This window comes from Chamaea fasciata, unplaced genomic scaffold (assembly GCF_029207755.1).
Source record: "Chamaea fasciata isolate MVZ Bird 193981 ecotype frontalis unplaced genomic scaffold, bChaFas1.0.hap1 SCAF_22, whole genome shotgun sequence".
Classification (NCBI taxonomy): Eukaryota; Metazoa; Chordata; class Aves; order Passeriformes; family Sylviidae; genus Chamaea; species Chamaea fasciata.
This window is the reverse complement of record NW_027094107.1, coordinates 3,744,324-3,801,178: the sequence shown is the minus strand read 5'-3', so window position 1 is coordinate 3,801,178 and position 56,855 is coordinate 3,744,324. Positions and strand designations below refer to the sequence as shown.

The window sequence follows — 56,855 nt, the reverse complement described above, 5'->3', positions numbered from 1 at the left end:
CCTCGCACCCGTGTGAGTGCTTGTCAAACTGCCGCTGTGCCAGGCTAAGCTGTGCCAAGCAGGCCCTATTGGTGTGGGTTCCTGGTGGCACCATATTGTGATGAACCAAACTGGGTCATTTTGAGCTGAGCTGTGCATGGTCAAGGTAAGTCAACCCAGGCCAGGCTCTGCTGAGCTGAACTCTGCCAGCCCTGCTGGTCCAAGGCAACCAAGCTGAACTGCACTAAACAAAACTGGGCCAGGCCAAGTAGAGCTAAGCCAGATGAGGCCTCTGGTTGTTCTGCTATGTAACAAACTTAACTTTGCCTTGTGTCATGTTGAGCTGAGCTGAGCCAAGCCAGAATGCGCCAACCCGGCTGAAGTGCACTGAGGCATGCCAGGCTGAGCCATGCTGAGCCAGTTAACCCATGCTGCCCCCGTGCCATCCCACCTGAGCTGAGCCGTGCTATGTTGTGCTGCACTCAGGTCTGCCCATCTTCCATATCATGCCATGCTGGGCTGAGCTGGACTGAATTGAAATGTGCCGGCTGGGCTGTACCAAGCTGAGCCAAGCAGCTCACTTCAGGTCCCTGGGCTAAAGGATGGCATGCCAAGGTACTGAGTAGAAAGGTGCTGTACCATTGTGTGCAAAGCCATGCCATGAGCTGTGCTGAGCCGTGCCGTGCCGTGCCGTGCCGAACCGGCCGCCGCCGTCCCCCTGCGCCTCATTGGCGGCGGCAGAGCAGTCCCGGTGCGGGCCGGCCCCGCCCCGCACTCGCCCCGCGCCGCTCAGCCCGGGCGGGCGGGGGTGTCATTTCCTCCACAGCTCGGGGCCGGGCCGGGATGGGGCTGTAGTTGTAGCCGCCATGGAGCGGGCCGAGGGCCGGCCCGGCGCCCCTCAGTACGTGCATGTGCAGCTGCAGGGGGGCGCGCCCTGGGGCTTCACGCTGCGCGGCGGGCTAGAGCACGGCGAGCCCCTCATCGTCTCCAAGGTAGGCACCGCCGGCACAGTCCCGCGTGGGCTCCGCGGCATCCCCCGCGAGGGGCCTCCCGCCCGCCCCGGGGAGATGGGAAGACGCGCGGGGCGCGGCGGCGTCGGGGCTGCGGGGAGCCCCGGCCGCGAGGTCTCGTGTCCTGGCGCGGCGGGAAGGGGTTGGCCACTTGCACCCACGTTCCCCGCGACCCTCCACTTAGAGCCGCGGGGAAGAGTGAGAGCGAGAGGGGCGGAGGGACAGCCTGGGCCCGGCGGCAGGAAGAAATTCCTCTGGCACATCCGTTGGGCTGGCGTCGGGGGCGGCCCCCACGTCTTCCTCACGTCTTTCCCGGTCCCGTCCCACGGGCCGTAGCCGGGGGAGGTCAAGACCCCTGTGTGCCTATCGGTCGGTGCCGCGCCCATGAGCGCCCCGGCACCGGCTTCTGCGGGGACGTTTAGGGCCACGGTGGGGGAACCGGAGTCCGTCCCGTCATGCCTCGGCACCCCTGGAACGCAGGGGCAGGACCGTGCCCAGGACGGGGTTGGCGTCGGGGTGCGATGCCGAGCGCAGCCCGGTCGCAGCCGGTAGCGAATGCTGAGGGTGACCCCTGCGGCCCCGACGTCTAGCCACACAGAGGGTCACCGATTCCCGCGGCCCCCGCCAGCGCATCGCCCCACGTGGAGACTCGCAGCCGGGAGCGGCCAGGGGAACTCCAGTAGCCGCCCCTCCGCGGAGCCCGGACTGGGCCCTGTCGCCGGGCGATTTGGCCGCCTGCCCGTCCGGTGTCACCGTCCTGCTGAGCCGGGGTGCGGCGGGTCGGGTTGGCGGCCCCGGGGCTGCTCCCTGCCTCGAGCCGGGCTGACTGCGCCCCCGGGCCGTTCCACGCCCTCGGCGGGACGCGGGCAGCGCGGTCTGGCTGGGGGAGCTGGAAAAGTGGCTCCGGCCCTAGCCCTGCGCCCTGAGGTGGCACCGTCGGCGGGTGGGGAGCCGGGCGCCAAGGGAGTAACTGCCCGCGCCCCGACTCGCTGCCGGTCTTCGAGGTGGCGGGTCCCCGTGGCTCCGCCGGTTGCCGGAGGAGGGGAGGGGACGGGAGGGCCCGGGAATGTATATTCCTCACCACTTTTGATAAAGAGGTTGGCTTGCAGGTCGCGGGGTGTCGGCCCCCGCCCTCCCACGGACACGCCGCCACCGCGTGTGCTCGGCAGACAAAAGGGGTTTGTTCCAGCGCTCTGTGCATTCAGGGGAGGGCCCCCCGGGGCCACGGCTCCGCCGCTGCGGCCGGCCGAGGTGTGTGCGGAGAGGGGGCGACCCCCGCCTGTGGTGCGGGAGGCGCGGGCCGGAAAGGGGAAAGGCGTCCCCGCCCTCGATGACAGAGTTTGGCCTCTGAGACCACTCCGGGCGGTATCCCTTCCTGTGGCAGAGTCCCACGGCGGTGCTCACACGCGCTCTTAAGCCTTCCATGGAGCTGCGAACGCCCTCCAGCACAGGCTTCCCTGAGAGCATCGGGGGCAAGGAGGGAGGTTGGTGTGGGGCAGGGTGGGCACAGCTCTGGCAGTGTTCTGGTTGTGACTGCTAAAACAAGTTTCTCCTGAGACAGGCAGACATTCCTGTGAGCCATCTGGTGCCCACTATTAGGGCCCAGAGTGAACTCCAGGGATGGTGTTGGGCAAGTGTCCTGGGCTGGCCTAGCCAGGCAGGGCAGCAGGCAGTGGGGTTTGGCTGCCAGTGCTGAGTTCACTGGTAGCAAAGGCAGAACAAGGGGCTGTTTGTGCCAAATTTAGCTCCTGGTGAGTGGTGCCAGGGCTGAGCCTGTCCATCCTGGTGCATGTGATGGCCCAGACATGAGTGCAGACCTGGTGGTGTCCTGCAGCAGTGGGGACACCTTTCGCCTCTGACTCATCCCCATGGCTGTGGCAGGCAAGAGTGGGAGGGCACGTGGCTGGACAGAGGACTGAGGTGAAGGTGCAGCCTGCCTTGCATGCTCTGCTGGTGCTCTGTGGTGGGCAGTAGCACAGCAGGGGGTAAACCCAGGTGCTCCACCTACTGCATGATAGGACTGGGAGCCCTCTCAGGTGGTTGGGGTCCCCTGCCAGGAAGGCAGCCCCATGGCTGACATATGGGTAGGAGGGCAGCCTGCCTGCACAGGCAGGCACATTGGACTGTGCCCAGCCTGGGCATGGCATTGCAATGCTAAGATCCCTGAAAAAATGAGAGAGCTGTTGGCTCTGGGCACAGCTGTGCCTGGCAAGACCATGGGGCAGTGATGCAGTGGGCAGGAGGCTTGGATGCCCTGCCTTCCTCCCTCTTAAGGTGACATTTTGTCCAGGGGTAGTGGAATGCCCCCTGAGCCCTGCCCAGCATTAGAACTGGAAACTGGTGCCCAGGGGCACATGCACAGTGACTGGCCTGCTAGGAAGCCATGTGTGCTCCCTGGCACTGGGGCCTGGCTGCCCTGCAGGCACTGTGAGCAGAGCTTATTCCTTAGCCAGGCCGGGAAGCAACTGAGCAGGGCGAAGAGCCCATGGGCAGGATTGGTGCAGGAGCCCCAGCATGGGGCCAGGTTAGCTCTGCCCTGTGGGTGGCTATAGGGTCTTGCCACATTCATGCTGGGCATGGGGTACCCCAGGTCCTGCCCCATTCACCTGCATGTCCTGTGCTACTGCCACCACGCAGCAGCAGCTCTAGTTGCTTGCCAGCCCTGTGGTGTGGACTTGGCGATCTCTGGCCATTGCAGTGGCAGGATGGGCAGACATCAGTGCTGGCAATGGGCACCCGGCCTGGCCCAGCTGGGCACTGCTTGTCCCAGGGCTGCCAGGACTGCACCTACCAGTTAGGGCAGAGGGCATGGGCCAGGGTCTCACATGCTAGAAGCACTGTGGCCCTATTTCCTCTAAGCACAGCAATACAGGATGCCAGGTTCATTTTGGCCATGGGTGTTAGGGAGGGCAGGCATGTGCCAGGGCTCAGCATGTCCCCTACTGTTGTCTCCTCTGGGCACATAGGGTGGGATGGCATCCTTTGGGCATCAAAATCACCACGGGTGCCCTGACAGACTTGATGTGGGGTTGGAAGCAGCGGCAGGGGGCTGGCATCCACACCAGACAAAGGGCCCTTGTGCTGCCTGTGCCTGCAGGGGAATCTGCTGGGATGGGACATTTTTCTTTCTCCCCCCTCCCCGATGCCCTTGCTCAGAAATTCATGTGACCAGAGAAGGGGGGAGAGCCTGGCCCCGCAGATCCCTCTGTGGTGCCTGGAGCTCAGGCACCTTCTCCGAAGCCTCTTTCTTCCCTGACACACGGTGGCTGTGGAACATCCCCTGGGATATTCTGGGGGCCGTGCCCTCCTTGACGCCCCTGTCTGTCGCCCAGGTCGAGGATGGCGGCAAGGCTGCACTGTCCCGCCGGCTGCAGCCAGGTGATGAGCTGGTGAACATCAGCGGGACGCCGCTGTACGGATCCCGCCAGGAGGCCCTGATCCTCATCAAGGGCTCCTACCGCACTCTGAAGATGGTCGTTCGCAGGTTGGCAGTGCTGTGGAGGGTTCACAGGGAGGGCCAGTGGGGCTTTATCTGCCTGGGGGACTGGCAGGAATCTGAAGGTGACCTTGTCTCCAGTCTGGAGGTGCCCCTCACTGGGGCAGGGTGGGGAGCAGCCCTTTTGCTGCTGTCAGCCCACCCGCTAAGTGGAGGCTCCCCAGCCAGCAGAGCCAGGGCAGTGCATCGGGCTCGCCACCCCCTCACTGGGCGGTAATCTCAAGCATGGCCGCTCCTCTCCCTTCCTGCCTGCCTGCCTCCTGCCTGCCTGCTTGCCTGGGAAAGGAAGGAGAGGCAGGGCTGGGCCTTGCAGTCCCTTCCCCCGCCTGTCCCTCCAACTGCATCCATTCCCTGTCTGCATCCTGACTGACTCCAGCTCCAGCAGCACTCAGGGGCAGGGACGGCGCAAGGGCACTGTCCAAGGGGCAGGGGTCCCACGGGACTCTGCTGGGGCTCAGCATCATCCATGGTGAGTTTGGGGGTTCTGGGAAGTCCCTGTGCTGACCTCACAGCTTGCCACTCTCGTCCAGTCAGTAGATGCTGTAGCAGCACTGGGCAATTGGGAGGTGCAGGAGGTGGCTTCTGACCACGTCTCTGCAGTGGCATTATGCTGGGGGGACTGGAGACTCCTATGGATGCCGTGTGGGGTGGGACGGGGACCAGCACAGGACCCTTCCTGGAGACACAGTGTGGCTGGTGCTTGCTGCAGATGCTGAGGGACAAAGGAACAAGGGGGAAGTTCAGGCTTGTGGTGGAGACAGACATGGCCCCAGTGTCCCTTGGTGGAGCCAGTCCAGTCCCAGCAAGGGCACTTGCCCTGCTCAGGGCATTGCCTATGGGCTGTGCAGGGGCCATGTCCTTGGCCCCCTGTTGATGCGGCAAAAGGGATGCTGCAGTCTGGGGAGCCCTGGCCAGCTGGGTGAGCTGTGGGATCCCCTTGCCCAGTTCTGGGTGCTTGCAGGGTTGGACCCTCCTCGCCGCCATCCCCTTTGGGCGGGCACTGGCCTGGGGGGGACAGGAAGCCCCGTAGGAAGTGACTTCAGCCCTGGTTCCTTGGCCTGGCTTCCTCCCCATTCTTGTCCTTTCCCGCTGTTGCTCTTGGCAGGAGGAGCGTGCCGGTCCTCCGGCCCCATTCCTGGCATGTGGCCAAACTTGCCGAAAGCCGTCCAGACGTCCCCACCATGCACTGCTCGGCTGATGGCTTCAGCCTCTCCTGGCCCTCGGGGTGTGATGTCAGGTGAGACCCTGGGTGTGGTTATGAGACTGTGCAGGGGCAGGGGGAGGGGCAGACGGGACACCCTCTTGGGCAGTGGGGGTGGCAGAGGTGCTGCATACACTGCTTTCGGGCATCCCTCTTCATCCTGCATTACCCTTTCCCCTGGCTGTTTACTCCCAGCTCCCGGCAGGAAGGGGCGGTGGCTCTGCTGGAGACAGCCAGGAGCTGCTTAGTCTCACTGCCCCCACTGCCAGAGCTGGGAGGTCTCAAGTGGCTGGACTCACACACATCCTGTGTTCCCTGTGCTTGCTCCCCTTGCCAGTGCCAGGCAACCTTGGTGGTGGCCCCAACCCAGGGGTGAAGGGCAGGTTGGGGCAGTGCTGTCCTGTGCTCCATTGTCCCAGGGAGAGTGTATGTGTGGGGGTGGGCTCCTTGGGATCTCTGTGGAGCTGGATGGGGGGCAGCAGGTGCCTGTAACACTGGCGTGGGGCCAGGCAGCAGCAAGCTGTCCCTGCAGTGGAACCCACTGTCCTGGCACTGCAGCACTGACCGGAGCAGCTCCATCGGGAGCATGGAGAGCCTGGACCATCCCAGCCAGGCCTGCTATGAAGGAGACCCCTCACCCGTTGACCAGGGCATGTACCACAGCAAGCGGGACTCGGCCTACAGCTCCTTCTCTGCCAGCTCCATTGCCTCTGACTGTGCCCTCTCTCTCCGTCCTGAAGAGGCCGTGTCCATCGACTCCAGCCTCCAAGGCCCCTGCAAAGCCCCTGAAAGGCGCTACCTGACCACAGGGGCTGAGCCATCTGCCAGCTGGCACCCTGAGGCCTGGCGGGCACCTGTGCCCCCCCAGCCCCCTGTCAGGAGGGACAGCCTGCGAGCAGCCCCAGCTGGCAGAGGTGACAGGCGCCAGGTGTCAGTGTCAGTGGACATGCTGCATGCCAAGGGCCGATGGATCTCTGACACTTTCCTCTGCCAGCGGGATGAGGAGGCGGAAGTAGTGGGGAGGAGGACACTGGCACCATACCCCACGAAGGACTGTCTCTCTGCTGACCAGTATTACATGCTGAGCTCCCACTCAGACCGATGCCCACCTGAGCCATTCCTGCGGGAGAGCATGGAGTCTGACAACCAACCGTACCTGGATGACAGCATGCACCAAGTGCCTGATGCCATGACAGCAGGTGACAACCCATTGCTGTCCCCTCTCAAGGGCCACGTGTCACACCGTCACAGTGCTCCCGAGCAGCTGCTGGCCTCCCAGCTTCGCTCCGTCCAGCTGGACACCAACAGCGGGCGAGCCTCGCCAGCACCCAGTGGGCAACGCTTGACCTTGTCCCCACTGCATCCTGAGGGCAGCCGGGGGGGAACCACAGGGGCTGCCCAGGACCCCCCACACTGCCCAGAGCCTTGCCGCCGCCCACCACCGTGCCGCTGCTGCCCTGAGCTGCAGCAAGCCTGCAGGCAGGATGGCAAGGGGGCCAGCCCAGCACTCAGCACTGAGGGGCCAGTGGAGGAGGAGAGCCGGGGAGGAGCACGGCGGGCTGGGGGACCTCCCCACCGCTCTGCTCAGATGCGCCGTCGCAGTGACCGCTTCGCCACCAGCCTGCGCAACGAGATCCAGCGGCGCAAGGCCCAGCTGCAGAAGAGCCGGGGTCCTGATGCAGCTCCACCCGGTGAGGAGCCAGTGGAGGAGACTGAGGAGCCCCCGGAGGGCAGTGTATTGGCAGAGCGGACCCCTGCCTTGCCTGAGTGTCTCAGCCCTGCACCGAGTGAGGACAGCAGGAATGCTGGCCGCTCTGCAGATCGGGGTATCCCCAGCCCTGACCCAGTGCTGGCCCCCAAAGGGCCCCCATCCCAGGAGCGGGTGGTGCCAACAGCCAGGGGCCGCTGGTGCTGGTCCCCGGAAAAGAAGCTGCAGCTGCAACACTCGCCCAGCCCCAGTGAACTGGAGGGCTACACCCAGGGCCCGGTGGCCTGCAGCTCCCCACCACAGGGCAGCGATGAAGTAGTCCTGCTGCCCTTTGCCGACCGCCGCCGGTTCTTTGAGGAGAGCAGCCGACCAGCACCACCCTGGCACAGCAAGCTGCCAGCAGGTGATCCTGGCGCCTTCCAGCCCCCTGGCCCTGAGCACCGGGATGTCCGCCGACTCTCTGTGGACCAGCCCTACAGCCCCCCCTCACCCAGCCGCCCTGGCTCTGCTGGCCCCTATGCTGAGTGCTGCCGGGAGCAGCCCCTCTGTTACAAACCACTGGGGAGACCAGGGGAGCTGGATTACCTGCGGGGCTTCTCCTACCCCTATGGGGTTCCCCTGCGCCCTGAGCCCTGCCGCTACAGTGGAGGGGACCTGTGCCCACTGCCCCGTGAACACACCTGCCGCTGTTACCCTGTGCCCTGGGTCCGCTGCCCTGACTGCTGCTGCCCAGCCCCGCATCCTGGGCGGGAGGAGAGTGATGCCTGGCACACCCGAAGAGTTTTCATCCCGGTGAGTAACACCCTGTGGGACTGTGCTGTGGAGCAGCACTGATACTCCCTTGCACCCCTGGACCATGACCCTGAGTTGGGATGTGGGTACTGTGCCCCCATGGGCCCTGCAGACTTCCTGCATGCCTTCTGTGCCTGAATGGGGACGGGACAGAGGTGCTGGGGTATGGATTTCACACTGCCTTCCCCCCTACACAGGAATTTTCTCAGGATGAGTGGGAACCACCTGCAATAACCAGGAAAGTCAGCCAGTCCATCAGGTGAGCCCATGCCAGGTGACATGGTGCTGGGATATGTGTGCCACTAAATGGGGACCTCCACCAGGGGGATGTGCGCACTGCCATGATTTTGATTGGGGATGTACAAAGTGTCTCCCGTACTGCCTTGGCCATCCTTGGCATGGTGCCCTTGGAGGTGGGAGGGGGCACACAGGGCAAGGGGGTGTGAGGAGGTGTCCACAGCAAAGGTGGTCCCTTCTTACCCTTCCCCAGAGGTCTGGGGCCATCTCTGGGGGGCTGTGCCCAGTGGATGAGCCTGGGCTTCTCCCACCAGTGTGACTGGATGACTGCCTGGGGTAAATGAGGCAGGGCATGAAATGGGCCTGAACTGCCAGATGGGTGGCTGTGTGCGGGAGGACGGGTACCTCCTTCTCTTCCTAGTGAGCTCTCCAGCTACCCATTGGTTTTCCCAAGGCTTGGCCCATTCCACACCTGCCTTGAGAGCGCTGAGCCAGAGTGGCCACCCTGCTACCGGGCCACATCCACGCATGACCTCTTGTGGGATAGTGACCGCCTGGCCCACACCCCTGAGAACCCCCCGGATCCGCTGCACCGCCCACTACGGGGCAGAGCCTTCTCTGAGAGCCACCTCAACCTGGAACCTGCCAGCCCCTGGGGCCGTGACCAGAAGGACCTTTTCCGTGCCAAGCCGGACCCTCCCAGCATCCCCAAAAAGAAGGGACCCCCACCTCCCCGCCCACCTCCACCCAACTGGGAGAAGTACAGGCAACGCCGGGCATCCCAACACCCACCAGATGGTGGTGGGCATGGCTCTGCCTTCTCTGCTGTTTCAATGCCAATCCCCAGCATTGCTGAGGCAGTGAGGGAACGGTCACAGTGCCTCGCTGGGGAGCAGAGAGGCCAGTCCTGGGGGCACACTGCTTGCCCCTCTGCTCCACCATGTGCCTGGCGCCGACCCGAGCCCCCCAGATCACTCCGCAGGACTCCTGGACCTGATGCTGCCAATACTGAGATTTGCAGGCAAGTAGTGCCATCACATGGGGGTGGGACTGAGAAAGCTGGCACAGCCAGGACACGAGGAGGCTTTTGTGGGCCCTTGTACCCTGTATCAGAGCGTCCTAATCCACTCCTTGGAGCACCTTCTGGGGTTTTTTTGTGGGGGTTTTGCATTGTGGGGTCTCCCTGACCTCTTTCCCTGGCATGGCCATAACCCTGAGTGTCCCTGCCCCCACGGGTGGGCAGAGTAGCTGACATGCCCTGGGTGTGTGTTGGCAGGGTGTCCGGAGCAGGGGAGAAGCTGACAAAAATGAAGCAGTCCTGGGAGATGGAGGAGCAGCCTCCAAGGCTCATCCAGAACCAGGAGCATGGCTGTGCCAGTCCCTGTGGGGTGGGTGAGTGCTCCCTGTCCCTGCATTGTGGCTCTGGCCCTGCCCTGCTGGAGGCACTCAAGCCCAGTTCTGGGGCTGTGGAGGGGGTGAGCTGCCAGGGCAGCTGGCCCCAGCCCCGCTGGATGGACTCCGAGGAACGGCTGTCGGATGTGGCTGTCAGAGACCATTCCCTGCCCAGTGTCCAGCCCCCCTTGGCTTCCCCTGGCACTGCCACTGAGGTGATGGGTGAGCTGCTGGTGGCAGGGGAGCGACAGGCCTGGCGGAAGTGTCTCCAGCAGGACTGGCACCTGGAGGCCTTGGCACAAGACAGGTAGGGCTGGCATGGCACTGGGCCCCATGCCAAGGGCAGGCTGACACCCCCAGTGCTTATTGCTGTATTTCTGTCTCCCCAGGCAAGGCTTTGAGCCCATCTCGCCGACTCCCAGGTGTGCTGCCAGCTCCAGTTCCTTCTCAGTGCACTATGGTGTTGCAGTGGGCAAAGCTGAGCCACTCAACAAGGTAAAGGCGCTGCCAGAGGTAGTGGAGGGGAGTTCGGAGGATGAGGAGGAAGAGGTGGACCATGAGCTGGTGGAAAAGAAGGTACAGGCACTGCTGGGGCAATTCCCTCATGGTTCCCCACTGCCCTGGCCCGGTGCTCATGGAGACTGGGGCCATTTCTGGATGCTCACAGGGACTGAGGCATCATTGGTTGCTCTTGGGAGCTGGGGACACCACCAGGCACTCGGGCACAGGGGTCATTGCTGGATGCTTGCGGGGACCAGGAACTTTGCTGTATACTCACACGGGGCTGGGACATTGCCAGATGTCTGAAAGGACCAGGGGCATTGTCAGGTGCTTGCAGGACCTGGGAGTCTCACCAGATGCTCGTGGGGACCAGCAGCATCTCCAGATGCAATGCCCACAGGGACTGGGAGCATCCGTTAGGTGCACATGGAGTCTGAGACATGGACAGATTCTTGTGGGGGCTGGGAATTGCCAGGAGCTCATGGGGGCCAGGGGTACTGCAAGGTTCTTGTGTACTGTGGGCCCTAGCACAGCACCCCTACTCCTCTGTGCCAGTCCCCTGATCCCATGGGGAGTGGCCCCAGTTACTCCTGACCCCTTTGCTCTGGCAGCTGCAGCTGATCGAGAGCCTGAGCCGCAAGCTGGTGGTGCTGCAGGAGGCACAACGGGGGCTGCAGGAGGACATTAGTGCCAATGGGGCACTGGGTGAGGATGTGGCTACCCGCCTGCAAGCCCTCTGCACCCCAGGAGAGTTCGACAAGTACCGCCTCTTCGTGGGTGACCTGGACAAAGTGGTCAACCTCTTGCTCTCCCTCTCGGGGCGCCTGGCCCGGGTGGAAACTGCCCTGGGCAGCCTGGGGCCGCACGCCCCTGCTGAGGACAAGGTGGGCATGGCAGAGGGGACCCTCACCCATGAGATTCTGGGCTGTGGGATACCCTGCCAATGCCAGCTGTTTTGCCCACAGCTGGCCCTGCGGGAGAAGCAGCGGCTGCTGGTGGCACAGCTGGAGGACGCCAAAGAACTGAAGGAGCACGTGGGGCGGCGGGAGGAGGCAGTGGGTGCCATGGTGGCACGGTACCTGCCCGCCGAGCACCTCCAGGACTACCAGCACTTCGTAAAGATGAAGTCAGCCCTCATTGCTGAGCAGCGGGAGCTGGAAGAGAAGATCAAGCTGGGCCAGGAGCAGCTCAGATGCCTGCGCGAGAGCCTTGGCCAGGCCTCCAAGGACTGCTAGCCCCCTACCCAGCCTCCTTCCGGGATCCTGGCTGTGATCCCAGCTTGCTGCCAAAGCAGATCCAGCCCCTTGTGGGCTCTCCCTGTGTCTGTCCATTTGTCCAGCCCTGCCTTTTATTTATTTTTCTGATTTACTAAGGAGGGGAGGGGTTGCCAGTCCAGGTGCTGACAGACTGTTGTGCCACAGAGCTGTTATGGGCTTTGGCCGCTCAGCAGCATGTGGCCCAGCACGACCAGATGGATGAATGCTACCACCACTCTCATGGGTCTTTCTGTGCCCATGGGGTCCCTCCAGCTTGTCCTGGACACCAGTGCCTGTCCTTTATCTGGTGCTGTACCACATGCCTAAACATCCCCCAGCTACTATTCATGCAGCACCTGAAAGGGTTAAACCATGCACACCCTCTGTCATGTCTGTTTTTCCAGCTCTGTCCATCTGTCCGGTGGGAGCTGAAGGAATTTCAGCACCAGCATCCTCTTCCTTCCCCATTGTGTCAGAAACAATGGTCCCAGCCAGCAGGTTCTTAACCCACTCCCTGCTGGCTGAGGAGCCACAGGGGGTTGAGGTGAGTACCAGTAGGTGCTGTGTACCTGTGTTGTGGGATGGTACCCTGCCAGGGCATGGGATTCTGGGACCAGTACACTGAGGCCTGCAGCTACTCTCTGTCACCAATGCTGTGGGCATGGAGACTACCGGGCTTCATCCAGCCCTCACCTGTAGCTTCTAGCTCAACACCAAGAGTGACTGATAGAGGAAAAATCACATTAAGGACAAAATGGGATACCTGTCCCTTTTTCCATATGGCAACAGCACAAATAGCACTTAGATATCACCCCTGCTATTGTCCACCTGTCTCCATGGCATGAGCAGGTGCCTTCATACTGATTTTGCACAGGGGTTTAATGCAACCAGGAGGAGATTGAGGCAGGGGGTTGAGGAGGCAGATGGGCTGCAGCACTTTGGGGTCGCCCCATAGCTGGATGGCCCAGCCTAGGGTTCAGGCAACATCCATGCCTGCCTGTGTGCTCCAGCAGCAGCCTCACTGTGTTGCTACCCCTGCTTTGGGCTACCTTAGCCTTTTAAACACTACACTCCCCACCTGCCTGGCTGTACTGTGGGATACTGCCTGGCAGAAGTGGGGTCCTCAACATTCCCTCCATCTCAACCACCCCCAGGATCATTGCCAGGACCAAAGACTGCACTCCCTGGGGGCCATGCTGCTCTCATGGTGGGGTTCAGCTGCCCTGCACAGGGCCCTGTGCTGGAGAAGCTGCCAGTGCCTGCATATTGCTGCATGCCATTGTATCTCTAACAGTAAAGCAGCAGCAGGAGCTGCACGTCTGTCCCAGCTGTGTCTTGCCTGGTTTGTCCCTTTGCCCCAACAAGTGGCACTGTAGCGGGGAGGGGGCAATTGCTCCTGCTGGGATGAATCAAGGCTTGGCAAGCTCTTAGGAGCTGAATACCCTCGTGGCACAGGGGGAACCTGAAGTGCAGCTGTGGGCAGGTGTCTTCTGCTCCCAGTGCTCTAGGTTGCGTTGGGGCACGGGTGAGTGCCCGGACCCTTCCCCCGGGATGAATGTAAGGGTCACAGCACTTGGGTAGTGGATACAATGTTTTCCCCGGCAATCTGCCAGGGCGTAGTTGCTGGAGCTTTGGGGCAGCCCTGGGGAGGGGGGCCGTGCCCGGGAGGATGTCGCCGTGCTGCTGCTGCTGAGCCTGTTCCAGGGCGCCCCGATTGGCCGCGGTCCGGCAGGGTGGTGCCCAGTGCCTTTCCCTGGGGACTCCTCGCGGGGAGCGCCGGGCACACTGCGCCCCCGACGGCGACCGCTGGGCGGCGCCAGTCCTCGGACGGAGCACGCGCGTGCAGGTGGGTGTGGGAGCTCAGGTGTGCGCGGACACGCGCGGGGGGGTGGGCAGGGGCTCGCGGCGGCGCGCGCATGCACAGGTGTTGGGACGGGCCGCCGGGGATTCTCCGGTGTGAGTCCGTGCATTTGGGCACAAGTGCACGGGGGCGAGTGTGAGTTTAGGCGAGTGCACAATGGGATACACACTTGCACGCGCATGGGAACGTGTCGGCGAGTGGCCGGAAGCATGCGAACATATGGCTGTGCAGGGGATAAGGGCATGTGCACGTCAGTGCACACAAGTGGACGCGTGTACACACAGGTGGATGTGTGCACATGCATTTGAGCACGCACAGCTGAACTCTTACATCGATGAACACATGCACACGCCTGTGAGCATACATGTTCACATAGTTGAACACATGCCATACGTGTGAGAGCAAGCATGCAGGGCACAGCCCCATGCTGCTGCTCACAAGCACTAGTGGTGAGTGACTGCAGTGCTGGTGAACTTGCAGTCCTTGCACGGGGGAACTTGTCCTGTGTCTGATGTGCACATGTGAATGCATGCACATGTGTGTGCACATGCAAGTGAGCCAATGCACACATGGGTGAATGCATACACATGTGTGTGAATTCATAGGGCTACTTGTGCAAGCCCTTGCATATGGATAACTTCAGGCACAAGGAAACAGTGCCCCATGACCCATTCAAAACCTCATTGTCCCTCCATGCAGCTCCAGCTGCTGCCAGGTAGGACTGTCACCCAAGGCATGGCAGCTTGGCCAGGTTGCTTAGCACAGGGGCCCTCACTACTGGATGTGGCCATGGCATGGGGTGTCCTGGGGATCCCTTTGTGAGTCCCCAGAGGAGATGCAGGCTAGCAGGCCCATTGTAGTATTCAGGGTCCTCAGTCTCCCAGAACTGCAAACAGAACCTACAAAGGTGGGGTAGCCCGTCTGTCTATCAGTGTGTCTGTCTCCCCAGCACAATGATCTCTCAATTTTCCAGATCCCAGATCTGTCCCATGATATCCCATACATCTGAGCTGGAGAAGGATGAGGACATGGCAGGTAGTGATGCTTTAATGAGAGACCCCTGCCACATGTGGGAGATGGGGAATCTTGGAGCATAAAAGTCCAAACCCCACAGTAGGCCCCCATCACTCCCAGTCCATTACAGCCCAGAAGGAAAGCCATGCATTAGCAAGGGACAAGAGAGCCCTCCTTGTCCGTGCACTGGGGCAGCATGGCCAGCAGGAAGGAAAGGATTTGGGACTCTGCCAGCATGGAGAGCCCAGACCAGCAGTGGGTGAGAGATGAGCACAGGGCCCCATGGGACTCTGTGCGATGGAAAGTGAGGTCAGACCCTCTCTCCCCAGAAGTGGGCTGTTTGAGCTGTTTGGCAGCACACCCCCCCTGGGTGCATGTGTGTGTGCTCCAACACACACTCTGGAGCATGTTTTATGCAATCACACCTCTGTGGCTCTATCTGCATGCATGCACACCACAGAATCACAGAAGGGTTTGGGTTGGGAGACATTGAAAGACATTCTGTCCAACCCCCCCGCCATGGGCAGGAACATCTTCCAGGGATGCCAGGTTGCTCCTAGCCCTATCCAGCCTGGCACTGAACACATCCAGAGATGGGCCAGCCACAGCTTCTCTGTGCAACCTCTGCAAGTGCCTCACCACCCCCACAAGAAAGGATTTCCTCTTTCTATCTAACCCAAACACACCATAGGTCACTTTAAAACTGTTGCCCCTTGTCCTGCCTCAACATGCCCTGTGAAAAACTCTCCTTTTGGAACCCCCTTGATATATTGAAATTCTACTTTAAGGTCTCCCTGGACCCTTGTCTTCTTCAGGCTGAACAACCCCCCATCTCACAACCTGTCTCCACAGCAGATGGTTTTCAGCCCTCAGAGCATCTCTGTGGTCTCCTCAACCTGCTCTTACAGTGCCACATCCTCCTTGTGCTGGAGACCCCAGAGCTGGAGCCAGCACTCCTGGGCATCTCAGCAGAGCAGAGCAGAGCAGATGGGGAGAAGCTCTCCCCCTCATCCTGCTGCCCACCCTGCTGGGGATGCACTCAGGACATGGATGACTCTCCAGGCTGCCAGCACGTTTGTGTGCATATGGAAGTGTGTGTACAAGTAAGTGTGTGGAGGCATCTGTGTGTGTGCTTGGCCATGCCTCCATGTGTCACTATATACCCATATAGTTGCATGGCAATGGTGCACATGCTCACTTGTGCCCGGGGTGTGCATGTGGGTATGTGCACAAAAATGTATTTGGCCACGGTGTGAATGCTCACACGTGCCAGCCATGTGCCCACTCTTGTCCATGCGGGGAATGCACAAATATGTGCACAGTGGCAGTGCATGTGCTCACCCATGCCCACACGCATCTATGTGCATGCATGTGGTGCATGTGCTTTCCCATGCCTGGGGTGTGCAGACTTGTGCATGTGGTCTGTGGCCACAGATATGGGCATGGAAACACTGCATGTGCCTGCTTCTGTATATGCCTATGTGGATGGTGTACACACATGTGTGGCTGTGATGCCTATACATGTGCTGGCCCTGCCCACGTGGGTGGTGTGCACACAGGTGCACTGCAGTGGTCCATGTGCTCTCCCATGCCCATGCATGTGCCCATGTGAGGGGAGCATCCCTTTGTGCACGGTGGGAGTGCACAGGCACACCCATGCCAGAGCCGTGCCTGCCCGTGCATGTGTGTGTGCACACGTATGTGCATGGCGGCGGTGTGTGTGTGCGTGCCCACGCCTGGGCTGTGCGTGTCTGGGTGCGTGCGGGAGCGTGCATATGTATGTGCTGAGTGGTGATGCGTGAGCACACGCACGCCGGGTGTGCCCGCCGTGTCCGCGGGGGCGGGCGGTGCACACGTGTATGCACGTGCTCTCCCGTGCCCGCGCGGGTGCCGCACACGGATGCGCGCGGCGGCGCGCGGGTGCCCGCCGTGCCCGCATGCTCGGGGCCGTGCGTGGGCCGCCCGCGCCGCGCAGCAGCGCCCGCCGCGCCGAGCAGGCCGGGGCTTGCGGCAGGGGCAGGGCCGGGGCCGCTTGCGGAGGCGCGTCCCGGCGGGGCCGGGGGGCGCTGCGGACGGCGGGCCGGGGCCGGAGAAAGAGCGACCTTGCACCAGCGGCGGCGGCGGCTCGGGTCGTGCAAGGTGTGTGCGGGGCGGGGGGCGCTCCGCCTTCCCCCGCCTGGGCGTGCTGCGGGATGCTCGGTGGGGATCCGACACCCGGCAACCCTGGGGCTGGAGGAGGCAATGCACCCAGGGAGCTGGGGGAGGTCAGCAGCGCTGCCTTCACTCCCCCCGTCTCCTCTCCCCGCAAAGCTGGTTGCTGCGCCGAGAGACGGCACCGCGGTTGCCGGCAGCCGCGGGGAAGGGGGAGGGCGCGGCGGAGCCGGCCCGCGGTAGGTGCGTGGGGCTCGGCACGGTGCCGTGGGGTGCCCCCCGCCACCCCCGGCCCGGGCACGGCAGCCCTGCTGCCGTCCAGGCTCGGTCGTCGAGGTACGTGCCCCCCAAGTCCCTCCTCAGCCCTCGGTGCCGGCAGAGATGCCATGGGGTGATGGCTTCCCCGGTATGCGAGAATCCCGCGGTCGCCCCTCCATCCCAGCCCACCCGCAGTCACCTGCTCGGGGCTGGCGACCCATGGGCGCGGGAGGTTCACCCATCCCTTCCCAGTTGTCGAAGCCAGACGGATGGCGGCGTCCAGCTGCTGCTTTTCATGGGGATCCCTGCGCTGTTCCCGGCCACACAGGACAGCCCAGCATCTCGGGGGTGTGCAACAAGGGCAAATAGCACAGGTTGCGGGAAGGGGTTCCACCCCTCTATGCACCAATGTACCAATGCCCGAGCATGGGGCAGCCACAGTCTCCTGCGGCCAAGCCAGGGACAACGTTGGGATGCCAGGTAGGCTGAGGAATAGTTGCGACACTGAAAAAAGGCACGTAAGGAAAACTTTGCCTGCAAGGGTGCCACCCTGAGTGTCATTCCTGGCGAGGAAGCGCCATCTCCCTTGATTTCTAGGATTGCACCTCCCAGCTGGTGGAGTCCTACAGGATGAGGGGCCATGTATGCCTCTTCATGGCTCTTCCTCCATTCCTATGTGTCCTTGTCTTTCCAGGGCTGTCATAGGAGGCTGCAGAGCTCTGAGCCAAGCCAGGTTGGAAGATGGCTGAGAAGCTGGTGCCTGGGGACTTGTTCTCGAGGAAGACCCGGGAATCAGTATTGTCCCTGGACTCAGACAAGCTGGCTCCCATCTCACCCGAGGTGGGTGGTGAGGAGTCGTCTGACAGCGAGGGCGAGCAGGAGGACAGTTCTCACAAGCTCATCCGGAAGGTTTCCACCTCGGGGCAGATGAGAAGCAAGGTCAGGGTTGGGGGATGCCGTGGGTGAAGGGCTGGCTGGGTGTGGGGTCACTGCTGATAATGGGGCAGGGGAATTTACCTTCTCTAGGGTAGAAATCAGTGCCAGGTTCTTGCTGCTGGCAGACTTGACCCAGCCAGAGCTGGGAGGGTTCTGGCCCCCTGTGCCCTGTGGGAGGGCACATAGAAACATGCACACCCCACAGTGGTAGTGCCAGCATTGGTCCCATGGGGCTGTAAAGCATGGATTTTATCCCACTATCCAGGAACAGGGCCTTGCCTTACCCAGTAAGGCAAGGTATGGCCTCCCATACCCAGTACCTTGCCTTCATGCTGCATTTGTATCCCCTGGGTTCCTCTTACCTGTCCCTGGAAGAAGGGGACTCTTTTTGGGAGGCTCTGCCGCATGGATGCTCTGGAGCTGAGATTTAGGGTCATGCCAGTTCTGTAGGCTCCTGGGATCCCACACGCTGCTGCAGGCACTGCATGTGCAGGACTTGTTGGGTGGCAAAGTGGAACCTGCATCTTTCCTAGTGCCCCAGATTAATTTGGCTGTGCCAGCTCCCCTGCAGGCCCCATTCCCACAGATCCACTCCCCAGTAGTGGTTTGCTGGACAGATGGGAACACCTTTGAGGTTCAGATGTGACTGGCATGAGAGTAGCTGGAGTGTGTGTGTATCAGTTTGCTCAGAAAAAGCTATTTTGATAGTACTTACAAAATATGGGGTGTGGTACCTTTAGCCAAACAGGAGTGCATGGTCAGATGTCCCAGGTCAGGACAGTGAAATGCAGTACAGGGAGAAATAACCTGGGCCAAATGGCTAGGTATGACGTGGGGAGAGAAGGAGGTTTGGGGGGGACATTTAGGGGAGGGAAGAGGCAGACAGTGCCAGGAGGATACTCTGGATGACATGCTGGATGAGTGGTCCCTTTGCATCTACCTTTCAGCTGCGGGAAGGTGGTAGAGTGAGTCAAGGCAGTGCCTGCAGCATTGGGCAGCACACGGGGGCTGCTAGAAATTCCTCTGCAGCCCGCTTCTGGTGCCAGCCACCCCTCAGTGGGGATTTGGTGGCTGTGCTGCTCCAGGGAGAGGGGAGAGCTCTGAAAACACAGCATAGGAATGCAGTTGTGGAGCAGGAGGGTATCACCAGACTCTGGTGTTGGGTGCTGAGGGCATGAAGGAAGGGGTATGAGGCAGTGTACTGGGTCTGGTGGTGGCTGTGGGGATGCTTGGGGCTGGAGCAGACTCCCCTCCTGCTGGCCTTGCTTGGCTGTTGTGCCAAGCCTGGTGCTCTGGCATGAGGATGCCTGCCCGGAGGCATGGAAATTGCATGCTTCTAGCCTAGCACTGTGGGGTTTTCCCACTTGGCAGAAGAGATTTCTGGGGCATGGGGTATTGAGGGGGTTCTTACTGAGTCCCTCTGGCTGCTCAAGGAACATGCCTCAATTTCCCCTTCTTTGAAGCAGGCTGGCAGCAGTTCTGCCCTCTCCAAGTTGGCTGCCAGGTGGGTGTAGAGGGCTATGCTGGATGCAGGGTGTTGGGGGTGAAGCATGGTGGGAAGCCAGGCCAGTGGGCCAGGTCATGGGATGATTAATTCTGTGTGTGAGCCCTCAGCACCCTTCCAGAAGGGCAGCAGTAGCCACTGAAGTTTGCCTTGCAGCACTTGCCATGCTGTGGGGCACAGGGACATCACAGTGACCCATCAATGCCAGGAAGTCCGAGGGGAAGGGGCAGATGGCTGAGCTATGCCCATGTCCTACAGCAGCAGCACAGGAACATGACCATGCTCTGAGCCCCAGCCCAATTGCCAAAGCCCCCCATACCACCAGCAGATTCTGGCCTCGCTGCTAACAGGCTGCACGTGGGGAAAGGCTGTCTCCCTGCCTGCTGTGGCTGCTGCCCACATCCTGCCTGGCATCAGCAATGAGCCATGCAGGAGATGATGCTGTGCAGCGTGCCAGGGGAGGCAGGTGGTGTGATGGATGTTCAGGTAGAAATGACATGTCTGGGTTAACAGCCCATGGAGCTGGGGGAGAGAATGAGAGCTGGCAGGGCTGGAGCTGGAGGGGCCTGAGAGTGAGCTGTGTATGCCTCCCCCGCCACCTCTGTGTTTCCAGTGTTGGGGTTCAGTGTTTTTCCTGAGGATGCCTTTGCTCTGACCCAGATGGGCAGGACCACACTTGCCAGCCTGGCCTCTGGTTGGATAGACTCCTTCCTTCCCTATGGAGATTAAGATTTTTGATTGAGAATGCTACTGCCACCCAGGTCGGGCTCATAGCCCTGACATGGCACGTGTGCTGCCTATCACTCCAGCCACAGAGTGTGTCATGGTAGACACCTTCCCGAGCAACACCTCTGTCTTGACATTCTTGTCACCCAGGTAGGGGCTGGGGTAGGGAATCATTGCCTGCACCCCAGGGGCAGGTACCTAAAGAACACAATAAGGGAGAATTCAGTGCCAGGGTGGCAGCTCTTGAGACAACAGGCGGTGGGGGGGGTCAGGGCACACTGTCCTAATTTGGGTCATATGTGGCGGGTGAGGTGCTGGAGAGGGTCTATAGGAGCCTGCCATGTTGAGGGGCTGGGAAAGGTCAGGTCCCCCACCCCACTGCCCATCCACACTGATTGGGGAGATCTTGGTCTCTGGTGATGGAAGGAGGCAGCTTCTACCACTCCAGGTTGTTGTCCATCCCCTGGGACACAAGTAGGTGAGGATCATTTCAGGTTTGCTGAATCCTTCTGATTGCTGCTCTCCAATCCCTGTGCTTCTGCCCATGAATGCCCATGCCCCCACATCCCTTCCTCAAGCCTCCGTATCAATCACATTCCCTCACTCCACACCTCCAGGCTGGAACTGCAGACACCCTGTGGAGTGCTTTTTGCCAGCATTGGGTGTGGAGGCGGCAAGCTCATTGTGCTCAGTGACAAAAGCAGCTGCCAGATGCAGGTGTCCCCGCCGGACTGAAAGGCTCCAGGATGGATGGGGTCTTGCTGATGTTGTCCACGCCCCCCCACCCCAATGCAGATGGGGGCTGTCAGTTGCCTGTACCAGGTTTTAGGTGTGCAAGGGCAAAGTGGGAGGGGGATGCTTCCCAGCACTGGTCCCCTTAGGGCTGAGTGTGGAGAGGAGGCAAAGGGGAGAGAGGAGGCATTGGTTCTGGGGTGCACCAACACATTTGAGTTGCTGGGGGTGGTGGGTCACATCCTGCCCATGTGGCTGGGGCTTTCATTTCCTAGCACTGCCTCAGCACTGGCTCTCCCACCAGCTGAGTGGAGACAGAGAGTGATCCAGTAGCACTGTTTGGTTCAGCGAGTGACAGGTCCTTTGGTGATTGCAGCAGAGCTGGGAGGTGGAGCAATCAAGGGGGGCACAGTGGGGTGCATGTCAGGGATCCAGGGTTGCCCATGGCATGGACACAATGTGCATGGCCATGGTGGGCAAGGGCCACATGGCTTGTCTGCTGTTTGGAAGGGGGATCATGTTCCTGAATTCCTGATCTTGAGATATATCATAGCTGCTTGGTGGGGCTGAGGGACCCTCCATGGGGCTCAGAATCCTCCCACGGGGCTCAGGGAGGTCAGTGGGGTTACTGGTACTGTGGGGACTGAGGGCTTCTTGTCCTTGCTGCAGGCGTTGAGCATCCTGCAGGCTCAGGGTGCCCCAGGAATGGGGCAAGCTGTGCCTGTGCATATTGAGATGTTGGGCAGCTGTAGGGAGCCTGGTGAGGCAGTGCTGTAGAGCCAGGCTGTGGGTAAGGCTGCCCACTGAGTGCTAAATCCTGGCCAAAAGATTAAGAAAGCAAGGTAAAGCTTTCCAGGCCTGGCCCCAGTCAGGCAAGGCCCCTGGCTGGGGCCAGGCCTGGAAAGATGAAGGCCAGGCCTGATGCTTTCTTCTGCAGCAGGAGGGTGGACCATGGCTCCTGGGCAGTGCATTCTCCAGACTTGGCACTGATGGGACACTAGAGCATCTCTCATACAGAGAGAACCTGGAAGAGCTGGGACTGTTCAGCCTGGAGGAGAGACTGTAACCAAGGGGTCCCTAGTTTTAGAAAGGGAAGGTGCAGCAAAGAGGGAACTGGGCTCTTCTCAGTGGTGTCCGCCAATGGATAGAGTTGAGAAAATAGGAAATTGCACCCCAACACAAGGAAACACTGTCTGAGACCAGGGAGGCTGGGCTTGCTCTCATTAATCAGGGCTCGCCAAGCTGGTGCCTGGGGTGTGAAGATAGCCCCACTGTCACTAGCTGGATGTTTGTGAGGTTTCTCAAGCACTCTGCCCTCTCCCCACTCACTTTTTTCCATTATGTGAATGTTGCTCTTGCCCATCAGCTCTTGCCCACCCCTGCTGGGCAGAGTGGGAGGGCTGTGCCCACCAGCATTGAGGCATAGGGAGCAGGGTGGAACTAGCAGAGGTTGGGCTGATGGGATGCCTGCCAGCAGGATGTTTGGGGCCTAATGTGGCTGTAGACAGGGAAAATGACCTCATTTTTAAGAAGCAGCTGCTGGATGATGTGCTTTATGGGGGTTGCGTGTCTTCTGGGGGCTCCATTCCTCATTCCTCTCCTGTTAATTCTCTGTCCCCTTTCCCCTTGCCTTGTGGGCATGATGTGATGGCTTGTCAGGACTGGTGCTGGAATCTCCTTTTAAGCATCCACCCAGCATGGGGAAGGCATATTGTGGTTGGTTCTGCAATGGCAGAAAGCTCCATCCTCTGGAAGCAGCTGAGCCTGTGGGGCCATAGCACCCGTCAGGCACTGAGCCCCCCTGACTGCCCAGTCCCGGAAGAGCTCTGCTGTGTCACGAAGCCTGATAAGGTTTCCAACTGACTCCAGCCCATGGGGTGCCTAGCAGCTGGTGGAAGCCCTGCAGCTGGGCTGTTTGAGGTCTGCCAACCTTCCTCTGCTGTCCTGATGCCTGCTGGCTCAGCTGGGGGATGAGCTCTGATGCAACTGGACCCCGGCTTGTGCCCAGTGGGCTGCTGCGCTTGGAGCAGGAGGGTGGCTGCCTGGAATGATACTGGTGCAATGCAGGTTGGTGTGTTGTCAGGTTATCCTCTTTCCCTTCTCCTACCGTGTGGGGCATCGTGTGGTCACAGGGACAAGTATATCCTTTCAGGAGTGGTGCAGTGTGACCAGCTGTGTGGGAAGACAGTGTGGTGCTCACCAGCCATATGTGACGGCATTCCTGAGCAACAACCTTCCTGGCTCTTCTCCAGGCACTCCTTCACTGTCCAAGCTGATCCCAGCAGGAAAACCCTCCTGCCCCAGCTGTAGTCAGACCTGCCTGCACAATGGGCTCTTCCCAGGGATGGTGGTGGCAGAGCTGGGAGAGTGGGGTAATGGAACAAAGCAGCATCCTGGGGCTCTGCTTTAGGGCTGAAGGAAGAGCTGGCATTTTGGGTTGTATCCTGACCTGGAAGAATCCCTGCTGGAGGGTGCTGAGCTCCCCTGGGCTGAGGTTCAAGACCCCTGCTTGTGCTGAGCACACAGCCTGTGGCATGATGGCCTCAGGGAACCAGCCCAGTCCTGGCACTGCAGGTGGCTGGTCATCCTCCGAGGGCCGTTTTTACCTGTGTCCCCTCTGAGGCTCCGCTGCCACTGCCACTTCAACTGCATGTGAGGTGGCAGTGTGTCTGCAGATGCTGTATGGTTTCATTCTTGCCTTTGCCTTCCTGCCCTGTGCCTCCGGGATCCCCTCAAGTGCTGGTGCTGAGTCTCCTGGGCTGGAGAGAGCAGGGAGAGACCTCGGGATGGGGCAGTGGAGTGCTGGGACAGAGTCCTGTAAGGGAGCTGCCCTCTGGCTAACTGCTGGGCAGGTTGTACCTGGCTCTGGGTGTGCTGCCTCGATTGCTGAGATGGGACCAACACTGGCTTTGCTGAGGCTCCCTGTGGTGCTGCCTGGGGCTCTCCAGACAGAAAAGCTGTAGTTGGGATGAGTGGAGGGGCTTGCGTTTGTTTTGGGGTGTGGGTGGCACACTGTGCTTTCAGCTGTGCAGTTACAGCTGTGCAGGTGCAGAGCTCCCTGCCCAGAAGCCAGGGGCTGCAAGTGTCCCTAAAACACTCCAGGAAGAAGAGGCAGTCTTTGTGCTGCAGGTGCTCAGCTCCAGCTCTTTCGAGCTCTAGGGTACCTAACAGCCACTTACTATATTATTGTGGTGACCCTGGTGCCCTGGACAGGGCTCCGGGGAGCCAGCACAGCAGGGGTGATGCCACCCTGCACGGCCTGTCTGCCCTTGCCATCCCCACTCCTTTCCTGTTTGCAAAGAGGAAAAACTGGGCTCACCCAGCAATACTGCTGCAGTGTGGCTTCCCACGGTGTGGCTGGGCCTGCTGCTGGCCTTGGCCATTAGGTGCCTCTCAGGTCTCCTCCTGTTGTTCATTCCAAAAGCAGGGGTCCAAAACCATGGAGCCACCTGGGAGCTGCTCAGCTGGAGCAGGTGCTCCTGGCTGAGACCCATTGTGAAATCCCTACAGCCCCTCAACATAATACCCAGGGTCTGGCCTTGGCAGGACAGACCATAGTTACTTGCCCAGCCTGAGAGAGGGACTTCCCAATGGTGCTCCATGGTTTGCCCCGGTTCCTCCCCCTTGCAATGCCCCTGACTCTTGGTTTCTCCTCTCCTCGGAGTGTCTTCATTGGTTGTGGGACCCAGTGACCAGCCCTGTCTCCCCTATAGAATACTGACCTTACCTGTCCTTTGCTCTGCCCCCATACCTCAAGGTCATTGGCTGCTGAACCCCATACTTAAGCAGGGACAAGCAGATGTCTCGCCCTCTTGACTCTGTGTCTCCCTTTGGCTCCTAGAAATAAACCTGCTGGAATTGATCTGGTGTCAAGGCCTTCTGCCTCTCCCAGTTGTGCTAGCCACGTGGTGTGTATGGATGTATGAGCTTGACTGCTTCGCCTGAGTTTCCCCAAGTGGCCTTTCCACCAGAGAGGTTTATTGGGATCTAGGCTCCATCTTAACTCCTAAATTCCACAACGCCACAACCCATGGTCAAAAAATGCGGCAGGTGGGTGGCTTACCACAGTGAGATCCCAAAACAGTCCTCTGGCACCCCAGACTTGTGTGCCTGCCCAGGCAGCGTGGGACAGCTGGGCTCCTAGGCTTATTTTGAAAAGGGGACCTGCCTTATTTTCCCCAGAGAGGGTTTGTGTGGCCCTGTGCTGGCACCAATGGAACCTGTACCACATGGCATCACACACCAGGGATGATGGAGCCTGGATGGGCAGCTGTTGACATGAGCTGTGCAGCAAAAAGCTGCACATGGCGACGCAGAGGGCTTGGGCTTTGATGCCCAAAGAAGCCCCCAAGGATGGGCGTGGGGAGAGGTGCCCCCTGAGCTTCTCTGCATCAATTTTGCTGTCCCCATGCTGGGATGGCTAGGGATTAGTCTGCACTGGTGGAAAACTGAGGCACACTCCCCCCAGCCATGGTATTGGAAGTGTTGTAAAACTCTGATGGGTGTTGTGGTGATGGTGGGGGACTCTGCCTTTCAGGGCAGCTGCATATTGTCCCTGGGATAGCTATGGCTGTGACATCTTGGGGCTGAGTGATGACTTTCTGCTGCTGTCAGGAACTGCTGCTGGGGGTGTTTCGGTTCTGACCCTCCTTTGCAGGAGTGAATGCCATCCTCTCAGGCAGCCAGTCCTTGCTGTATCCTGCCACCCATGTGGCCCTGGAGCCAGGCAGAGTGCCTATGCCCAGCTGGCTCCAGCCCCTGCTGTGATAGCACTGAGGTGCCATCATGGACCCACCTCTTCTTCCATCTCCTTGTCATCCTTCATCCTTTTCTCCTGCTGCCAGTGCATGCCGCCACCTCCCCCACCATCACAGCTCCTCACACCACTCCTCACTGTCACACACTGCCTGTCCTTTGCAGCAACAGCAATGACTGCAGCAAACACGGCACCTGCACCTGAGTGCAGCCAGGTGTGGTGAATGTGGTGTTTGGGACTGGATCCCACCTGGCCATGGCAGGACCCTGGCTTGTCCCCTCCTGGTGTGGGACAAGGACTGCTAGGGTGCATGGTTTCTGTGTGGATCTGAGGGTCACAGCTGGACCCCACTGGAAGGACCCCTCTGTGCTCTCACAGCTGAGAGGCCAGGGAAAGGACACAGTGTGTCCTGGGGTGCTGGCACTGGGGACAACTGGGGTCTTTGAACCTGCAGTGATATTCCTAGGCATTATGGTGATTGACCACAGCCAAACTCTGCACCAGTCTTGGGGAGTGATAAAGGCTTAAAACATCCCTCTTCAAACTCCAAGCTGGAAGAGAGCAGGGAACAACATGGTGGGTGCCCCAGGGAGGTTTGAGTGGGTTAGGCAATTGGGAAGTTGAGGCTCAGAGAGCACCCCAGGCAGAGTGTTAGCTTCTTTGTGACTTTGAAGGCTCCTGCTATTCCTGGTGCTTTGGCCATCTGATTCAGACCCATGGGGCAGTAGATTAAGGCTGAGACCTGGGGGTTGGTGTGTTTGCAGGCTGGTGGGTGCCTGGGTGCCACCTCTTGCAGCACATGCGTTGGCACAGGAGTGCAGAGCCCCAGGGCCATGGTTCCCTTGCTGTGCCCTCGTGCCCAGTGCTAATTTGCCATTAAATGTGGCTTGTAATCATGTGCCTGGATTTGGTACAACTACTGTGGCAGCTAATTGCAGAGAAGCAGTCGAACAGAGCTGCCGGTGGTGTTTAAAGAAGATACAATCAAAGATGAGGCAGTGCCAGAGCATCTCTGCTGCCCTGCTCAGGCTCATAGCCATGTTGCAAACACTAATTAATTGAGTCTTGTAAACATCACTCCAAGAAGGGTAAATATTGGCAGGTGCTGTGTTTCGGGGAGGGCAAAGGACAGGCAGCCAGGTTGCAGTGATGCACTGTGCTGCAGGGGATGCTCGGCCTGCTGTGGGTTGCCCTCAGCCCCAGGTTGTCCCCTCCAAGGGCTGTGAGAGCAAGGCAGAGCTGGCTGCACCCCAGCTGTCTGCTTTCCAAACTGGCTGGGGCCTCAGTGCCCACATAATGTCACTTCCAAGATGCAGTCCTGGTATCTCTGGGGCACTGGTGTCCTCTTAAAGGAAGCTCTCCTGGCTCCAGTTCTGCCCTTGGCTTCTAGGGAGCTGCAGCAGGGTGAGGATCTGCAGGCACTGCCCTGGGGATGGAGTGGAAACAACAACAGTGGAGGCTCTGCACTGCTGGAGACCTGCATCTTCCAGGCCTGCCATGCCCAGCAGCATCCTTCCAGATCACAGGGAGTGCCCAGGCGATGGTGGGCAGGGAACATAATTTGCCCTGCTACATGCAGCAGAGAGTGAGCCCCAGAATGTCCAATCTGTGCTCCTGGGGACCCAGGGACTGATGTCACAGGGGAAAATGGTGGCTTTGGTGGTCCTGGGGGGCTGTGGGAGCTCAGGACACTGTGGTCTCTGCAGAAGAGCATAAAGGAGGGGCTGTTGCTGAAGCAGACGAGCTCCTTCCAGAGGTGGAAGAGACGATACTTCAAGCTGCGAGGCAGGACACTCTATTACGCTAAGGATGCCAAGGTAGGCTGGGGGGATGCTGCCAGCATGCGCAGTTAGGGGGGACCTGAGCCTGCCAGCCCAGAGGGGACAGAGATCCCTGCCTGGTGGACTGGGACTCTGATTCCTCCCTCGCAGTCCCTGATCTTTGATGAGGTGGACTTATCTGATGCCAGTGTGGCCGAGACCAGCACCAAGAACATCAACAACAGTTTCACGGTGAGGGAGGTTGTGGGGCCTGCACTTTGTGGAGGCCTTGGCACCTTGTGGGGAGGCACTACAGACCTCCCTCCTACCCCCAGAGCCATGGGGCACTCCATAGCATGGCCTCCTGCTGCTGGAGGTGGCACTGGTGTGCCAGAGATTGCTGGGGTCTGTGCTGGATTCTGGCTGGCCTGGCGGTGGCCTTGCAAGAGAACATGGGGATGGTGGCTATTGCAGGTGATCACACCGTTCCGGAAACTCATCTTATGTGCGGAGAACCGGAAGGAGATGGAGGACTGGATCACTGCCCTGAAATCTGTCCAGAAATGGGAGATCCATGAGGTGATGTGGGCAGGGTGCTGTGTGGATCCATATTTCCATGTAGAGTGTGTTTGCCTCTCTGTGCCTTTGACTGCCAGACAAGAGCTGCTGCCCTTGGCATAGCCCCACCACGAAGACAGGAATTGGGCTGGGAGGACTTGGGGGGCCAGGAGGGAGAGAGTGCTGGCTGAGGGTCCCAGGCACTGATGGGGCAGGGCTGTGCCTCCAGGCCACACAGTTTAACATGGAGCACTTCTCGGGCATGCACAACTGGTACGCCTGCTCCCACGCCCGCCCCACCTTCTGCAACGTGTGCCGCGAAGCTCTTCCAGGGGTCACCTCCCATGGCCTCTCCTGTGAAGGTCAGTGCTGGGATCCTGCTGGGAGGTGGGCAGGGCAGCCTTTCAAGGCTGGGCCAGACCAAGAGTGGTGCAGGGTGATGCCCACTGCACAGATGGAGGGGGGTTTGGGACCAGGGATGTGCATGCTGTGGGGACCTTCCCTGCTCCTCACTGCTCCCCACCATGCAGTCTGCAAGTTCAAGGCACACAAGCGCTGTGCTGTCAGAGCCACAAACAACTGCAAGTGGACGACTCTGGCCTCCATCGGCATTGAAATCATCGAGGATGAGGATGGGGTAAGCAGGGGACTCCCTGTCAGGGATTCTGGCAGGACAGATCCTTCAGCAGTACTGGCCTTGCTGTACCCAAATCAGGAAGCAGGAAGAAACTGTAGCTGTCCCCTGCACTGTGTGGCCTCTGGGCTTGACTCTGCAGGGGCATGGCTTGGGGACACCTCCTCTGGCGCCCTGTATCAGAATCCCTTTCTCCTGTCCAGGTGGGGCCATCTCCACAAATTTTCTGGGGACATATCTGCCCTGCCTTACATGCTAATGGTTTCAAGGGGCCAGACATGCAGGGATGAGAGGACATGGGAGGGGTCCCAGACCTGCTTTGCCCTGCTGCATGGCACTACCTCCATGGGGCTTGGGGAAAGAGGTGGCCTATGACCTTTCCCTCAAGCGTGCAGAATGCCATTGGTAGCTGCCCTTCTCTGCAGGTGGCCATGCCCCATCAGTGGCTGGAGGGGAACCTGCCTGTCAGCGCACGCTGCGCTGTCTGCGACCGGACCTGTGGCAGTGTCCGGAGGCTGCAGGACTGGCGGTGTCTTTGGTGCAAGGCCATCGTAAGGATGTACCCATCCCTCTCCCCACCCCTCTCCCAGCACAGACAGCATTACCGCTCTTGTGTGCATCTCTGGGAAAGCTGATGCTAGGGACTTTGGTACTGCATCCCCCAGCTTTGCTTATACAGGTGTTCCTGTGTTCCCAGGTTCACAGTGCCTGCAAGGAGCTCCTTGGCAAGAGGTGCCCCCTGGGCCAGTACAAAGTGTCCATCATCCCACCAACTGCCTTGAACAGCATCGATTCTGATGGTGAATGGTGGAGGGCACAGGGCTGGTCTGGCGGGGGTAACAGGCTGTTTGGAATAGGGCTCTGAGCTCTCTGACGTCCTCTGGGGGCTTTGACTTGCGGGGCTGTGCCTGTTTTGTGGGTCAGCAGGAACACCACCTTCAGTAGACAATGCCTCTCCCTTAGTAGAAGACTGCTTGTTGCCTTGCACTCTGCTTCAGGGCTTGGTGGTATTCTATGGGCTTTGGGGTGGCACATCTTGCCCGCATGTGGCTTTAGCTGCCCCTGCCATGCCACCTCTTGCAGTGGCTCAGGACATGGTCCCTCTGTGCTGGGATCAGTGGTGCCAGCTCTACACCCCTGAGGTAGGCTGTCCTCTGTTGCACCTCAGTGGTTCAGCATCTCTCATGTCAGGATAAAGCTCTTGCTTGGGTTATTTCTCAGTGCCTGAAGCTCAGCTGTTTTTTTGGTAGTGCAGAGCACAGCTTTGCCCTGGCACAGGACACTTCAGGGAAAAGCTATGTGGGGCATGAGGGGACCCCCCTGGCTATCTCCTTCTCCTGATGGGCCCAGCTGGCCTCAGCTGAGCAAAATCTGTTCTTCTGCTCTGGATATTTCTTTCTTCATTCTTTAATGCTTTTCACCACTCAGCTCAGGCAGTGGCTCATTTGCCTCTTGTTACTCATCGGGATGCTGTCAGGGTAACCATCACGCGGCTGCTCCTCAGCTCCAGAGCCTTGGCTGCTGGTGGCTGATCCCTGGCAGCATCTCTGCCCTGTCCCTCTCCAGCAGCCCAGCCATCTGTGGCTGTGACTGTTGCCCACCTGACTGGGAACAGCTTAGCAAGGCCTCCATCCCCCCTTGTCCTGCCACGCTGTCCTGCTGTAGCATATGGGTACTGCTGGCAGCAAGCTTTGCTGCTGCAGCCCACAAGTCTGACTCAGCAGCTCCCAGTGCTTTGTGTTACTGGTCTGCTCTGCTTGGCTGGGCTGGGAGTAGAGACGGAGTGGTGGCCAGGCAAGGAGAGGGTGGGCTGTGGTGATATTGCCCCCATGCTCCTTCTGTGGGGGGGATGCAGGGGCTCCTGGTTGCAGTCCACGGGGCTCTGAGGGCAATGGGCTGCAGGTCTGGTGCCAGCGGCAGGGACGGCTGATGTGGTCCCTGTTGCAGCATTGCTGGGTCTGCCAAGGGAAGGAGCCTGCATACACCAGCCAGGGGGCTGGGATGGCCAAGATGTGCCTGAGGCGGGTGCAGGCTCTGGGCCAGTTGTCAATCCTGCTCTGCCTTGGGCACATTTCTTTCCCTATCTCATTTCCTTAAAAGCACAGTTCTTCCTCTTCCCTCTGCCCTTCATCATCCCCTGGATATCCTCATCACTGCTCCTCCTGCCTCAGCACCCCACGGGTTGGGCTCCGCACAGATGGAGTGTCCACACTGCTCTCCTGAAGTGTGTGTGGGGAGTGAGAGCCGGGGCTCACGTGTTTGGGCTTACTGCAGGTTTCTGGAAAGCCACCTGCCCCTCGACCTGCTCCAGCCCTCTCCTGGCCTTTGTCAACTCCAAGAGTGGGGACAACCAGGGTGTCAAGTTTCTGCGCAAGTTCAAGCAGTTCCTCAACCCAGCCCAAGTCTTTGACCTCATGAATGGGGGCCCACACCTGGGGTAAGCACCAGCCTGAGCACCCTGGAATTGCCTTGGTGGGATCCTGGTGGGCACCTGGCACAGCACCCAGTCCCTCTCTCCTCTCCCCCGCTCAGGCTGCGCCTCTTCCAGAAGTTCTCCACCTTCAGAATCCTGGTGTGTGGTGGGGATGGCAGTGTGGGTTGGGTGCTCTCTGAGATTGATGCCCTTGGCCTCCACAAGCAGGTGAGTGGGAGTGCCTGGCATTGTTAGCGCAGGCTGGCACCATCCCCAGTGCTAGTACACTCTGTGTGCCCCAGGTGCTGCCAAACAATGGGCACAGCAGGGTTGGGAGTGTCACAGGTGCTCTTGGGGGCTGCTCTGAGCCCCCCACTCTTGTCTCTCTCCTGCAGTGTCAGCTGGGTGTCCTGCCGCTGGGGACTGGTAATGACCTGGCACGGGTCCTGGGCTGGGGCAGCCTATGTGATGATGACACTCAGCTGCTGCAGATCCTGGAGAAGCTGGAAAGGGCAACCACTAAGATGCTGGACCGGTGAGCAGGGCACAGGATATATGCCTCTCTATCCCCTCTACCTTGGCATCTCTTGGGCAGCCTGTCCCAGTTCCTTGCCTGTCCCCATGCTAGGGGGCCAGGAGATGGCAAGCAGCCATGGTCTCTGCTTGGCAGGTGGAGCGTGCTGACCTATGAGGCCCCCAAGCAGTCCCCCTCAGCCCTGAAGGAGGAGGAGAATGGGGACTCCAACATCCAGGTGGGAACTGTTGGCAGTTGAGGGCGTGAGATGTGGAGGACAGACTGGAGGGCGGGTTCCTGTTCAACCCAGTTCAGGGACACACAGGGAGGGATGGCACAGGAAGAGGTCGTGCTGGGGGTCCCTGGGGATTGGGTCTATGGGGGGGCTTGCAGTCAGCTGCATGCAATGAAATGCCCCTGGCAGGTCTCAGCCTGGTATGTGCAGTTGGGAGCAGGCAGAAGGCGAGGTAGAGCTAGCCTGCCACCAGCCAGCTGCTTTGGACTCTTCTGTGTGCTCCCCTTCAGCCCCTTGCCTCAGTTTCCCTCCTGATGGGACTGACCTCCCATCTGCCCAGCAGCATGGGCATGGCTACCCTCAGTGGTGGGGAGTGGGCTGAATAAGGGTTGATCCTTAGTTCATCCCAAGTTCATCCTTAGAACATCCCAAGTTCAAGGCTGTCTGGGTAAAGATCCATCCCTGAGCGAGGCACATGCCAGGGTGGCAAGGCTCCAGCTGTCTCCACCTGTGCTCCCCAGGTCCAGATCTCCCATTATGCCGACTCTGTTGCCTTCCACCTGGCCAAGATCCTGGAGTCAGACAAACACTCAGTGGTGATCTCCTCTGCAAAGTAAGGAGGAGGCTGTTGATGGGGGTGCCAGAGCCCCTTTGCTGGGTTGGGGCATGTCCCCAGGACCACTGCACCCCCCTCCGCCAGGCTGTCCTAACTAGCCTCCAGCAGCTGCCAACTGTGCTGGTGCCTGGCAGATAATCCTGGCGCTGCCCTCTGGAGCAGCGGGTGTTATCTCAGCTGCCTCCCTGACTGGCATCTGTGCCTAGCTGGCCATGCTGTGCCCCTCTTGACCTCCAGCCACTTTTCTTGGCAGGTTCCTCTGTGGCACTGTCAATGACTTTGTTACTGAAGTGGGGCGGGCTTACAAGAGGGCAACGGAGAACAAGCAGGAGGCTGAGCTGATGGCACGGAAGGTGTGTTTCAGGGGAGCTGGAGGGCTGGGTCAAGCTGGTGGCACTGCCCCTTGTTGTGTATATATTGTCCGTATATTGGGGTGCCCAGGCATGGGGAGTCCAGGTGCTTGGGGAGTGTCCAGGCACTCACAGTGCCCAGGGAAGCACCCAGCACTGGTGGGGTCAGCAGCTTGTGCCAGGTGCTGAGTGGTGTAGGTGTCCCACAGTGCGCCATGCTGAATGAAAAGCTGGACTTGCTGGTGCGGGAGCTGAATGAGGAGGCTCAGGCCATCATGGTCCCTGAAGAAATGGCACAGGCCACCCATGCTGATGTCAAGGACCAGGAGAAAGCTAGCAGCTTCAACCCGAACCCCATGCCTCACATCTTCAAATCCAAGGAGCAACTCATGCTGCGGGCAAACAGCCTGAAGAAAGCCCTGAGGCAAATCATTGAGCAAACAGAGAAAGGTGAGGGAGTGGTGGGCGCTGGCAGCTTCTCACATGCTGCAGCAACCTAGCAGGGGCTGTGAAGCCACAGTGGGTTGGTGCGGGACCCGTGCCTTTGTTCTTCCCTGGGATTCTTGGGATGGCAGCAGTGGCCCCACCCTAGGCCCTTCCTGGTACTAGCCCACTGGGCTGACATGAGGAGGGGCCACAGGGCTGCACAGACTCCCTGTCATACTCCTCTTTGGCTCCAGCTGTGGATGAGCAGAACAAGCAGACCCAAGCCTACCAGGGCAGTGTGGGCCCCAGCAAGGACAGGTCGGAGGAACTCAACAAGGAGGAGGAGAAGCTCAGTAAGATGCCAGCAGGGCACATGGCATTTTGTGGGGGCATGGGGGTGAGCTGTGGGATGAGCTCAGGGTGAGAACCCATGTGGCAGCTAACTCCCTGTCCACCCTGGCCAGGCTCCCGGCAGGTGACGGTGACCTCTGCATCTTCCTCCATCATCCTGGACCGGCCAGACACCTTTGGCAGCTTGCAGTTCCCTGAAGACCCCAGCACCCTGTGAGTCAGGTGTTCTGCATGCCTCGGGGACCCTGGCCCACTCTTGCTGCCCATCACAGAGCAGGAGCAGAGCTGGTACCATGCCATACTGCTCCTCCCCTTTGAGGAGCAGTATGGCATCCCTGGTACCAGACCCTCCCTGGCCAAGCAGTGCCCATGCTGGGGGAGCCTGCCTGTGCATGGCGTGGGATCTCTGGCTGACGCTTGGAGCTTGGTGCTCCTGCCTGCAGGCAGGTCCCGGCTGTGCCATGGGTGTCCCACTCTGGTGACTGATGGAAACGCAGCCATCCCTGCTAGTTTTGGTCAGATTTCCCAGTGCCAGCTGCGCTGCTCCAGTGGGTGTTACACCGCATCCTCTGGTGCCAACCCAGAGTCACCAGTATGCAGCTGCTGGTCAACCTGTTTGCTGTTCCCTGTTTGCTGCTTTCAGCCACTTCTCGGAGAAATGCGTCATGAATAACTACTTTGGCATTGGCCTGGATGCAAAGATCTCCCTGGAGTTCAACAACAAACGTGATGAGCACCCCAAGAAGTGCAGGTTGGCTGTAACCCCCAGATTTCCCTAATGAAAAACATGTACCCCTGGCTCTTCAGTGCCTGCACCAGGAGGGACCATCAAGATGCTGGGAGCCATAGGGGTGACTCGGTGCTACTGTGCTGGGGATCCCTCCTGCAGCAGATTTTGTACCTGCATCTGTTACTGGGATGAGCACACCTTGGTGACAGGCTGCAAACACCCCAGAAAGGGTGAAGACATGAGGGCTTGGTGGGATTTACTTGCTCTGCACCTGGAGAGAGGGACATTGCCATGCTGGCATGGAAGGGTCAATATCTGGGTGCAACATGCTGCACCTTGGCTATCCTGGGAGGTAGCAGGAATTGAGGAAACTGAGGTAGGGCCAAGAGTCCAGGACCATTCAGCACGGTGCCCTGGGAAGGGTGTGGAGCCTTCCCAGGGCACTGTGGGGAGCCCACAGCCCCTCATCTGTTTCACTTTGCCTCACAGCAGCCGCACCAAGAACATGATGTGGTATGGGGTGCTAGGCACGAAGGAGCTTCTGCAGCGCACCTACAAGAACCTGGAGCAGCGGGTACAGCTGGAGGTACAGGGCTGGGAAAACAGGGACAGGGTGGGAGGAGCAGCATTAGAGCGGCCCCCCAGGCTTAGCCCTCTCTTGCAGTGTGACGGGGTGCCTATCTCGCTGCCCAGCCTGCAGGGCATTGCTGTCCTCAACATCCCCAGCTATGCTGGGGGCATCAACTTCTGGGGAGGTACCAAGGAAGACAATGTAAGTGCCAGTACCATGAGATGAGTTGGGTGGCATAATGTCCTTTCCCCAGTCCTAAGAAACCCTAGGGCTGGGGTGTCCTTGCCTTGGACACACATGGGGGAAAAGCTGGGTCCCAGCATGAGCCCATTTTGGAAGTCTCACGTGCAGTGGTCCTCTACAGAATTTTGGGGCTCCATCCTTTGATGACAAGAAGCTGGAGGTGGTGGCAGTCTTTGGCAGCATCCAGATGGCTGTATCACGGGTCATCAACCTCCAGCACCATCGCATTGCACAGGTAGTGGGAAAGCACCCTATAGGACCCCAAGTGGTGCCAGAAAACTTTTGGGGCTGCAGTGGAGCCTGAGGCAGTGTGGCTCTGCTCAGCTTGGCAGCTCTTGATGCCACTCCTGGACTGTCTGCCCCACAGTGCCGCATGGTGAAGATCACCATCCGGGGGGACGAGGGCGTCCCTGTGCAGGTGGATGGAGAGGCCTGGATCCAGCCACCTGGCATCATCAAAATCCAGCACAAGAACAGAGCCCAGATGCTGACAAGGGACCGGGTGAGATTGGGGTGCTCAGCAAGACCATGCTGGGACATGGGGAGGTATGACTATCTCAGAGGGGCCATGTCTGTCCCCTGCAGGCATTTGAAAGCACCCTCAAGTCTTGGGAGGACAAACAGAAAGGGGAGAGCTACCGAGCAGCCACACGGCCACGTCTCAGCTCCCAGCAGTCCATGGAGTACCTGACTGAGGAGGAGAACAGCATCTTGCAGCAGGTCTCACGGGTCGCTGAGACCCTCATTGCCAGGTCAGACTGCGGGAAGGGGAATATGGTGGGCACAGGGAAGGAGGAACTGTGCTGTGGCCATGCAAAGGCATCCAGGCCAATGCCCAGCCCAGGGGAGCCCTGGCAGCTCCAGCCCCTGTCACCCACAGGATCCATGAGGCAGCCAAGGCTCACAAAGCCGTGGAGCAGGAGCTGGCACATGTAGTCAATGCCAGCTCCCTGGCACTGAGTGAAGCCCTCTCCCACAAAGCTGCTGGCACCTCAGAGGTGAGCAAGGAGTGTAAGGCAGCCTTTACCCAGGCCCCATGGGCCCCTGCTGCTCAAGGGGTTATCCCTCTGTCCCCCAGTTTCTCAGCAGGAATATGGCTGTGGAGGTGGTGCTGAGCATCAAGGAGCTGTGGGCTGAGACCAGGGCATTCCTGGAAGGGAAGACGGTGAGTGAGGGACTGGAGAGCGCCCAAAGCTCCCCAAGGCTGGTACCTCTGGGGGTAGCAGCAGGGTTGGGTATGGTCCCTGTCCCCCACAGCTGGACTCGCCGCAGGAGGAGGAGGCGCTTCACGGCCCCCTGAGTGTGCTGGGCCAGGAGTTGCAGCGGCTGCTGGACATCCACTGGCTGGGCCCTATTGCTCACCCTGCTGAGGAGGTGGGTGCACAGGGACTGGGGTCTAGAACAGACCACTGTCTGGTCTCAGGGAGCTGTAGCATCCTACCAAGCCTGGCTTATCACAGGAAGGTGCCAGCAGTGCCAACAAGGGCAGCTTTAAGCTTCGCCTCAACATTCCCAAGCCCAGGAAGGAGAAGGACAAGCTGCAGAAGCAGAAGGCCAACAGTGCACTCCCAGGTAAAGTGAGAAGTGTGCCAGGGAGAGACAGGTGGTGCAGTCCATCCTAGAAAGGACCCCCTCTGTGCTGACCTGTCCCTCCATCTCCTGTCCTGGGCATGCTGGGGAAAAATCCTCAGGAAGGGGGAACAGGGCATCATCTGGCTGCCTGGGCGTGTCACCTTTGTCACCAACAGCCCCTTACAGCTTTTTCTGATATGAGACACGCAGAGCACCCAACCCCATAACTACTTGGCTAGGGGGAGAAGGGGGCTCTGGTACAACTCAGACCTTTCCTTGTCCATGGCTGGGAGTTTGGTTGAGCGGGAGCAGCTCAGTTGGTTCATAAGTAAGCCAAGGAGAGGAGAGACCTCTGCAGCCTGAGCAGGCTGTGGCCTCTGGCCCTGCTGGAGCCAGGAGTGGGAGGGGGTATGCTGGCTGCTGACCACAGGCTGCAGTCACTGCTGCCTGCCCTGCTGCGTCCCACTGCCTCCACAGGCCCCAGCAGTCCACCACTGTGGTTTTCCTCCCTGCTAGCAGACAAGTGGGGCTCCGAGGAGGTGGCAGCTTGGCTGGAAGCGCTCGGTTTAGGGGAATACAGAGACATTTTTGTCCGGCATGACATCCAGGGCTCAGAGTTGATTCTGCTGGAGAGGAGAGACCTTAAGGTACAACCCCCTTGTGCCTCCTGAGGGACCCCCAGCCCTGGGGAGCATGGTGTCCTCCATCCCTCCTCTCCCTATCCCTCTTGGTGGCAAGTTGGCCTTACATCTGGGTTCACAGAGTTGAGCTTGTGCACAGGGGTGAGGAAGCAGGGGAGGGGGGTAGCCTTGGTCCTCCAGCTTTGCAAGGCTCCATACACCTATCCAAAGCAGTATCAACAGCACCCTACCCTCACCTGCATTCAGGCAAGGGGATATGCTTTCAAGAGAACAGAGAGCTTTAAGCAAGCACTATGCTCCAGCAAGGGAGAGCATGGGGAGCTGGGCTGTGCCTCATCCTCCACCCTGTGGTTTGTCTACTAGCAAGAGCCAAGAGATGCCCCCTGCAAATACATCACCTCCTTTTTCTCTTTCCTGTAGGACCTGGGGATCACCAAAGTGGGCCATATGAAGAGGATCCTTCAGGCCATTAAGGAGCTCAGCAACCTGCCCTAGGCTGACAGCAGGGCAGCAGCCCAGCTCACGTGCTGGGTGGGTGCTGCCCCCAGGGAACAGGGGTTGGGTAGGGGAACAGGTCCCTGCCCCATATGTATGGAGCCCCCCCTGCTTGCCTCGCTTTAACTGTCTGTCCCCAGTGTCCCTGGAGCCACTGCTTCTCCCCCAGCCTATGGGGCTGGAGACACTGAAGTGGAAGTCTACCTGATAGGTGATGTGGTCTGACCACCAGTCCAGCCCCATCAGGGTCACTATAGGAGCTGGGACCACCCTCTGTGTGCTCAGGCGGGAGCCAAAGCAAAGTTTCCCCTTCCCTACATGGGTATTTATGCTGTGTAAATATTTGGAGAGAAGATACTCATTGCTGCTGCTCACATAGTGTCATTACTAAGGGGAAGGTGAGGGGTGGGGAGGAGGGGATTGAGAATACCTTTCCAGCCTTCACCCCTGAGCTTCCTGCTCCCCACCTGTGACCTTGCTGTCACCCTCTGTCTCATCACAACAAGGGGAAGTACAGTGCTGGGGCTCATAGTATCCAGTGCCAGCATGCATGACAAACACATTTTATTAACAGTTACACATGACTTTTTTTCCCCCCCACCCCCACCTCTTCCTCAGTTAAAATTACTATTACTTATGTACATGGTACCACCCTGCTTGAGGGTACCCCATTATTTACAGGCTTATTCACAGAGTAGGGCTAGGAGCTAGTGAGTGTCTCCTCAAGCTTGAGCATGTCCATGGGGGTGACTTTGGCAACCTCAAAGAAGACCCTGGAAAGAACACGTTGGCTTAGAGCTCAACCACAGCCCTGACACCCGTCCACCAGTGCTCCTAGATCCTTACAGAATCCCAGGGTGCAAGGTGGTGGTGTCACCCCCTGCAGCGGGGACAGGCCTGAGACAGAGCCCCATGACTCTCACCTGTGCGAGTACTTGCTGCGCACAGCATTCAGCTTGTCACGGGGCTGGTATGTGAGCAGGAAATTCAGCCTCTTCACCAGGGGGTGCAGGTCCTGGGCACTGTAGCCACTGTAGTACTCTAGTGTAGGGGTCTGCAAGGGGACAGTGGGGCTAAACTGTGTCCTCTCAATGACAGGACAGCTGTCATCTTCCCTGTCCAACATCCAAATCTGATCACAGCCCTAATGCATCACCCCACTCACTGGTCCATTGCCTCCCGCTGCAGTGCCTCCCACTGCAGTGCCTCAGCAGGTACAGGTACTCTGAATTAGGCAGATACTCACCCAGCCCCCAAGATTCTTCATGGTAAGTGCCAGCAGCAGGCAGCTGGCAGCCAGCTTCGAGGGGCTCTCGCGGGCATAGTCGTACTCCTGCAGGGTCATCTCACAGAGGAAGCGGGCCAACGTCAGTGTCTCCATGGTGGCACGGGCACACTACAGCCAGTTGGTAGGGAAAGGCTCAGCCTTTTGAGCAATGCTGCTCCCCTTCCCAGCCTTTTTGGGATCTAGAATGCTGCCTCTGAGGCACAGGACAGGGATTCCACACACCCAGCCTATTATTCTATAATAATAAATTATTATTGCCCCCATCCTCACACCCCTTAACCCTCCTGAGGGGACCTGGATAAAGTTTCATTGCTGCCAACTGGGAACCGGAAGCCCCGGCGATGCGAGTCACTGCCCCATGGAACCAACAGAAGGGGTCCCTCGGGGCACCCAGCCCACCCTCCGAATGCTCTCACCTTGGCAAAGCGCCGCAGGAAGCGGTAGGGGATGGGGATGTTGATGTCGAACTTGAGGGTGCTGAGGATGCTCATCTCCATAGCAATAAGCTCTTCCCGCTTGTAGGCATCATCACAGATATAGAGGAAGTCATCCACACATGGTGGGCACCGCTCCTGTAGGGGCACAACCACTCAGCAGCCCAATGGGGGCTCATCATGGCTTCACTCAGGGGATCCTAGCCATCCTGCAAGCCCTGTAAGCGTTCACATGCTGCTAGACTCAGCAAGGACTGTTAACACCCTGTGGGACTTTAGTGATGTCTGTACTCCTCCAGCCCTTGGCTCGAACTCCATGCCTGCATTAGGTAGACTAAGATATCCTGATGGTCTGTGCAGAGCAGAGAGAAGCTGGCTCTCCAGTGACACCAGAGCACAAGTTTCAGCCCATCATGACTGTGTTCGCTGCCCTTGGGACAGGAAGGAGGAACATGACAAACATGCCACTCTGGCAGCTCTCAGGGCAGTGGCCTGGCCTTCTCCAAAACCCCAAAGGGACCATAGAGGCACAGCCCCTCTGCTCCTGCACCCCAGGAGAGCACACAAAGAGTCACCTCAAATTTGGAGGCAATGAGGATGGCAGTGGAGCCAATGAGCTGCAGCTTCTCTCTCATGCTCACCACCTCCACCAGGTAGTGGTCCACCAGCTTCACAGCCAGGTACAGTGTCTCATGGTTCAGCTCAAAGTTCTCCTGAAAGATTGAGAGCGGGAGTCAAGAACAGAGTGTTAGACAGAAGTTAGGCCTGCCCAGCCCCACCCAGTTCTCACAGAGGCCACGGGTGCCAGTGGGTTAGGCTCAGAGGGAGGGATGTAGGCTCATCCCTAGCCCCCACAGGGGGAGGATCAGCTCTGCACTGGGAATGGTTGCAGGAGCCACTGCCAGCACACTAAGGTCACACGTGCCAAAGGCAGCATGGAGGCTGCTCTGCAGAAAGCTGTGCCCTCTCACCTGGACCTCCACCATCCAGTCCACAAGGATAGCACGCATGTCCCCACTGATGTCTGTCTGCTTCTCCATGTAGTCAGGAAGCACAAATTTTTCCTGCCAAAGAGCAAGCTGTCAGGGACAGGGCAGACATCCCCACCCCCAAACAAGCCCCTTCTCACCCTGTGCAGGCCCCTGCCAGGTGGTCAGAGCCTCTGGGCAGTCAGTGGCCCTGCCTGCAGCCACTCCTTCCCTGGACAGGGCTGTCATCCCCTGGACAGGCGTCACACACCTCTCTTTCCCGCATGTATTCGAAGATCTCCTTGGCATATTCTGCATTGGCATAGGGGTCACCCAGCTGCTCCTTGTCAATGTCCTCCACTGCTGGTACCTGCTGGCATGGAAGAGGCAGAATTAAGGGGGAGGTCCTGTGGGTGCCAGTCACCCCATCAGAGCAAGGCTGCTGCCCCTCTGCAGCCCCCTTTTCCTACCTGCCCTCATCACCCTGCAGGCCCTGCCCCACTCTTTCCCAGGGGAAGATTCTTGAAGGAAGATGGTGGTGCACTTTGTCCCCCTCCCCAGCTTTCCATCACACTGGCTGAAGTCTCTCCAAGGCCCAGAGCACTGCCTTGTACCCCAGTACCACCAGTGGCAGCCACTGACCAGTGCTGTGATGGGCCTGGGGCAATGCTGCAGCCCAGGGTCCCTACCCTCTCCTCAGGGGGCTTCAGTTCCTCCACAGACACTGGCTTCTCTGGCACAGGATTCACTTTGGGCTCTGCAGAAGCTGTTGGGGGAGTTTTCTTTATTGACCTGAAAAGGGCAAGAGCATTAAGCATTGCTGGGAGAAGACCAAATTTCTTGTCTGAAAGGGGCCTTCCAGAGACCCTTGTTGCTTCAGGAAGGGGCAAAACCACCCCTAAAATATTCCCACAGACTCTTAGAACTCTTAGGTTGGAAAAGACCTTTAAAGATACTGAGGACAACAGTTCCTCCAGCACTGCCTTGCCCACCACTAAACCATGTTCCTGAGAACCACATCCACATGACTTATAACATGGAAGGTGACTCCACAGCTGTCCTGGGCAGCCTGTACCAGGGCTTGACAGCGCTTTTGGGAAGAAATTTTTCCGAATATCCAACCTAACCTTCCCCTGCCACAACCTGATGCCATTTATAGTAGATATACAAGTTCCTTCCTGCATCTGGCTCAGCCTCCATCACCCAAGGGAAGCCCATACTACTTGTCCCCATGGGACAAGTGTGCAGCAAACCCCTGCTCCCAGCTACTCACTTTTTAAGGTTGATCTCGTTGTTCTTGGCCACCCCCAAAGCATTATGTGCCTTCTGTGCCTTGGGTGGAGCAACTTTCACAGCCTCCTTCTTCCCTGCCACCACCTGGTTCTTGCAAGCCTGTTTGGGTCAGAACAAGAACATACAGGGGCTGAACAGTGGAAAGCAAGATATACCCTGCAGGGAGACCTCTCTTCTTAATGGCATGGGGCATGCCCCCCCACCATGGGGAGCTCACAGGGGGCACCAGAGCCCCCACCCTCACAGAAGCACTCACATTGGTGATGTCTCCGAATGCTGATCTCTTCTTGGGCCCACCCTGGGGTGAGGACGAAGACCTCTTGGTATGACAGCTCTCCTCCTGCATTAGAGGCTGTTAGAAGACGGTGGTCAGCTGCCCCACAGGAGCCCCCCCTACAGCCCTCGCCTGGCTTGGTCCTCACCTTCTCAGGGTCGACATTCTCTGCAGCAGGGCCTACCTTGCCTGCTCGGGACTGCTTGGTGGTCAGCATCTTGGCATTGCGTGGCAATGGCATCCTCTCCCTTGGTCTCTGTGAGCATGCTGGAGACAAAGCATGATGTCATGGGGGCTGCTGCCGACCTGCTTCCAGGGATACCACCCTCCCAGCTTGGAGCAGAACAGGGGGGTATTTGTCCCTCCTGGGGGTTAGCACAGGAGGACTGACCCCTTCCCTGAGCATGGCAGGCAGGTGGTGCCCCAAGACAAGCCCAGACAAGGGACAAATCCGTCTAGGGATGCTCCCAGGGAGGAAGGGACACAAACCCCAAAGACCGTCACCAAAAGCACTCTGCTGGGCAAGGTGGGAGGGGGGATAGGCAATTCCCAGATTCCTACATCCCAGAGAAGGATACAAGGACTTGCACTTTCTCGGAGAACTGGAGGTCTTGGAGATCCCCACTCCCCTACAACCCTCAGCGTCCCCTGGGGGAGTCGGGACTCCCAAAGTTCCCCTCTCCCTTGCATTCCTCGGAGCTCCCAGAGGAGACGGGGATCTTGGAAGCCCTTACTCCCTTGCATCCTCCAGGGCCCCCACGCCTGCCAGCTAGGGCTCCGAGAGATGATCACTCCCCCGCAGCCCTCGGAGACGCTACTCACCCATGCCTGGTCCCCTCCCCACTCACCCATGCCCGATCCGCTGTGCCCGCACCTCCAGCCCCGGCGCTTTTGAAAGTAGCAGTTCGGTAGCGGCCGGCCAGCACTGGCCGAGTCTCGCCCAATCAGAGTGCGAGGCGGTGCCAGGCGGCGGCCAATCGGGGAGCGCAGAGGGATGCAGTTGCTAAGGGGCAGGGCGGCAGAGTTTAAAATTCAACGCCGACGGCCAATGGATGGGCGCGCATGCGGAAGGGGCGGGGCGAGCGCCAGGCCGGGCGGGCAGTGATTGGTGGGAGCGGGCGCCGTTTAAATCCGTTCTGCGGTCTCGCGGGGTGTCGTGGCGGCTGGGCCGCAGAGTGGATAGCGCTGGGAGAGCGGCGCTGTCCTCGCTGTCCTCGCTGTCCTCGCTGTCCTCGCTGTCCTCGCTGTCCTCGCTGTCCTCGCTGTCCTCGCTGTCCTCGCTGTCCTCGCTGTCCTCGCTGTCCTCGCTGTCCTTCGGGGCGGGCGGAGCAGCCTCTGCGGGCCACTGGGGCCACTGCCTCCGCCCGCAGCCGTGGCTCTGGGTCGCAGACCTCGGGGCTACCCTTTCCCACCGGGCCGGGGAGCTCTGGTTTGGAGGACAGGGTGTGCTGGCCGTGCACCTTCCTTGACCCAGTGTTGGGAACAGAGGGTTCAGATCGCTTGGAGAATCACTGAACGGTTTGGGTGGGAAAGGACCTTAAACTCATCCCGTTCCACCCCCTGGCAAGGCAGGGATGCCTTCCAGGAGCCCAGGTTGCTCCAAGCCCCATCCAACCTGACCTTGGACACTTCCAGGGGCAGCCACAGCCGCTCTGGGTACCGTGTGCTAGGGCCTCCCCACCCTCACAGGGAAGATCTTTTTCTCATATCTAGTGTAACCTTACTTTCACTGTCTGAGGTACACAGGGGCAGTGTTCATGTGGTGTCATACAGGCATGACTGACCAAGTTCAAGGTGAGGCTCACTGGGACTAACCCATCATCCACAGCGCCTGGGACAGGGTCAAAGTCATCAAGGCACACATCACAGTCACTGTACTACGGGGTTGTATGAGATACCAGCCACTTATCAAACATCTGCTGAGGGTAAGAGCACTCCATGTGTACCAAGGACCAGCCTTGAGGGCACTGCAGTTCTTGGGGAGACCCCTGCCATGCAGCCAGGCTGCTGGGCAGGGAGAGCTTGGAGAAGGCTCGCTTAGGCTGTTTGTTGGCTTGAAGACAATTTCCATGTATCAGGAAAGGAATGCATGAGACTCCTCACACCCACAGCTTGCTTTGTTTCTTGATAAACCAGTCTTGGAAAAGCCACCCACTTTTCATGCGTCAGACACATGATCCATGTTCATATACTTGATGCTCACTGTATCACTCTGCTCCTTTGTGTGTTTCCAGTGCAATTCTTTGCTCTCATGCCACTCTGCAATTCTGCCACTTTGCACTCTGCCACTCTGGTCCTGTGCCCTCAGCAACTCTTGGGGGCTTTACTACTGCACCGAACTCTGGCACAAGTGAAGCCCCCACTGAGGTAAACTCAGCAGAGGTCAGCACTGCAGCAGAGGAGAGCTTCCCCTAGCCACCAAATTCTCAGAAAAACCTTTCAAATTCCTAAATTTAACCCAAGAAAATACTTTCAGATAATCACACCCCCACGTGCTGCTGTTGTGGGTGGAGCTGATGAACCCCTGGCTAGGCAAACACAGCAGTGCCAGCATCTGAGGGGATTTAAACCTGCTGCCAAAGGGCCACATGGGCAGGATTAGGCACAAGGCTTGGGCTGCATGGGGGCAGCTCTACCACATCTCCAGCAGAAAGACTTGGGTTGTGGACAGCCAGCAGCAGAATTCTCTTCACAGGTTCAGTGGAGGTTTAAACCTGGGTCCCACAGATCTTGGGTCCCTTCAGTCCCCAAAACTGATTAGGGCTGATGCAGCTCTAGCCCACCTTGTTCCCTCCTTGGCCACTTGTCCTCTCCAGCCCCACCTCGCCCAGTGTCACTGCTTCTGTCCTTGGCCGGGGGGCTCCCTGAGGCTTGCTTGCTGTTGGTTTGGGATCCTGTGGGATCCAGGTGCCTGCCTCCCCCGTGTATGTTAAGTGCATAGTCCAGCCAAAAATACAAGTTGGGTGTATACTAGCCAGGGAGAGCCAGGACACATCCCAATGCCAATGGAAACACAGTTATCCTGTGGGATAAGATCCTCAGCCAAAACTCCCATCCAAGACTGCCCACAGCTCTGTGGAGGCTGGGATGAGCTGACTGCTTTGGGACAGGTTCATGTCTGCCTATCCTGTCTAGGCTTCGCACTGGGAAGCTGGCTTTTCCAGTCTCCAAAGTACTGCCATGCTGGTGCTCCTGGTGAGGCTCTTGGGAATCCCAGCCCTGCTTCAGGGGCGTGACTCGCACCACGCAAGCTGAAATTGCCCCTGGACATGGGGCGTGTGGGAAAAAAGATGAGGGGAGCAAGAAGTGCAAGGTGAAGCCATGGGTGTGCAGCAGGACCTGTGCCAGTTATCCAAGCACTGAGGCAAGGCTGTGGTCTCAGTCCTGCCCACAATCTAAGGATGCTGGGGGCCAGCTGGAGGTGAGAGCTCTGCAAGCTCTCCTTGGACTCTGACATTCCCTCAGCAAACCCCCAAATCAGGTAGAACGCAGGTCCTTGGCTCCTCCCACTAGACTCTGCTGTGTGCTGACTCAAGAGCATTTGTGCCTGGCATGTCCCTTTCCTGAGGAGAGCTGGGTTGCTGCTTCCATCCAGCCTCTTCCCACAGCACTAAAAAAGCCTGCGCTGCCTTTTAGAGTTGGAGCAGACCCCAGCTCCAGCCTGGCTTCCTGGCACTGTAGGACTGCTGAAAAGCCCCTCTGCATAGTATATGGGGACCTTTGCTCTAGGATTGCTTACCAGATGGGAAGCCCCAGGCTCAAGAAGAGCAGCAAGGACAGGGAAGCAGCATTCCTGGGACCCGGATGGACTGCTTTTCCACCTTTGCCTTTCTCTTTTCCTTTCCTGTGGTAAAACAGGCCCAACTTGTGGCTTCCCATGGCCCAGTGCCAGAAGCTCTGGTGGGAGGCAAGGTACTTCTCTGTACAGGGAGGGCTGAACTATGCTTCTTTCTTTTTCCCCATTTCATTACTAATGATCAAGGTCAGGGAGAGATATTGTGCCTAAGAGCTGTTGCATTTATTCACTGGAAAAAACCACAGCAAGTTAAAACTTGGGGCTCTCCTGCCACTGGGGAAAGTAGAGAGGAAAGCACAGAGCAACACTGGGTGAACAGAGCTCCTGAATGCCTGCAGGGAGGTGAGAGCCAGTGTTGCACTGAGCTGCCAGTGGCCCCAGCCTGGGGAGTAGCTCCCTTGGCACAGCAGGGCTGCATGGCATGTGCTGTGGTGGGGCGGTGCTGGTGATGCCTGCTGTGCTTGCACACCCACTCCACCTGCCTCTCCCTGTGTCCTGACCATTCCTGCCTCTCCACCACTGGCACAGTGCCCAAGTGCAGGGTGTGTTTGCAGCACCAGGAGTGGAAACCAGTACCCAAGGAGAAATAGGAGCAAACAGCCTCAAAGGGCTCAGGGTGGGATTGGCACAGCTAAACAGGGTTAAATTCCAGAGCCAGATGATGCAAGCTGAGAATCGGGAGGTTAGGTTAGGGTTAGTGGTGTCTGTGACAAAGGAGCCTGTGGCCCACAGAACCATTACATAGCCCCTCATCACACCACAGGACTGCATGTCACCCCCAGGTTAGAGGTTTCCATGCTGGTGGAGCAGTGGGCTGATGGACACACTAGAGCTGCCATGACCCTGCTGCTTCTTGGGATGCCCAGTCACCCCAAGGAGCCCAAACTCATGTCTCTCTGATGTCAGATCCCACTGAGCCTGCATCCCTCTGTTCTCCATGCCAGTTTCTTCCAGCTCTTATTTGGTGGCCGATTTGATCTTGTGTATAGCATATGGGCTTGACTCCTTGGGCATCCAGATCTCCTCCCCACTGTGGCCCTGGTGGTCCACTGCTCCCTCCATAGCTGCTGTCAGCTCAGGGCTGAAGATGCTGTCAGTGGCCCGGTAGGTGTTGGTGAGGCGGCGGAAGGAGGAGTCTGAGGAGCTGTCATCAGGGATGTCTTCATCCTGCTCATCCCGCAGTTTGGTCCTGCCCAGCTTCAAGCTGCTCCCCAGCTCTGGGTCTTTGAGAGCCTCCCCCACCTCCTGGAGGAAGGTCGTTTTGGGGCTGATGATGCACAGCAGCAGCATGAGGCCTCCTGAGACTCCACAAAGAAAGTAGAGGGCAACTTTCTCTGGGACACCTGAGGGGAAAAGGAAAGAAAGACACCAGGTACAAACTGTTCTTCAGTCTGTGGGGTATCAGTGCCTGCAGAGCCCCTCTGCCAGGCATATGGGAGTAAGAGGAGAGGAGCAGGGATGTCCTCACCACCCAGGCTGCAGAGGCAGGACAGGCCCTGCCCCAGTGATCATGGAAGTGCCACCTAGAGCCTCATCAGCACCCACCAGTCCTGAAATGTGCATTTCCCCAAAGAAAACCTCCACTGGGATGCAAGGTAGGCAGAGCAGGGGAAAGAATAATCGCTTGGGGGATTAAATTACTCATTTCCCCTGGCAAGGGAATTTTTTGCCTGCAGAGAGGTGGTCTCAGTCAGTGCCTGCAGACAGTGCAGGAAGGAAAAGACCCAGTGGGTAATCTGGCCTGTTAGAAAAGGAAGGTCCAGAGGCAGGACTGTAGCCACACCGTGATTCTTGATGCTGTGGGACTTTGGGGATTGTTCAACCTCTGAGCTCCCACCCTACCTGTCCATCCCAAACCCAGCACAGGCGCTTGGTGACCTGCTCCTTTGTGTACCTGTTGGCCCTGCTGGAGAGGTTTGGGGTCTGGCTGCCTCTGAGATGAGCCCTGGGTTAAGCTGGGGCCATCCAGGAGGTCAGCCATCCCCCAGCCTGTCCGGTTTCCCCGGGTGCTGCATGAGATCCAGGAAGGGCACATACCCCAAAGGTGGGCAAAAGCTGCCAGAAAGCTAGTAAAAATCATGCGGTCTTCCTGGAGCCTGGAGAACCTGGGCCCTTTGTACCAGCCACCTGCAGTGACAAGGAGGTGCAGACTGAGACAGGAGGTGCAGACTGAGACACGAAGTGCTCCCGGTGCCCCGTGTCCCAGCTGCCTGCTCCTGCCTGTCCTTCCCCATACCACACTCCATCCTTCCTGCACAGGTGCTCTGCTGTCTATAGGGATGACCTCGTGTGTCTTCCTCTCCCTTGCTCCCAGGAGATGCCATCTCCATCCCCTCAGAATGGGCACTGGCCAAGGGATGACTCCCACCATGGGACAGAGATGCTAGGCTGGAGCTGGTACCACGGATGCAGAAAAACCATGGAAGGGCTAGTTCACCCGAGCACGGACACGGTGCCACACTGCTTGTGGTGTAACCTTCCCCCACATTACCATGCATGTAGTCCGAGAGCAGGAAGGGGTCTGAGTTGTCAGGGCCCACCTCCTCCAGCAGCTGCTTGGGCACTGCAAGGAGAGCACACACCAAGCATCACCACCCTACTCCTCCCCTGCAGCCCCTGCCTCCCTGGGGAGCCCCATGCCCCTGCCTGCCTGGCATAGGGTGGGCACAGCAGACACTCCACCAGTGACTGCTGTGCCCCTGGTTCCGTGGGGAGCTCTCACCACAGGTGTAAGAGACTCGCAACTGCTTCTTCATGCCAGGGAGGCAAGGGTCCCCGAAGGTGGCCTTGTCAGCAGCCACGGTGCAATTCCCCTTACGATGGCACTTCTTGGAGACCCTGCGCAGAGCGTCTGGAGCCACACACTCTGCAGAGACATGAGGCATGGACTCGTGGGCAGAGCTGCCTGCCCCTCCCTGCTGGGCATCAGCCAGCAGAGGCCATGTGACACAGGTACAGCCCAGTAGTGGACTTGTGCCATACTCTCTGCATGATTCCTGCCCCATTTCTGTCTCAAACCAATTCTGGCATACCTATATGGGGTCCTCCAGTGTTCAAGGCATCACATTCTGATTTGCCCTGCAGTAATCGTCCATAACTTGCAGAATAAATGGCCAGGATGGATTTTGGTCGACACTGCAGCCTGAGCTTGTCATTCTCACACACGGTCTTGACCCGATGGTTCCCTAGGGAGTGACATCGCTGAGTGCTCCAATGCATCCTGAATCACCTGCAGCCCCTCTCTTAGGACAAGGGGAGGGTTGAGAGAGGGCTGCAAGGTACAGGAGCAGCCATGCTCTCCTTCCTGCCCCATCTGAGCAGCTGAGGTCAGGGAGAGCCCATGCAGTATTACCCAGACTATGCTCCACCTCACCTGGACGGCACTTGTAGGAAGCGATGAGATACTTGTGTGTCCCAGGGCATGGGTCTGGCCCAAAGACCTGGCTGTGCACTGAGAACTGGCACCACTGCTGGTCCTGGCACTCAGCCAGCAGCTTCTGGAGAGCAGAGTGGAACAGGTGTGAGTTGGGTGAGAAGTCTTGAGGCTGTTCTCACCTCCTGTCAGTGCCATCACCAGGCTCAGGGAAGTGGCCTCTCACCCCACAGAAGTGTCCCACAGCTACTCCTGCCCACCCCTGATAGAGACATCCCAATTCCAGTGCCCGTTCCTGAACCAGTTCCTCCCCTGCACCCACAGTGAGCTGTGTGCCAGCACAGGTCCGCCACTACCTGTGCTGGCACCCCAGTACCATACCACGCCACGCGTCTCTTAACACCTGTGCAGGTGCGCGCTGACAGTACCCGGTGCGCTCGCGTCCCCGCGGTCCGCGCAATGTCCCCGCGCGGCCACGAGATGGGGACAAGGGTTCACCCACGGGTCGGTCGGGTCCCGCCCGTGACCGAGGCGGCCGCGGCCTCTCTCCCCTCCTCCACACGCGGCCAGCCCGCGAGTGGCCGCCCCGGGCCGTCGGCTCTGGCCGGAGTCTCTCGGTCGCCCGGCTTTGGGTGGCTGTGGGACTCCCTGTCCCTGTGTGCCCCTCTTTGCCCCGCAAGTCCCACAGCAGTGGTTCCGTAGGGGAGCCGAGGCTGCCGGCAGCAAGGAGCGGTTTATTCCCTTGCTGCCATCTCGTGATGCAGGCCCGGGGTTCCCAGCACCTAAAACGGGGCCCCTTCTCATCTCTCCTTCCCCTCCTCTGTCCCTGTCCCTCCCGCCCAGCTCAGGAATAAGCCTCCACTTGGCCTTCACTGGCTGCCAGAAGGGAAATTCGCTAAGGAAACAAAAGCAATCTCTTTTCCCAGTTGCTGCCTAAACAGAGCTGAGCCTTGGCAGCAGCTCTGCTCTCTGCCCTCCAGACATTCTTGCTCCTTAAGCAGCAGTAGGTATCCCAGTCCTCTGCCAGCATGGCCACTCCACCATTCACCCAGTACGAACCTGAGCTACACAGACCTGCTCTCAGACCTACCCTTCAGTTTCCAAGCACCTGTGCCAGGCCATAGCCTCCATCCTGCAGAGAGGGGACCCTGACCTGTGTTTGCAGGGTGGCTCATGGGGCCAGCCTGGCACCGTGCCAGTGTGGTCTGGCTTGGTGCTTCCTGTGCTCCTGGAACATGCAGGATCCCAGGAGGGGATGTATGGCTGGTGCAGGACCAGGCAGGAAAGCCGTGTGAGTTCCTAAGCAAGGCACTGGCTCCTCAGCTCTTTTTCATCTTCGCCAGCTTATTCTCCTTTCTTGTAGGCACCTGCAGTCACTGGCTTTGCTTCAGGTTTGCTCCAGCCCTAGCAAGGAGCTGTAACAGGGTCTTAGAAAGGCAGCATATGAAACGATGCCCCCATTGAGGGACGCAGGCATCAGCTTTGAGGAGGTTCCATCCCTTTTCTTCTGTCAGCCTCTGCTTTCCTACCCTTTCCCTGCACCAACTGCTGCCATCAAACAGGCACCCCTTTGGTCTCCTTCATTGATCCACTCCCTGGAACCTGCCAGCATGGATCCGTGCTGCCTCTAGCTGGGGAAGAGCCAAGCTCTGTGCTAACCCCAGGGGATGCAGCTACAGCGGTGAGTGCAACATCTCATGGGGTCCTGTCTCACTTAACAAGCCCAACAAGCCTGGCTGTGGCAATGCCCCTCACCCAGTAGCCAGGCCCAGATTCTCTGAGCCTGCTGCTTCCTGTGGGATTGCTCCAAAAGCCAGCTCAGGACATAGCAGTGCCTCCTGCCAGGCTCTGCTCTGGGACACAGAACATCTCTTCCACCCTTATCTTCCAAAAACAGTCCAGGAAAAGGTTGCCACAGTGAATCACAGATGTTACAAAATTGTGAGGAACTGCTGACTCTCTCAAAGGCAGGGAGGCCCCACAGAGAGACCTTGACAAATTAGAGGACTGTGCCATCACCAACCATTGGAAGTTCAACAAGGGAAAGTGCTGGATTGTGCACCTGGGAAGGGGCAGCCCTGGGTGCATGGACAAAACGGAGAATTTGATGTTGGAAAGCAGTGCCATAGCAAGGGATCTTGGGGTCAACAAAAGCCTGAATATAAGTCAGCAGTACCCTGGCAGCCAGGAGGGCCAACCATGTCCAGGGGGGCATCAGGCTCAGCCAGGGAGGGGATTGTACGGCTCTGTGCTGCCTCATTTTGAATACTGTGTGCAGTTTTGGTCACTGCAATATAAGATATTAAGCTATTGGAGAGCATCTAAAGGAGGGCAACAAATACTGTGAAGGGCCGTGAGGGGAAGCCTTATGAGGACTGCCTGAGGACTCTTGGTCTGTTCAGCCTGGAGGAGTCTGAGGGGGACCTCATTTCAGTCTACAGCTTCCTCATGAAGGGAAGAGAAGGGGAAAGCACTGATCTCTCTGTGGTGACCAGTGACAGGACCCGAGGGAATGGGCTGAAGTTGTGTCAGGGTGGGTTTAGGCTGGATATTAGAAAAGGGTTCCTCTCACAGAGGGTGGCTGGGAACAGGCTGCCAGAGAAGTGGTCTTATCACCAAGCCTAACAGAGTTCAAGAAGTCTTTGTAATTATTTGATTCCATGATTCTGTAATCTTGATGCTGATGAAAACCTCCTCAAGCAGGCAGCTCAGTGATGTGGAGACAGAGGGTTGTGCAGTCTGGCCCCTGGGATCCCTTCCTTACCAGGTGGGCAGTGGCAGATGTGCATTCAGTGCTCTCCTGGGAGGCATTGTCAGGGCTAGGGCAGAGGTGGGTGCTGGGCACTCGACGTCCATAGAAGGCTCCGAGGATGCTGATGGTGGTTTTGTGAGGGCAGACAATGAGGAGCTGCTCTCCATCACAGGTGTGGGCAGTGTGGTTCTTCAGCACCTTGCGCAGGTACCCTGGAAGGAGAAAGCAGGGGTGGCATTGTCCAGAGGAGACACCAGGGCCACATCAGTGGTGGCACTTGGGCATCTAAGTGCTGGTGGCAGTGAGGATATCTTGAGATGAGGCACTTATGGGGTGAACAAGATCAGAGCAGGACAACAGCAGAGGAGGGCTTGTAGCAAACCCTGCATACAGCATTGCTACCAGGAGCCTGGAAAGCAGCTTGGAATAGCTGAGCTCGTTAGCAAGAGGAAACGAAAGCTGGAGGCAATACAGCAGGTCAGAGAAGATGAGGAAATCCCATAAAGAGCTGTCAAGCGTTTAGAGAAAATCAGGCTTGTTATGGAGCCATGGTGGGGAGAGAACAAGAGTAAGCCAGAGAGGTTCCCCCAGTGATGATTCCTGGAGTCAGGGTGAGGAGGTGTGGGCCTGATATTTCCAGAAATATCAGGCCCACAAGGAGGACGCATTCTGTCACAAGTCTGTCACAAGTTGAGCCATGAGCCGGATGAGAGAAAGGTCCAGGGTTTTCCTGCAAGCTCCCACAGCTGGCTGGGTCAGTACAGATGAGTGTGAGCCACAAAGTCATCACTTGAACCTAGCTGGCTTCAGGTCTCTGCTGAAGAAGCCCAGTGTGTTGGTGCAAACTATTCCTGGCCCACAACCCTTTCAATGGGCACTGGCCCTTCCCTCCTTGAATTCCCATCACAGAATGCGTCTTTCTTTCAATCCTGCCTAGTTTGTGTCCCAAACTACTGCCCCATTGTTTTCCCTACAGGGGACAACAAAGTGGGACTGTACTGCCCAGCCTCTCCAAGGCTGCTTAACATGCAACGTTGGCTTCAGTTGGCATTGGCTGTACTGGGTGGGCAAGGAAGCTGTTTTAGTAACAGCTCTTCAAGCTGCCAGGTGCTCTGAGCAGGCACCAGTTACTGGAGAAGGCTGAGGAAGCAAGAAAAGCTGATTAAATGTGATCTGTAGGCCCTGAATGAAACACTTTGCATCTTTGTATAAAACAAAAGCAAAGGGGAAGCATCATTTTGAGGTTTGGGAGATGGGAACAGGGCAACATGGGGCTCCTGAGCAGATCACAGACCCCAAACCCCAGCTGTGGGGTCTTTGGAGAAACTTGCACCTCAGCCCCAGGCCAGTGCTGGGGCCCAGGGCAGGACATGCACCCTGTCCCCCAAACCCCAGTGTGTCAAACTTCCCCAAACCAAGACAGGAAGATGGGAGCACCAGCTCCCCCCCATCTCTGCAAACTAGTGCCAGGCTCAGCAGCACAATAGGCCCCTTTCACCTTCAGTGCTGCCACTAACCCTTTGGCATCCGCAGTCAGCATCCATCTGGGATGTCAGTGGGTGCAGCTGGGAGCTGCCTCTAGCCCAGAGTTAATCTCTCCCTTGGCATTAGCCCTCACAAACTGGGATGAGCAAGTGGGTGGCCGCAGCATCCCAGAAGCAAGCCCTTGATTGCTTCTCTGCATGCTGGAGGAGAGAGGAAAGGAGAGGTACAGGAGGGTAGATGGCAGTAGACAAGGTGTTCTAGCCAGGTCAAAACTCCAGTGTGATGCAAAGATGCTCTTTGAATGACACAGAGCTGGATCAAACCCTTGAGGTGCAGTGCTCATGAAGGGGGGGCAGGACAAACTCTGTCCCGTCCCTCTCCTCAGGTTGTCCCATATCACTGATGCTGGGGGCCGTGAGGGGCACAGGACCCTGACCAGGCTGCCAGCCTCCTTTCTCTGCATCCCCTGCAGCAGTCCCACACCTGGCAGCAGTCAGGCTCTCCTGAAGGTTTCAGAGGCACCTCGGCCTTGACCTCTGTCTAACACTGACTCCAAATCCACCCGCCCATACACAACACTGCTGGATGTAGGGCTGCCTAAACACCCCACTTCTGGGCAGCCTTGGATGCAGAGGGCTCAGTCAAATTCTAACGACGGCAGGGAACTCAGGGGAGAAATATGAGAAGAAATGGGTCTCCCCAAATAGAGCCTTGAGGCAGGCACCCTATTCTGCTGTCATGCTGGCTGAAGGCACCAGTGGTTTGTATTTTAAAACTGAGGCTCAAACACTGCCATGGGGGCAGAGGTTTCTCCATCACACTATTTTGGGCCAGTGAGCAGCTGCGAAGATGTTTTTTTGGGTGAAGCCATGTCAAGGAGGCTGTAGGCAGACTTTGTGAGTGGTTTGTGCCAATACAGCTGACTCAGCCACTGGTGTTGTGGTTGTGCTGTTAGGTCTGCCCAGATGAAATCACGTCCTCCTCACCACAGCCCACCCTGCAGCATCAGGCTTTCTCCCACCTGGGCTTGACTGAGCAGATGGAAGGTGTGCATGGCTGTTTCCAGATGATCCCTGGGGAATGCCTGGTGCCCAGCCTGCCTGCACGTGTCCTGACTGTTTAAAGAGCTGGGGCAGAAGGGATCACAAATTTCTGCCTTGTCTACATTTATGAAAGCCTCACCAGCATGGCCCTGGGGAGAACTTCTGGCCCATGCTGTGTCTCGTGGCAAGGCACCCTGCAGCACCCGTACTCATGAGTGGCTCTAGCTGGGGCACAGCCACCAGCTCTGTCTATGGACCAGGTACAGCTTCAACCCAACTCTTCCCTCCCTTTCTCAGAGCAGGGAAGGCTGGGAGGGCAGCCCTGGTTGCTCCTTCAGCTCTACACACTGCCCATGACCGAGGGCATGAGCATCGTGGCGGGGGAGATGCTCAGCACATCTCAGGGACTGGCTTGATATTTGTTTCTTTGCATTTCTGCCTGCAAACTATCCAAGAGAGCACAGCAGATCTGGGGAGCCACTCTCACGCACACCAGGGTTGTGGGATGTGTGCAGTGTGTTTTTAGAGAACAGCCCTGTGTGGAGATAAAGAAATCCCAGCATTTGGGGGAAATTTACTCTGATTTGCCATGGTTTATACCTCACTTTTCCCTACCCCACCAACCTGCTGTTGCTTCACCCGCCCATCATACCAGTGCAGTTCTCAGCATCCCCCTCCTCCCCGCCTTCACCCTGACTCACCGGACAGCTCCGGGCTGGCCTCCAGACACACAGCAAAGCAGAGCAGGACCACGGTTACTGCTGGCCGGAGCAGTCCGGCCATGGCACGACCGCTGTGTCCCACCCGGCAGCCTGTACCAGCCGGGGCCTCGGCGGCGGGTGGTACCCGCGGAGCTGACACTGCGCGGGGACAATGGCTCGCTTCTCTGCCTTGCCGAAGTCCCGAGGCTGGGCGGGCACATGTGCACTCACTCTTAGCCTGCTACCCAGGGTCAGAGGCTGCTCGGAACAGCTGGGTCACTCTCAGCACAGAAACACCTCCCCGGGGCCACCCTCTTACGGCTGAGCTGTGCCTTGGCATCCCATTGCTGGCAGAGAAACTGGCAGCCCCTTTCCTCCCACCTCTGTTGCCCCTGGGCAGAGGAACAGGGTTTGGAAAGGTTTCCTAAGTGCCCCCAGCTTTCTCCCAGACACGGTGAGACAGAAATCCAGATACATGTGTGCTGTAATCTCAATCTGGGCAAATGTCCGGCCATTCACTCTGTGAGGAGGAAGGGAAAGGCTCCCTGAACTGCCTCCTAGGCGGCTGTTCCTGAAGAAAAGACAAACACCCTTCCTGCACGCAGCAGTGTGGGAAGAGACCTCTTTGCTGCCACATAGCCTCTGTGGGGCCAGGAACTGGGTATTCTGGCACCTTGTGAGGAGGACATTGTGTCATACTCTGCCTCCCACCTGCAGGAGTTAAATCCCTGCCCATTGCTTCAGCTGGACATAAATACCACGGGCTGGAGCTGCTGCCTCTGCACCCGGCTGACATCAGCAGAGACAGTAGCAGTTGGCAGTGCCAGGAGCCATCACAGCTCCCAGAGGCTCAGCATTGCCCAGGCAGCTGGGGAGGCTGTGGCAGCAGTGGGGACTGGCACACATCATCTGGGGCTCACAGCGGGAGCTGAGTGGTGGGTGTTGTCCTTGTGATGAGGTTGATGCCATGGCCCTGTGAGGCACTCACAGCGCCATCAATACATACCTCTTGATCATGAGAGTGAGTCAGAGTGTCCTGTCCCATCGAGCAGGGTTCCAAGTTCTTCCAAAGTTTTGATGGGGCAGAAAAAAAATGCCCCCTCGTCTCTCCACCCCTGCAACCCCTAGTGTTAGCACCTCTCCGGACTGTGTAGAAGGACCAGGGGAAACATCTTTGTTGGACAGTCTCCTCCAGGGGTCTGCAAAATCATTTCCCATCCTAATTGCCTTGACGGAGATTACTGTCTGATTGGGGTTTGATTATTTGGGGAAAGTTAGAGTTTATCTGAGCTGGGGGGGGGGTGGGGGGGGTGGGGGGGCATGGGTGAGCTGAGTCAAGCATTGGGGATCCCCATTTTGTGCAATGGTACCAGCTGTGTGGTCTGGGGGTGCAAGACAGGTCTTGCCTAAGAGTTAAGCCTGTGTGTACTGGGAAACTGTCTCTGCTGTCTCTGCAACCAGGGTGATCTGACAGCAAACAGTTCCCTCCCATCCTGGGGAAGAAAGCAAGCTGTTCATCCTTCCTGTGAAACAGCCCAGTTCCAGGAATGGGGCCCTGCTGAAGGTCAGCCTTGAAAACATCCCATCCCACCATCCTGCCAAGCACCATATAGCTGGGTGGCTGCCAGGGGCATTCTGGGGTTCCCCACTGCTCCCTGGCATGCTTCAGCATCTTTTATCTCCTGCCTTAGTATAGGATTTTGTAATCCTTCTCACCCAAGGGCTGTGCCCCTGCTTCAAAAAGTAAGTGACATGTGCCCAGACTGCTCCACTCAGCTTCCCTGAGCACTTGCCCTGCTGAGCCCAGCTCCTTGCAGAGACGGGTGCTC

The 56,855-nt window shown here is 58.5% G+C and overlaps 4 protein-coding genes across 13 annotated transcripts; 2 read left to right on the top strand and 2 right to left on the bottom strand.

Annotated features, from left to right (window-relative positions):
* The first annotated feature begins 816 nt into the window (after nucleotides 1-816).
* SHROOM4 (shroom family member 4) lies at nucleotides 817-12,896 on the top strand. Of its 4 annotated transcripts, XR_010723655.1 has the most exons (11): nucleotides 817-971; nucleotides 4,322-4,473; nucleotides 5,591-5,722; nucleotides 6,245-8,186; nucleotides 8,384-8,445; nucleotides 8,878-9,444; nucleotides 9,700-10,122; nucleotides 10,205-10,391; nucleotides 10,928-11,200; nucleotides 11,282-12,116; nucleotides 12,727-12,896. XR_010723655.1 is itself a non-coding variant. In XM_066202577.1 (10 exons), exons 1-10 carry the CDS (start codon nucleotides 846-848, stop codon nucleotides 11,549-11,551), a joined length of 4,134 nt encoding a protein of 1,377 aa, XP_066058674.1. In that variant the 5' UTR covers nucleotides 817-845; the 3' UTR covers nucleotides 11,552-12,896. The 4 variants fall into 4 exon arrangements, 3 of the variants coding, with proteins under 3 accessions (XP_066058674.1, XP_066058676.1, XP_066058675.1); XM_066202577.1 differs by having other exon boundaries at nucleotides 11,282-12,896; XM_066202579.1 differs by lacking the exons at nucleotides 817-971; nucleotides 4,322-4,473 and having other exon boundaries at nucleotides 5,648-5,722; nucleotides 6,336-8,186; nucleotides 11,282-12,896.
* Nucleotides 12,897-16,534: 3,638 nt separating this feature from the next.
* LOC136300286 (diacylglycerol kinase delta-like) lies at nucleotides 16,535-37,969 on the top strand. 4 transcript variants are annotated; one of them, XM_066202581.1, is made up of 30 exons: nucleotides 16,535-16,586; nucleotides 17,551-17,795; nucleotides 27,217-27,327; nucleotides 27,442-27,522; nucleotides 27,745-27,849; nucleotides 28,058-28,190; nucleotides 28,359-28,465; nucleotides 28,888-29,013; nucleotides 29,160-29,262; nucleotides 30,737-30,899; nucleotides 30,995-31,103; nucleotides 31,271-31,410; nucleotides 31,546-31,627; nucleotides 32,146-32,237; nucleotides 32,494-32,593; nucleotides 32,800-33,040; nucleotides 33,271-33,369; nucleotides 33,481-33,580; nucleotides 34,011-34,118; nucleotides 34,590-34,683; nucleotides 34,762-34,869; nucleotides 35,033-35,146; nucleotides 35,279-35,413; nucleotides 35,497-35,663; nucleotides 35,792-35,909; nucleotides 35,990-36,076; nucleotides 36,169-36,285; nucleotides 36,372-36,483; nucleotides 36,961-37,130; nucleotides 37,545-37,969. In XM_066202581.1, exons 2-30 carry the CDS (start codon nucleotides 17,598-17,600, stop codon nucleotides 37,617-37,619), a joined length of 3,495 nt encoding a protein of 1,164 aa, XP_066058678.1. In that variant the 5' UTR covers nucleotides 16,535-16,586; nucleotides 17,551-17,597; the 3' UTR covers nucleotides 37,620-37,969. The 4 variants fall into 4 exon arrangements, with proteins under 4 accessions (XP_066058678.1, XP_066058677.1, XP_066058680.1 ...); XM_066202580.1 differs by having other exon boundaries at nucleotides 34,587-34,683; XM_066202583.1 differs by having other exon boundaries at nucleotides 34,587-34,683; nucleotides 37,003-37,130; nucleotides 37,545-37,968.
* Nucleotides 37,970-37,972: 3 nt separating this feature from the next.
* CCNB3 (cyclin B3) lies at nucleotides 37,973-45,793 on the bottom strand. Of its 4 annotated transcripts, none has more exons than XM_066202584.1 (12): nucleotides 42,725-45,793; nucleotides 42,025-42,143; nucleotides 41,859-41,954; nucleotides 41,583-41,701; nucleotides 40,999-41,101; nucleotides 40,581-40,682; nucleotides 40,313-40,405; nucleotides 39,917-40,054; nucleotides 39,324-39,479; nucleotides 38,866-39,015; nucleotides 38,543-38,673; nucleotides 37,973-38,392 (listed from the first exon to the last, which is right to left on the bottom strand). In XM_066202584.1, exons 1-12 carry the CDS (start codon nucleotides 42,726-42,728, stop codon nucleotides 38,320-38,322), a joined length of 1,284 nt encoding a protein of 427 aa, XP_066058681.1. In that variant the 5' UTR covers nucleotides 42,729-45,793; the 3' UTR covers nucleotides 37,973-38,319. The 4 variants fall into 4 exon arrangements, with proteins under 4 accessions (XP_066058681.1, XP_066058682.1, XP_066058684.1 ...); XM_066202585.1 differs by having other exon boundaries at nucleotides 40,581-40,679; XM_066202587.1 differs by having other exon boundaries at nucleotides 41,859-41,942.
* Nucleotides 45,794-45,872: 79 nt separating this feature from the next.
* On the bottom strand, nucleotides 45,873-55,259 carry LOC136300289 (protein eva-1 homolog C-like). Its single transcript, XM_066202589.1, has 8 exons — nucleotides 55,027-55,259; nucleotides 51,810-52,009; nucleotides 49,046-49,169; nucleotides 48,705-48,857; nucleotides 48,395-48,538; nucleotides 48,164-48,235; nucleotides 47,710-47,799; nucleotides 45,873-47,015 (listed from the first exon to the last, which is right to left on the bottom strand). Exons 1-8 carry the CDS (start codon nucleotides 55,106-55,108, stop codon nucleotides 46,630-46,632), a joined length of 1,251 nt encoding a protein of 416 aa, XP_066058686.1. The 5' UTR covers nucleotides 55,109-55,259; the 3' UTR covers nucleotides 45,873-46,629.
* Nucleotides 55,260-56,855: the final 1,596 nt, after the last annotated feature.

Bases quoted from the DNA above. Each gene is read 5' to 3' on its own strand.
- SHROOM4 (XM_066202577.1), top strand. From the start codon at position 846: ATGGAGCGGGCCGAGGGCCGGCCCGGCGCCCCTCAGTACGTGCATGTG. The intron at 4,474-5,590 runs GTTGGCAGTGCT...TGCTCTTGGCAG, and splicing joins CTGAAGATGGTCGTTCGCAG to GAGGAGCGTGCCGGTCCTCC. The intron at 9,445-9,699 runs GCAAGTAGTGCC...GTGTGTTGGCAG, and splicing joins GCCAATACTGAGATTTGCAG to GGTGTCCGGAGCAGGGGAGA.
- LOC136300286 (XM_066202580.1), top strand. From the start codon at position 17,598: ATGGCTGAGAAGCTGGTGCCTGGGGACTTGTTCTCGAGGAAGACCCGG. The intron at 29,014-29,159 runs GTAAGGATGTAC...CTGTGTTCCCAG, and splicing joins GTCTTTGGTGCAAGGCCATC to GTTCACAGTGCCTGCAAGGA. The intron at 35,664-35,791 runs GTCAGACTGCGG...TGTCACCCACAG, and splicing joins GCTGAGACCCTCATTGCCAG to GATCCATGAGGCAGCCAAGG.
- CCNB3 (XM_066202584.1), bottom strand. The intron at 39,016-39,323 runs GTGAGAGCATTC...AACTGGCTGTAG, and splicing joins TCCTGCGGCGCTTTGCCAAG to TGTGCCCGTGCCACCATGGA. The intron at 38,674-38,865 runs GTGAGTATCTGC...GTCCCCTTGCAG, and splicing joins TGAAGAATCTTGGGGGCTGG to ACCCCTACACTAGAGTACTA.
- LOC136300289 (XM_066202589.1), bottom strand. From the start codon at position 55,108: ATGGCCGGACTGCTCCGGCCAGCAGTAACCGTGGTCCTGCTCTGCTTT. The intron at 48,539-48,704 runs GTATGCCAGAAT...ATGTCTCTGCAG, and splicing joins CACTGGAGGACCCCATATAG to AGTGTGTGGCTCCAGACGCT. The intron at 47,016-47,709 runs GTATGTGCCCTT...TTTTCCCCTCAG, and splicing joins AGCTTTTGCCCACCTTTGGG to GTGTCCCAGAGAAAGTTGCC.